This window comes from Artemia franciscana, chromosome 1 (genome assembly GCF_032884065.1).
Source record: "Artemia franciscana chromosome 1, ASM3288406v1, whole genome shotgun sequence".
Taxonomy (NCBI): Eukaryota; Metazoa; Arthropoda; class Branchiopoda; order Anostraca; family Artemiidae; genus Artemia; species Artemia franciscana.
This window is the reverse complement of record NC_088863.1, coordinates 22,605,658-22,677,746: the sequence shown is the minus strand read 5'-3', so window position 1 is coordinate 22,677,746 and position 72,089 is coordinate 22,605,658. Positions and strand designations below refer to the sequence as shown.

The 72,089-nt window shown below is 35.9% G+C and overlaps 3 protein-coding genes and 1 long non-coding RNA gene across 6 annotated transcripts in view; 2 read left to right on the top strand and 2 right to left on the bottom strand.

The window, feature by feature from the left end:
• The window catches only part of LOC136027004 (protein ABHD18-like), an 11,254-nt gene extending 29 nt beyond the window's left edge, over positions 1–11,225 (bottom strand). The window contains exons 1-2 of one of the 3 annotated variants that reach the window (XM_065703895.1): positions 11,161–11,225; positions 1–1,463 (exon numbers count right to left, since the gene is read on the bottom strand). The exon at positions 1–1,463 is cut by the window's left edge and continues 29 nt beyond it. In XM_065703895.1, the coding sequence (XP_065559967.1) occupies positions 136–1,431 (1,296 nt within the window). In that variant the 5' untranslated portion in view covers positions 1,432–1,463; positions 11,161–11,225 and the 3' untranslated portion in view covers positions 1–135. Of the gene's footprint in view, positions 1,464–11,099 lie in introns of all 3 variants that reach the window. The other 2 variants (XM_065703913.1, XM_065703904.1) reach the window with 2 other exon arrangements.
• Positions 11,226–11,267: 42 nt separating this feature from the next.
• LOC136026997 (U11/U12 small nuclear ribonucleoprotein 35 kDa protein-like) lies at positions 11,268–36,907 on the top strand. Its single transcript, XM_065703882.1, has 4 exons — positions 11,268–11,342; positions 21,491–21,719; positions 24,084–24,297; positions 36,015–36,907. The coding sequence occupies exons 2-4, from the start codon at positions 21,516–21,518 to the stop codon at positions 36,599–36,601; spliced, it is 1,005 nt and encodes a 334-aa protein (XP_065559954.1). The 5' UTR covers positions 11,268–11,342; positions 21,491–21,515; the 3' UTR covers positions 36,602–36,907.
• On the top strand, positions 12,311–15,481 carry LOC136025566 (uncharacterized). The gene is made up of 2 exons (XM_065701606.1): positions 12,311–12,367; positions 14,438–15,481. Exons 1-2 carry the CDS (start codon positions 12,311–12,313, stop codon positions 15,479–15,481), a joined length of 1,101 nt encoding a protein of 366 aa, XP_065557678.1.
• A 14,077-nt stretch (positions 36,908–50,984) lies between the features above and the next one.
• Positions 50,985–69,320, bottom strand: LOC136039223 (uncharacterized). The gene is made up of 3 exons (XR_010620396.1): positions 69,137–69,320; positions 59,424–59,934; positions 50,985–51,669 (listed from the first exon to the last, which is right to left on the bottom strand). It is a non-coding gene; the product is annotated as an uncharacterized LOC136039223 (long non-coding RNA).
• Positions 69,321–72,089: the final 2,769 nt, after the last annotated feature.

Here is a 72,089-nt window from a genome sequence, read left to right as displayed (position 1 = left end):
ACAAGACTGTTAACATAAAATTAGTTTAAGCAAGAGTCCCATAATATTTTTGTTATATACAACAAAACGCCCCAAACCATACGAGTATCAAAGTTATTTTAACTGAAAGACTAGATGGCAGTACCCTAAAAACTCTTAAACACTTTTATTTAACAAGTACTTTTTACGATAATTTTCAAATGCATCAAAAATTGCTCTCTTGAACAAGCCATGATATTTTAAGTAAGCACCAATGTGACCAGTATCTACATAACGAACTTCGATGCCAGGCCAAATCTCATCCAGAGATTTTACGCCCTCTCTTGGCACATAGGCGTCACGATTTGCAGCCACAACAATAATCATGTCTAAGTCAGCTGGTGGGCAAAAATTTCCTAGATGTGTAAATTCGTCCATAAGTCCCCGCATAAAATTTGTTGCTTCTAAATAACTTTTCTCATGTTTAATAACAGATTCTGACTTTCGGATTGAAAAGGTTGGTATGGAAAGAAAGTTCCAACCTAATAATCCAGTAGAAAAAACCGAGGCCCTTTTTTCAACAGCTTTCTCAACTTCAATCTGGTTACAAAAAACACTAGAATCCTTTGGATTTTCACACACTAAAAACACTTTTTCTGAGGCATCTTCTGGTGACTTCAGCAAACTAAGAAACTTCTCACGATAATCAGATACAGACTTATACTGCGTGTCAAGTAACTTCCAATTTATTGCACTGCTCATAACACCTTTTGTAAATACAGTAGATGCTGTTGTCCAAGACAAACAAGGAACTAAAACCACTGGTTCTGGCCAAGCGCCAGCTGCTATGGAGGCCATATAACCACCCATGGAAATACCACTTAACCCCAAAGGCCCAAAACCTTGTGTTTTACACCAGTTTAATAAAACGGCTGCTTCCAAAGCTAGGCATCCACCCATTACAAATATATCAGAAACGTTGTGAAGACAAGACCTAGTTTGGTATTTTGGTTTTCGACTTCCATAATAAGGGTTTTCTAATATTATTGAACCAATACCATATTCTCTAGCAAGAGGCTTGGCCATAAACGTACGTCTTTTCCAGAAATAATGATCTCCAGTTCCAGCCATATGTATACAAACTGGTTTAATATTAGTTTTCCACTTTTTGGGGATCACGAGTTGAAATGTAGCAATTTCAGCTTCTTCTGGAAGTAATCCTGGCAAGAAATCCACAAAGGGCGACTTAAATTGACCAGATATAGTAATCGTGTGGTCAGACATTTCTTCCTTCTGAAGCACAACATTGTAGTTATTACCAACTAATTCTGCTGCTTTGCCTGGCTTTGATATAAAAACCTTTCGAAAATTGAACAGCTTTTCATAATGATCCACCTTTCCCCAGCCTTTGACGAAAAACTTTGACAGTAGCAGTGTTCTATACAGCCGGTCAAGATTGCTTTTTGATCCCATTATGAAAGCAATTTAAAGCCATGCAGAAGCCTCTAAAATAAAATAGAAATTCAATTCAAATATAATTTAAGGCACCAAAAGATGTCATTGGGCAATTATAACACTAAATGAGACAGAACTAAGTAAAAAGTGGCTTTTAAGAAGAGAATGTTTATGCAATAAGGACCAATATGAAAACAATAAAAAATATATTTTCTTTCATGAAGAAATATCATTAAAGTACTTGTAGATATGAATCTCCCAACCAGTTTATTTCTATCAAGACCTTTACACTTTACCTTTTACATTTCAAAACTTGATAACAACAAGCTTTTTTTGTTGTTTGTTCCTTTGTTACTTTAGAAACAAATTTGGGCACTAGATTTGCACATTAGGGGGTGGGGGAGGTATACCATAGCGCGCCTGCATGCAAAGTGTGTTAGGTACAATTATTCTGTGTAGCATAAAGTAAGAACTGTTTTCTGATTTCAAACTGTCCAAATACTTTACCCCTCCCCCTTATGTGCAAAGATAGAGACCAAATTATATATTTCCCATATATTCTGTCGCTTATCTTTGTCTTGTCTCACACTAAGTTGAAAGAAACTAACAAAGAAACTGGCTTGTTCTTGAGTTTTACACAGTGTAAACTTGAGTGAGTGGTGCATAATACACAGGTACCAAAATTCCTTCCCCCTACAGAAATAAAAAAAAACTAAAATAAAATTCTCAAATTTGGAAAACCTTGTTTTCATAGGTGGAGGGGGGGGGGTATTTTCCGTAGGGGGGGGGGGGTATTTTCTGGGGGGGGGGGCAAGCCCTGGGGGTACCATCTTTGGGGCTAGTAGTAGATGCTCCATCAACAGAAAGCTCAGTTACTGAGTATCTTCCAGGTTTTTGCAGGGAAGTATACCTCCAAAATTTCTTGGGATTTGATTTGGAAGAATTTGCAAGTGCTTCGTCATACTCTCTTGTAAGTTTTCGTGAAAGCTGTTAAGCCTTATTACGGAGTTGCATAAATCCATCATAATTTACCTGTGTTGGAATATCTTTATATTTCTTCCACTGCTTTTTCTTTTCTTTTATTTTAGATTGCCAGTTCAATATTACAGGTAAAAAAAGAAAAAGTTCTTGGCTATACAGATCCATGTAATGGTTGTATGCTTGTCACAGGGTGAAACAAAATTCTCTTTCGCTTTACTCCATGATTCAGAAGCATCTGCAATCTCAATGAATAGCCAATCTTTTCTTAATAATTCATGCCTAAATTGGTTGTAATTTGTATACACATCTGTTACGTACTGATATTTCTTAGGAAACAATCTAAGCTGGCAAGCCATTGTAATATGATCACTTGCTCCAAACAGCAGTTCAGGCTTGATAGTAACAATTGTTTATGGGTCTCTTACTAATACAAGGTCAAGAACTGTTGGGATTTGCCCATTTCAATAACTAGTTGGAAAATTAACTGTCTAGTACTATGAGTGATCTTGTATGCATGTCAGAAATGAATTAGAATGACCAGTTTCTTCTTCTAAGGCATAACCCTCTGTCCATTGCACCTGGGGTAGATTGAAGTCTCCTGTTATTATTTTGTTTTCATTAGTAGGCTAATCCTTATAATCTGGTCAACATAGGTCGTAAGTGCTTTTAGTGATGTCACTTGGCAAGGGGCACTAGGGCTCCTATACAGATATCCTCTTACAAGTGGGCTATCATGAAGCTTAATTGTAACCCATACATGTTCTACCCAGGGTTCATACTCACTATTTATATTAAAGGTACCTGGAGGAATGCTCTTCCATAAAGGGCAACTCCTCTACCTTCCTTTGTTGCAAAGTTTATGAAAAGTTTGAAACCAGGTGTCTCTGTGAAAAGAGTTGATGTCCACTTGGACCTTACTTCAGTAAAGGCGAATACATCCACTTCAGGTTTCAGGGCCATCACTACCTTAATTTCGTCTATCTTGTTAGTTATACAATCCACATAGCTGTACATATTGTCTAATCCACTGATGGCATTAGCATGGTGTCTGTACTAGTCCAACTGGAATTAGCATGTGACTTGGCACTGAAGAAGGAATTGTCTGTGCTTTCCTCACTAGAAAAACTGTACATATTCACTTCATTAAGACTTTGCTGACTAACTTGGGTATTGTTTGCAAAACTATAATATACACTACTATATGCAGGTGTATTTTTGTAACTCTAGCTTGCTAAATGTGCATCCCTTGTAGTGGCATCACAGCTGGATTCCGCAAGCTTTTTGACACAGTCTCATTGTCTTGGATGACTATGTCATTCACACCATTGTTGCATCTCCTGCACAGCTCAGCATATAACTTTTACCTCACTTCCCAATCAGCTTTTGAGACATCATTTCTGAATTGCACACTCTCTTTTCTCTCAAAAGACACTTTTTTGAAGAATGTCCTTTTTAGTTTGAAAATTAGGACTAAAAACACTATCAGGGGAGGGCTTTGGGAGTTAACAAAATGGGCTGATATAGGGTTAGCAAGATGGTGGACACTTGAGACACTGACATTCCTCATTCCATATTGACAGCCAGGTACTGTTGCACATACTGAGTGTCATCTGTCTGTTGAGGAGAGCCAAGCACAACAATGTTCAACTTTTACGTTGGCCTGTCATGATCCGCCGGGATTAAAGTTCTAGCTTTGTTTTCAAACTCAGTATTAAGACCATTTTGACAGTACCTACTTCAGCAATCACTAAGTCTTTCAGGAGTCTTTGATCCGTTGCAATTCCTTAGAACTGTTCAAGATTCACCAAACCGTATTGAATGTCTTTCAACTTCAAATCAGTTTTGCCTTTGAGTTCATCTTTCAGATGAGCTAAATGACTCCTTTACAGCTTCTTTCGCTTTTGTATCCAAGTCTATAATAGTCGCCTCCATACCACTTCAAAAATTACTGAACAAGCTCTTTATGGAATTATCAACTATTCAAGCGATTTCTGATGCACTTGCACCACCAAGCTGTGGGTCTCCTTTGCACTGCCAGGACACTGCCATGTACAGCCCATGCACCAAGTCATTTTAGTTAATAGTACATATTCCTTTTCTGTAAGATTGAAGCGCTCTGTGCACAGCCACATCATGGCTTTAAGCAAGCTCAGCTAAGACTACCAAACAAGGAAATAAATCAAGACAAAATCATATCAAGAGTAATTTTTTAAAGCATGTTGGCTATTGCTTTTTTTGGCAGAAAGCCCTATAGGTCTTTTAGATACAGGTTCACTACAATTAGCTATTGGAACATAAATATATTATATCGTTTTAAATCAAATTTTGACATAATGTATTCAGCATATATTCTCTCAAATATCAATTTTAAGAAGTATCATTAGTGCAACCCAGGTTTAGTTTCAACTTTCCCTTGAATGGTTTGATTAATGCCTATATCTTTGACAACGAGCAATGTCTTCAAAAAGTACACAACAATTCGGGTTTTAAAAACATGGTGACTCACACCTAAATCAAAAGAAAAAGAAAGATAGGTAGACCTTAGAGCCTTTGATAATGCTATCCTTGTGTGGTTGTAAACGTTTTTTCAAATTTTAATGGATTCTACCAACACAAAAATTACTGTAGTCTAATGGTATTTGATATACCCCAATTTGATGATTAACTGGGGTCTTATTTTTACCAGAATTAATGTAATTACCCCAAACCAGTCATGTGCGCAGGATTTTATCTTGGAGGGGGGTTAACATTTAGAAGGGCAACACAACTTTGAAAATATATGATTTATACAGAAACATGATACTGTGAGAAAAATTGCATAAATTTCAAGAGTTTATTGATTTTGAATCAAAATCAAAAAGTTGGAGACATCAAGCCATGGCTAATTGTAGAAAAAGCCAAGACATATAGTCCGAGTGAGTGAGAGGCAAATCTGGAATAAGCCCTTTTAGGACTGTATAAAAATGATGTCATTTCACTTGTTGATAGATAAGTCGATCATCCAGGCATGAATACTCCCTTCTCTTTTCTAAATCCCTGATTAACTAGCAATAAACAAAATATAGATTTTTGATTGATACCCCCAAAGACTTTGACTCTCTTCTAATAATAATTCACAACTGGAATGAACCTAAATTAAGATTCAGTTTTATTCCATATTCCATAGTAGGCTGTTCAGAATATCAACAATTATTGGTTAATGAACCTTCCAAGATAAGCCCCTGTCCCTTTCCATACCACCCAAAATTAATCAATTTACTGGACTGGATCTAGAAGGGACATTTTCAACCCCTACCATAGCCTTTCCAATGAATATCCATCTGATAAATTTCTATTTAGTCTTTTGGTTGATTTGTGTAAAAGTAGTTTGTGAGAATCCTGTGGAAGTGGTGACAGCTAGTTTGAAGTTTGAACTTTTATTTTTGAAGATCAGCAAAATAAAATACAAAATTCAACCAAATTTCTTATTTTTTTGCTGTTTCAAAACTACAAGCCTTGTAGGAGAATAATTTTACCTATCTATTGTACTTTATAGGTGTATATCCTAAATAAAAGGTTGATTTTACTTTTGTTTAATTACTGATCTGACATAATTTCTAGGGTATTAATTTCTCATTTGTCGATTTGTAAATGCAACTAAAGCATTAAAAAGGAAATATTACTGTTTTCATTCTATCTTTTTTAATCATAGCCCATTACTTTATGCAGCATTAGTATTATGCACCAAATAATTGCGACATTCTTAATAGAACAATAAATTAGCTTCATTGGGCCCCAAAGGGTCAGTATCTCTAAAGCAAGGGGTTTCTTGACAAAAGTGTCATTGAACAATTTTGTTTGTAATTTAGGTAGGCTTTCCTGTCCAAATTTGGACTGAAATTAGGCTATTTTATTTTTTGAAAAAAAAAATTAACTTACTTTCCCATGTCAATAAAAAGAAAAGAGGTAACCCTCTGTTCCAGAAGAAATTATTCTACAAGCAGCAGGCATATGTTTAATGGTAATAGTAAGAAAATATTAAAGCATATTTGCAAAGTGAGGGCAATTCAGATATATAGGATATTTTTGAAAACTTACACGGTGGTAAACTATTTCTTTAAGGAAACATGTAATTAAGGAATTTGATTAAACATAGAAGAGTTCTATGATCTTAATTGTATGAAAGGCGATTGAGGAGGATGACTGTGCAGTAAGAATTACTTTCACATAAATAATTTTGTGTTCAAAACATACTAATAATATAGCAGCCTCAATTTGATAATAATCAAAATGCCAAAATCAAAATAGTGCACTCTGCAATTCTTTTCAGTTTACCCAATGGTGGAGAAGATGACCCCCCACCCTAAATTTTAGTATACTCTAGCATCCACTAGTATACAAGAAACCTTGTAAAGAAAATAATTGACCTTCTCTTTCTCTTGGGCCTATACTCCACCCTCAATAGTCTATATTTATACAATTTTTCTGTTATTTATTTTATTTAGACAGTGATACCCACCTCCAAAGAAAAGATGAAACCTGTCTAAAAACAAGGTGGTATACACATAGTTCTGTATGATACTTTTTCTCATATTTGTACATTTAAAGTATTTGAAACATAGATGAAGGATCATTAACATCTGAGTAAAAAGAGGCTTTAACAGTTAAATCATGTATTTTCCTACTCTATTCAAATCTTTCTTGAAATCTTAAATACCAAACTATACTGGGCTAATGGTAATTTTAACCAGTTTCAATCTGATTTACATGCGAAGGTGCTCAGTAGGTGTACTGTTGGAACAGATTAACTACATTTTCAGTGGGTCATTTTTCTGTATTTTTCATAGTTTTGTTTTGGGGTCTTATATTATAGTGTTTTGTTGTTTATTTTTATGTTGGTTTTGGTAAATGGTCTCATGCTCCATACTTTTTTTTGTACATCCTTGCAAGCTCTGCTTTTATTGTGCTATTATATAAGAATGACTATTTTCAATAAAATTGTTCTACTAAAACACCTTAATTAAACCATTATTTCATTTAACACAGGTTGATAATGAAACAGCATTATAGCTAAGGATGTTGGTCACTGGGAAGATATAGAAAGAGAAATGAAGACTGTTTTTACTGAAATTAGAAATATAACTAGGAACAAAACAACTAAAGACCAAAACTTGGGGTAGCATATTTGAGACAATTGTGACATGCACAGCTGAGTACACTAAAGAAGCAGTCATTGACATACCAAGGACATTAAAAATGAAATCTGATTGTTTAGCTTGGTTAAGTGAAGAATTAAGCCATATATAACTTTAAAAATTAGGGAAACTGAGAATTTGATTGTTAATGAAATAGATCGTCATTTGCTGTCATTCAGTTTTTAGTAGTCATTTGCTGGCACTAAATTAAGAAAAAGGAAAAAAATAAGCTAAAACATGAGTAAAACAATCAGCTAAAAAAAATTAAATAGATTTTCATTTGCTGTCATTCAGCTTTTAGTAGTCATTTGCTGGCACTAAATTAAGAAAAAGGAAGAAAATAAGCTAAAACACAAGTAAAAACAATCAGCTAAAAACATGTGCCACCAAACAGCTTAACAAGATTTAGCTTTCCTAAGAAGGTGTAGTTGTGTTCAGGGATCAACAACTAGTTACTGTTTGAATTATTATAGAAAAAGAGTAATTTCAAAGTTAGCTAATATAATTAACTATTAACTTTCTGCTCTCACCAGCCTTTCCTAATAATCCATAAAAAGAATGTTAGTTAGTTTTAGCATCAGGCAGGGTCAGGTTGATTAGGTGTGGGGCCTGATTAGAATTTTGTATGGAGCCCCCTCTATATATATATATAGATAACTTCGAAGACCACACTGCCTTTCCATGATGAAAGTAAAACAGTCCAAAATAGGGATGAAACCTTTTAATTGACAGTGAACAGATATAATTTTTTTTTAACTGGATTTTTTGAACACATATACAGTGTTCATAAGTGCAGTAAAACTCCTTATTATGCAGTTATTTTACTGCACTTATGAACACTGTATATTTGATCTAAATATCCAGTTAAAAATTTTTATATCTGTTTACTGTCAATTAAAAGGTTTCATCCCTATTTTGAACTGTTTTACTTTCCTCTATATATAAAATCTTTTATATTACTTATTAAAGTAAAATTCAAATCCAGTCTACAAAGTACATTTGCCCATATAAATATGGTTCAAAATCACCTTCATGGGGGTTGGTAATGGGTGTACTGCTAAATTGATTTTGTGATAAATTTGTCCAGCTATTTTGAAGCTGAAAATTATTTTGAAGCTGATAAAAAAAACTTGATATATTTCATTCATTAAATACTAATACACTATAAAGCATACAATAAACCACATAAAACAAAATCCCCTGAAGTTGTGTACTGTTACTTACTATATGGGAAAATATTTTAGAGAGAAAAGATTCCTCAAACAAGACTCCAACAAAAAGACAAATCCCTAAATACAGCATTTTTAATACATGACTCAATTGACAGATTTCATACAAACTGCTAGAGATGATTTTGACAACTCAGGAAAATAAGCAGAAAAAGTTAAAGATATTGCCTATACTAATGATGAAAAATGGCACAAAATATGAAAACTTTTTCACAATAAAATTTCAGAACATGAAATGAAATTCGGTGGCAAGGATATTTTAAAATTAATATTTTTGTGAATTGAATTCTTTAATTAGCAACATTAAAAAAGATCTCAGGGATAGAAATCTGTTAATGATAAATTCAAAATGATTTTTTGTCATTGTGATGTTAGTGACTTAAATAGAGGAATTAAAATGTTATGAACAAGATTTAAACTTGGTAGAACTGAAAAATGAAGTAGAAAAATTTTAAACTTATAACAAAACATAAGAAGTCCCTGCATCCCAATCCCCTTGGTGTTGCTGATTGACATACTGCAAAAGGATTGAGGCAACTTCCTAATGTCTTCTTTCAAGGGCTCCATTGCTTTGAGCATGTTCTGGTGATGTAAAAAGGTGATTTATTCCCGATTTATGGCAAAAATCTTGAAATTCTTGGTTTTTGAAATGACTACCATTATTGGACAAAATGGAAGTAGGGAATCCAAAAATGTGAGTAAATGTGAGTCTAAGTAAAGAAACTATTATTTTGCCTGTATCCAAGTGATGATTCATTTTATTGTAGCATTGCTAAATCTAAACATGATTCTAAGAATTTTATTCTCAGTAATGGCCAGAATAAAAAAAAAGATCTACAGTAAGCAACAAAAATGAAATAGTTTATCAGTATATAGAAAAAGAGGTAAAATTTTTGCAGTTCATATAATTGACTTATAAATGAAGTGAACAAAACCACTCAATGCCTTTTTCATGTTCTTCACAAATATAATAATCACTTCTGCTGCAAATTCAAGTTTAAGCACTTTTTGCACTCTTAAAATTCACAAATTTTTAATCACAAATTTTTAATCACAAATTCACAAATTTTTAATCAGAGTATGAGTTATTGGTTGTTTTTGACAAAATAATACTATGTTTTCTCAGTGCTAAAAGTATTTACAAAAAGGTTAATTCAGGTAAGGTCAAAAAGCGTTTAAATATTAGTTTGCAGTAGAAGCAATTATTATATTAATAAAGAACATAAAAAAGGCATCAAGTAGTATGTTCATTTTATTTATAAGTCAATTATATGAACAGCAAAAACATTTACAAAAAAGAGCTATTAATAACTCTGTTAAATATGACAAACTAATTGACAAGTTTGCATAATTAAAGTAAGAAAAAACGTATCATAACTAATAAGTCTGGGTATATTTGTTGCAGTATTACTGTTTGTTCTAATAAATTAGGTTCATTACCTTAAATTGCATTTGCCAGCAAGATAAGGTGGTAGATCCTTATATCTGTTTGTTTATATCTTAAGGCCTATATTTATATCTGTTTGTTTTAATAATTTTTTTCTTTTCCTTTTTTTCTTGGAATCTGATAATTAAATACTATTATATATTATGTACTTTGGCCATAGTCCATCACAGACAGAGGGTGGCTAAATCATACAACTGGGAGGCAGCCAAATCTGCTACCAGGATGTAACAAGCAGCCAGACACCCTGCAGAGGTCATCACAGAGCACAACAAGGATGAAATTTTTATATTTTTGCACTAAACTGTAACTTATGTTAAGAGCTATTACTGATTTGAGTCTTAGATCATTTGAATTCCTGACTTGACCTCACATAGAAGCTCTTAAGAATCTCAAAGAAGCTAGTCTTAAAGCCACCCATGGAGAAAACCAACAGATTGTAGGGCAGGATATAGAGATGCAAAGTAAGGTAAAACTGACTGTCAACTGTTAAAATAGCTGAGACTATGAGAGAGTGAGAGATATAGAGAGCAAGAGAGAGAGAGAGAGAGAGAGAGAGAGAGAGAGAGAAGAGAGAGAGAGAGAGAGAGAGAGAGAGAGAGAGAGAGAGAGAGAGAGAGAGAGAGAGAGAGAGAGAGAGAGAGAGAGAGAGGAGAGAGAGAGAGAGAGAGAGAGAGAGAGAGAGAGAGAGAGAGAGAGAGAGTGAGAGAGAGAGAGAGGTTTAGAATTAAATTAAGACAATACAAAATACGATTCAAAATGGAATCACAATACATTTATTCCCCCTCAAAAGGCTCCATGGCCAGGGATACAAGAAGGGGAATATATGTTTTATCAGAACCGAAAAAATTTTCTTACAAAGCTAAAATAGTGAGTAAAATTTATCAAGTGTGGCAAATAAGAGTTTGTCCTATGCTACCATGGTAATTATAATAAAGGAAATTGTAGGTCTAACGTTTACACGAATTTTGTTCAAGTTCTTCCTAAGTTGCGATATGCAATGTTGGAATTTGGAAAAATACGTTTTTTATTTGAGATGGCGCTAATATTTAAAGATTCAAATTTAATAAGCATGACATATTGAAAAAAGTCTCACCAAGGGTATGCTTATAACTTGAAAAACTGCTATTATTGCTCCAACATTGACTTTAGGGGGCAGGAAAATTGACTATGTTAATCAAATTAAGTTTTTAGGCTGTATTATTGATAGAAATCTAAGTTGGAACCCTCACATAGGATACACTAAAGCAGCATGCATCAGAAGACTAAATGTCATGGAATCATTAACAAGGACCTCTTGGGGTAGTAGAGCAAAATTCCAGATTGAGTTTTATCAAAAATGTACTCGATCAAAGTTTGAATATGCTGAAGCAATTTATCAATCAGCTCCACAATCAACCCTTAAAAGACTAGATACAATTCAGAATTCAGCTCTGAGGATTTCCTTTGGAGCAAGGAACACAACATCAAAACCATTCCTGCTATCAAAGAGTAAAACCAGGTATCTTTATCACAGACAGCAGAAGAAAAATGCAATTAGAAAAATATTTTTGAGAAATCCATTGAACTCTGCTCTCAGTTTGATTACTGTTTAAAAATAACTGATATGCTAAAATTCCCAGAAAACATAGCATTATTTTCTTGGGTGTGTAAATAACATTGGTGAGGTATCATGGTTCAATCTTGCAATCAGCTTTAGATTACACATGGCCAACTTACATAGTGACTTTGTAAATACATATAGGCCTACAGATAGATCAGAAATTAATAATGACATACCAGTTGGGGCTTTACTTGTAATCCCTAATCTGCAAATTATAAATAAATTCAAGGAACCAATCTTCAAATCTATCCTAAGATTTGAAGTTATATGTTCAGATTCTAAAGCCTCCATTGATGCCATCAGTAATGTGAATAGAAATAGGATGTCCATTATGGAAGCAATAGCTCATTATTCTATGTTTACATCTCTCTGTAAAAAACACAAAGTAATTCTACAATGGGCACCAGCTCATGTTGGGATTGATGGTAATGAAAGAGCATATTGAGCTGCAAAGCAGGCCACAAAAATGACAAGCCCCTTTACTGAATTTGATTCTCCTATGGAAGATAAGATGATTGACAAAGTGATAAAGAATCTAGATAAATTTTCTTTTGAGGAAAATTGAAATTTTTCAGGCAGCTATTTTGTCACCTGCAAAACCACAAGGAGCCATGGATTAAAAATATATGACAAACTAACAAGAAAAGAGGGATTTATTATGTTTTATCTAAGATCTCAACATGCAGGGGTTCAATCTTATTGTGCAAGATTTTTTGGAGAGGAGGAATATTGCAACAATGAAGAGACAATTGCACATGTTCTTCTAGATTGTGATAATTATCAACATCAAAGACAAAGTCTTGGAAAGTTCCTTACACAAAATTTCATGAAATGTAATATAAACCTTCTTTTGGGTGGAGTGGCTGATGAAAAACTTAGTATACAAATTTTTTGACCAGTAATTCAATTTTTACAAAAGATAGGAGCAGACAAGAAGATATAGTCTAGTGTGTTATTTAAACTTTTTGGCTGATTTTTATCAATGTGGAGACAATACTAATGAAATGTGTAATTACTGATGACCAATTTTAGCTTTGGGAGGCAACTTTCAACCTTCCAGGATGATGTATTTAGAACCCATTGAATGAGGACCTAAGTGACATCTGCAGTCAAGAAAGGTCCAAAATCCTGCTGCTGCTGCTGCTGCTGAAAGAAGTCTCAACTGACATTGCTGTCAAGAGGAGACTCAAATCTCTCAGATCAGGTCATTTGACTGTAATCTAGGCTTAAAAGGACATACAGGGGAGTAAGATAGATCAAGGAAGGAAAGGCATTTATGTGACAAAAAATTCAGTAGGCTATTTCCCTAAATAAGCTACCTGGTTATAGATCTATGAGCAGTCCAACACAGAAGGAGACATGTTAAGAAAACAATTCTCACTTCTTAATATGCAGAATAATCATTGTTAACACATTTTGCATGCAGCCTTGATATACTTTACATGCAACCCCCTCCTCCTTAATGTGCAAATGTATAGCCCATACTCTATTTTCTGCCTTAAGAAACAGTTCTTACTCCACAATATACAGAATAATTATAGTTTAACACATTTTGCATGCAACCATACCTTACACTTATTCCTAGCCATAGTGACTTAGTCTTTTTAACATTCATTTTTAAACCTATTCTAGCACCCTGAAATCACAAAACCTCTAAAAGTTCATTCATTTTGGATGCTTAAGTTATCAGCATAATCGAAGTCCAGGAGAGCTTTTTCCTCCCATTGCCTTTCCTGTGCTCCTTAAGACAAAGTCAGTCAAAATGATCCATATGAAGAAGATAGAACATAACCCTGCTTAACTCCTGATTTCATACAAAATCAGTTGCTAACCTCATTTCCTACCTCAACTGCAGCAGTATTAATCTCGTACATAGCATTAATCACTTTAATGTTAATATGCACATAGCTCCTTTGTTTTTGTTGTGTTTTTTTTTTCAACATTCCCCTCAACATGCTGAAGTTTCGACTTAATACCTTAAACTGTTTCAAAGGCATTGCTTATGTGTCCTCTTGACAACCTGTTTGGACAGAGTGTGTTTTCACTTAGTTCAACACTGTTTCAAGCATTGAGATGCTAGAGTGATGTAATTAGCATGGATGAGGCTTTGACGGTTGTCTGTTGCCCAGCTAGGTAGGTATGGTAGCTAGGCCCCTAGCTAGGATTTCCAGGGGTACCAATTAACAAAAAGTAAGGGAGGTGACAATTTTACTGTTTTTAATGATAAATAAGACACAAGACCCAAAAAAGGGTATTCTTCAAAAATTCATGGAATATGATCCTGCATACTTGTCTAATGACACAGTTGAAATAATGATATGCCTGCTTGCTTTGCTTTTGCTTATTTGATGTTAACTGCTTGCTGTTGCTATATAATGACTTTTGTTCTAGATGCCTGGGTTTAAATAAATCATATAATTGGTAAAACGCTACATGGTGTCAGAAGATGGAAGCAAAGCCACCAAGTATTGATTGGGATTCAGCTTCCCTTGGCGATGAATGGAAACGCTTTGAAGAGCATGCCAAACTGATGTTTCTGGGACCCCTGTCTGGAAAGACGGCAGAAAGTAAATGTGCTTACCTTCTCATCTAGGCAGGAGAAAAAGGGCGCCAGATATTCAACACCTTCCCACTCACTGCTGCAGAAACAAACAATGTAGAAACTTACCTGCAGAAATTCCGCGATTATGCTGCACCAGTCACCAACAGTGTATTTGCTCGATATATATTCCAGAAACGTGACCAGTGTGAAGGAGAAAGTGTAGAGAAATACATCACAGAACTGAAAATCCTGGTGAAGGCTTGCAACTATGATAGCGCTGATGAAATGGTTCAGGACAAAATAGTTAGTGGCATCAGAGACCCGAAAATTAGAGAAAGACTTCTTCTGGAAGGTGATACCCTAACTTTGGCACTAGCTGTTGACAAATGCCGTTCTTACCAAACAACCCAGGCACAGCTAAGAACATTTGAAGTACAAGAACCACAACAAATCAAGAAAGAAATTTATGCTGTCCAGAAGTACAAATATTCAGTCAGAAAATACGAAGATGCATCTGTGTCATCTAGAAAAACAAAGGAATGCTATTTCTGTGGAGGAGTATACTCACCTAGCCACACTTGTCCTGCAAAGGAAAAAATCTGTGCAAAGTGCAAAAAGCCAAATCATTTTGCACGTGTGTGCAAAAGCAACAAATCAGTGAATGTGGTGATTGAATACGAGGAGAGCCCAGCCGACAATAGTGACGAAGATGAGGATGTCTTCTTATATGCCATAGAGAACAACACCAATAAGAGCAGAGATGAAGCCCTTATTACACTGGAGGTGAACCACTCCTTACCTGTCAAATTCAAGGTCGATACAGGGGCACAAGCTAATATTCTACCTGCCAAGTATTTTGACGCCTTACCACATCCACCATCACTGAAACAAAGTTCTCAGAAACTCACAAGCTACTGCGGATCCAAAATTCCTGTTAGAGGTGTATGTGAGCTGAGCTGCAAGCACAAATCAAGCAAGGCTGAAACCCTACCATTCTTTATTGTTGAAACGGATTCAGTGCTAATTCTCAGATTCTGGTCAAGCATTGACCTGAATATTGTAAAACTCGTACTGAATGTCAGTAAAGTTGAGTAAAGCACATGCGAGGACATGCATGCAATCGACAAGACAAAAACGGATGACATAATCAGTAGCTACAATGATGTCTTCCAAGGAATAGGAAAATTGGACAGAGGGTGCCATCTGTATCTGAAGGACGATCCAGTCCCTACAGCATACCCAGCAAGAAGAATTACCTCATCACTTCGAGGAAAGTTAGAAGCAGAACTTAAACGGATGGAAGAACAAGGAATAATTGAAAAACTGAATTCACTTTTGATGAATTCACTTTTTGAATTCACTTTTTGATTCAGTGAATTCACTGGGTGAATTCAATGGTCGCCGTAGGAAAAAAGGATGGCAGTTTAAGAATTTGCATTGACCCTGTAGATTTGAACAAGTCAATCAGAAGACCATTCTACCCTATTCCCTCCCTGGAAGACGCCAAACTCCATGGGGTAAAATACTTGAGCAAAATGGATGCAAGGTCGGGGTATTGGTCGCTAGTCTTGGATGATGAATCTGCAGACTTAACAACATTCAATACCATCTTTGGCAGATACCGTTTTAAACGGATGCCGTTTGGCATCATCTCTGCCCAGGATGAATTCCAAAGAAGAATGAAAGAGGCTCTCGAGGGATTAGACGGGTTTGCTGTCATCATTGATGATCTTCTGGTTTTTGGTTCAACCCTTGAGGAACACAATAAGCGATTAGTAGCTGTACTTGAGAGAGCCAGAGCAAAAGGTATCAAGTTCAGCAAAGCGAAATGCAGCTTTTGTGTGACAAGTGTGACATATTTCGGACATGTGATTAGTGAACAAGGAATGCAGCCAGATCCTGACAAACTCAAAGCTATCAACAACATGTCTACACCATCAAACTCAGAAGAACTTACAACTCTGTTGGGTATGTTGAACTATCTTGCAAAATACATCCCAAACTTATCAACACAGAATAAAACCCTGCGTGACCTCAGTAAAGCCACCGAGTTCAAGTGGGCCAAGGAGCATGACGAAGCCCTGCAAAACATCAAACACTCAACAGTCTCAAACTTAGCATACTTGACCACTCATGCAAGTCCATCAACCTCACTGTGGATGCATCGTCACACGGTCTAGGAGCATACATCTCGTCAAACGGCAACGTTGTCGCATATGCATCACGCTCCCTTAGCAAAGCTGAACAGAAATACTCACAGCTTGAAAAGGAATTATACGCAATAATCTTCGGTTGCAAGTACTTCCATCATTTCATATATGGCAGGCATGTAAAAGTAACCACAGACCACCGCCCACTTGAAACCATCCTACGAAATCCACTTCAAAAAGCACCTGCCAGAGCTCAACGAATGATGCTTCAGATTCAACCCTATGACCTAAAGTTCAGTTACAGACCAGGGACAGAAATCGCAGTCGCAGACACTTTATCAAGGCTGCACCTACCTGACATTGACGAGAAGCTCCATAGAGAAATCGAGGTGTATGTCCACCAGATTGCACGCATACTTCCTGTTAGCGATGCAAGGCTCGAGGAAATACGACTTCATACCAAGGAAGATGAGCACCTGATTCATCTCAGGGAAGCCATACAAGGTGGTTGGCCCAACACCAGAAAGCAATGTGCCACGGATCTCCTTGCATACTGGAACCTTCAACACGAGCTGTCATACATGAATGGCATCATATTTAAAGGCGAAAGGATCGTTATCCCAAGGAAGATGCGACCCCCAAATCCTCAAGCAACTTCACGTCTCCCACCTTGGTATGGAAAAGACAAAGCAACGCGCCAGGATCCTCGTCTACTGGCCAAAGATGAATGGTGATATCGAAACCTTAATCACAAACGGCCCCACTTGCCAGAAACATAGCCGTAACAACCAGAAAGAGCCTCTCATGAACTCCCAGATCCCATTAGTACCATGGCAGCAGGCAGCCTCAGACATATTTGATTGGAATGAAGCGAAATATCTTATAACAGTCGATTACCACAGCCGCTTCTTTGAAGTCGACCTGTTGAAAGACGTGACATCCAAAGAAGTCATCAGTAAACTAAAGCACATTTTGCTCGACATGGGATCCCCCACACCATCATCTCAGACAACAGAACACAATACTCATCTGCAGAGTTTGAACGGTTCATCAAAGAATGGGGCATAAGGCACAAGACCTCCAGCCCTATCTACCCGCCGTCCAATGGACTGGTAGAAAAGGCTGTCCACACTTGCAAGGACATCTTCACCAAGGCAAGTGAAGGCGGAGATAACCTGTATCTGGGTCTACTGGAATACAGAAATACACTCGTAGACAACTACGCCGCCCCTACACAACTGCTAATGAGCCGCCAATTACGCTCCACCTTACCTTGCACAGAAAAGCACCTGCGGAAGCAGGTGGTTCCAACTAAAAAGTACCTGCTGAAGCTGGAAGAGGCCCAGTCAAGACAGAAACGATACTTTGACAAACAAGCCAAGTCTAGGCCTACACTCCACTCGGGGGACACAGTGACCTACCAGAAACAAACTGATGGCCACTGGAGCACCGCCAGCATCATAGCACCAGCAGCACGCCCTGGATCGTACCATATCGAAACTGAAGCTGGAACAATTCTACAGAGGAATCGGAAACATATCAAATGCACAGCCATCAACACCAGTACAGAACAGACGTAGTCCAGTAAAATGCACTGGAAGCGATGCAGTTACTCCTACTGTGATCTCCCCAGCGTCGGACCTAACTCGTGCAGACGAAACACCGTTTACCGCATCATCAGACATTCCCTCACTTGACAGAACAGCCCTGCTCCGTACTACCAGTAGCCCAAGCCCACCCAAGGAGGGAGTACCAGTGGTTATACCAGTAACTAAATCTAGGTATGGGAGGCCGAGTAAGCCACCAATCAAACTGAACTTGTGAACTTACCAACAAAAATCTCAAAAGAAGATAAGTTGAAGTCTGTACATAGTGTATATAATACCCGGTGAGAAGTGAGCCAAGCGCCTTCTCTCGAGTGTGTTGTTAAGTCAGTGCTATATGAGGAGTTCTCTAGTTTTGTTTTGTGTCCGTACAAAGTGAAGAGAAGCGAGCCTAGCGCCTTCTCTTGGAGACGTTAGTAATAGTACTAACAGTTGGGTCTCCACTGCCAGTAAGTGATAAGAATCTTCTTCCAGGGAAGAAGGAGGATGTAATATTATGCATCTTAAATAATGATATGCCTGCTTGCTTTGCTTTTGCTTATTTGATATTAACTGCTTGCTGTTGCTATATAATGACTTTTGTTCTAGATGCCTGGGTTTAAATAAATCATATAATTGGTAAAACGCTACAGGGTGTTTCCCCCTTTTTTGAAAATCCGATAAATTTTGCCTGTGGGAATTATAATAAAGTCCTTATTTAGTGCCTGTGGGACTAAATAAGGGAATGAGATTGGGTCACATCTTTCAAAGATGTAACCCATTTCTTTAAAGAAAAATGTAATTTGATTCCAAAAACTATGTTTAGCTCCTTTCAGTTTGGGGCCCCTGTGCTGCAGCCTCCACTAATATTTTATAAAACATTGTCATTGTTGTAAAAGGTAAAGAATATGGCATTAGAATTTTACAATCCCTGCCGGCTGTGCTGATCTCTGTATCATGGCCCTTCAGCCAGGGAGGGCAATGGGGGCAGCCATCTTGTGCTTTAGCGCACCCTCCCTGTTTACGCTCCTCAGATTTCTCCAGGTACTCATTTAGAGTTGGGTCGATGCTGGCTGGGCTTGCAGATTCACGCCACTGACCCCCGTTATAACCAAATAAATAGTGACATTAGGACTCGAACCCTTGTCCTCTCGGACAAATGGTCTTAAGTCTAGCGGGCTCATTAAAAATAGCGTCTTTACAATTTTTTAATTTTTAAGATAAATAAACATAATAGTTAAGTCAAATGTACATTCAAAAAGTGCAATAAGTCTTAGTTATAAGACATTAAAGTTAGATAAGAACAAAAGCCTCCAAGCCTCTTTAATAAGTACATGATTTTTTTTTATGTACAGAACTTTCTTTAGAGTAGAGGGTTGCTGATTAGGCTGCACAAATGTACATTCAAACACAAATGTACATTCAAACACAGTGCAATAAGTCTTAGTTATAAGACATTAAAATTAGATAAGAACAAAAGCCTCCAAGCCTCTTTAAAAAGTTCATGATTTTTTTATGTACAGAACTCTCTTTAGAGTAGAGGGTTGCTGATTAGGCTGCACAAATGTACATTCAAACACAGTGCAATAAGTCTTAGTTATAAGACATTAAAATTAGATAAGAACAAAAGCCTCCAAACCTCTTTAATAAGTTCATGGTTTTTTTTTATGTACAGAACTTTCTTTAGAGTAGAGGGTTGCTGATTAGGCTGCACAAATGTACATTCAAACACAAATGTACATCCAAACACAGTGCAATAAGTCTTAGTTATAAGACATTAAAATTAGATAAGAACAAAAGCCTCCAAGCCTCTAATAAGTTCAGGATTTTTGTATGTACAAAACTCTCTTTAGATTAGAAGGTTGCTGATCAGGCTGCACACATTTTGGGACCTGCAAACTGGTTTTTGGTTTTGTTTTAGAAAGGATTTTCCTGTAGCTTCCTAATATCCCACGGTTTATAATAATGCAACGCTTCCAGCTCAGTGCCAACTTTCTTCATGCTGTATATACAAAGGTACTGATTTCGCAATATTATGTTATGTAGACGACATTTTTAATATTAGTAGGACTACCAGTCGGCTAGAAAAATGTTTTTTGGAGATATGTAAAAACTACAGTGATATTGGACTTTCCCTAAATGCTGAAAATTGTGATGTTTTGATTTTTAATGAATTAGATGCGACTAGATCAGATGATATATCTATGGATCTGAATGGTACAGAAGTAAAGCCTTGTGTGAAGTTGAATTATCTTGGCCTTCCTATTGGAAAAAATCTGAAGAAGGCTAGGCTATTGATGCTAGAAAGTATGGAAACGAAAATCCGTCGTGCATATGGTACAATTGTTAGTTCTCAATTTCATTTGAATAGAGCCCATCTTGCGAGTATTTACACTAGTGTTGTCTTGCCACATATTCTGTATTTAGTACCGTTTTACCCTATATTTAGTGAATCTGACCATCTTAGGATGAAGCGCGTTTTCTTCAAATTTGTTAAGTTTCTGTTGCGAGTTCCTCCGTGGACCTGCGACTTCTATTTGATGAAAAAATATAGCTTGTCTAACCCGTGTGCTAAGTTAGCTGAGCTGAATGTACACATGTGCAATAAGCAAACTGGCCATGAATGGCAAAATGTTGTTTTGTGACGTGGAATTATTTTTGTTTGTATTTTAGAATGTAGTTACGATATGTTGTTTCTTTCTTCTTTTTTTTTTCCTTTTTCTTCAATGTACTCCATCATTTCATTATTTTGTCTGATGGGTTATAAATAAATACATACATACATACAATATGGTACATATATAAAATAATATATCAGTATTTTAATCGTAATTTTAATTAGTCAGATTTATGGCTCCCATAATTTTCATCAAAATGTTTCTATCATTAACCAAGGAAAACTGAATTGGATTCTCATGCTCACCTCAGCAGTAACCCAGCATCTACAGGTCTATATTACAGGATTTTATGATTTAAGGCTATCATTTGATAATATATTTGTTATCACAAAACAAATAAGACTCCATTGTACAGGTAATAAATTCGGTAATTTTGTTTGAGAAAGGATTTCCGAAAATAATATATAAAATATAAAATAATATATATCTATATTAATAATATATATAAATAAATATATTTAAAATAATATATAAAATAAGTTATATAAAATAATTTAACAGTAAAAATGTTGCAGACTATTTCAGAAGGAAAATTGTGGTGTAAGGTTTAAAAGGTATGTACCCAAAAATGAATTTAGAAACCTTTAGAAGACTGGATTATCTTTTTAATTTTTAATGCTCGATGTCTTATCCTTCCTTTTTTTACCTTCATTGGACTGAGAAACCAGTATCTATGAAGTGTTAATCTTGCAGGAAGTGAGGTAAATTATTCGTAGTCATGGAGTGGGCTCCATGCCCGAGTTCTTACAATGCACTAAAAGCTGGGTCCATAGACGGGACTGATGTTGTTCCCCACGATCATGCTATTCTAAGAGCGATGAATTCCAAATATACTCCGCCATCAAGTCTTAAGTCAGTTCCAGAGAAAACGCTGTTTATAGGAAGACTATCACAAACTGTTTCAGAAGAAGAAGTGCACGAGGTATACATTTTGATTCATAATACAACTATTAGAATTAAGTTTGCCATGTTTCCTACACAAATGTTCAACTCTAGGATGTTATATGGGTATTAGTGACAGAATGGAATAAAAGTGCAGGGGATACAGCATGTATCCCCTGGTGGCTGGTCCATCAAAGCATGTGTTAAAATTTAATTTGTTTGTTTGTTTTTTTGAGTTGCGGGAGGGGGCAATTGAAAAAAAATTATGAAAAAAAAACTGAGCAATAAGTTTTCTTCTCTATTTAAAAACACCTAGAAATATAACAAGATTAATGGCCAGGCTAGTGAACAGCTAAAGTTACTGTTTTGGTGCACGGCATTTGACCTGGAGGCTATTGTTAGACCAACTTGATAACATATAGTTACTTTACATCTGGCATGAACGAACCATATTTTGTCCTGCCCGACACCAAGGGAGCTTGGTATGACTTGTAGTAGTAGTAGTAGTAGACAGGTTTAATAGCAGAAACTTGACAGCTGTCGCTGATTTGTGTTTCTTTACAGCATATACAAAATCAAGCTACTCTTGTAAATATAAATAAAACTATAAATATTAACTCTTATTATACATTTTGACGAAAACCGGGACGAAAGAATTACCATATCGGTTTGTTCTTGCTTTAACGGGAACTAACTTATCTTGCTTTCTCGTTCTTGATGGTAGAGGTTGATCAGGTAGAATGTCACAGTGCTGAGATTTAGAAAGCAAGTACTTTCCGAAACTCATTATCAGAGTTTCGTACCGGTTTTGGAGTGACGGCAGTCCTAGCACTTCCAGAGCTTTTTCGTAGGGGATGTCACGGAGGCCCAAGATGATCGATACCGCTCGCTTCTGAACGGATTCAAGCTCCTAACAAAGATTACACTGTTCTCAGTGCTGAGGGCACCCAAACAGGACACGCACGTTCCAGAATGGGGTGGACATACGCTATGTATGCATACTTAATACTCTCTGTGTTTGCACTGAACCTACGCTTACCGTTTAAAGTCTGTAGACTAGCGTTTGCACTTTTAACCACGTTTTCAATATGTGTGGCTAAGCTGAAGTCATGGGAATAAGTAACTCCAAGGATCTTGATACTGTTTGCTAGAGGGAATGGAACATTTGGCTCCATAACATCACTTTTTAGCGGGTTAAAGCGCACTATCTTCGACTTGTTCACATTAATCTCAAGATTTAGCTCCGCGCACTCTTTTGTGAAAACACTGAAAAAATTTGAACCGAACTGTGGCGTCACAACTCCGTTTTGTACTAAATATTTCAGGATAAATGACAGGTCATCCACGAACTATGAGGAAGTTAATTACAGACAAGAATACAATAGCTGCAAGCAATGACTTCCGATGATCATTCTGAATTATCAGGTGTACTTTGGCTGATGTTCTTCAGCCATTCTCTTTCCCATTTGTGACCATGTCTCTAGACCCCTCTTCCATGGCTCCTGGTCCTACTTGAATATTTGCTGGGTCTTTTTCTGGTTTTCATCTTCAGGGGGGTGCTGATCTAGAAAATAAGACCTTTTAACACACCGTGCCACTAGGACGACGCAAAGTTTGGTCAATGAGCTTGAAGTTACGTGTTTAGATAATTTGTAAAAGTTCTTCTGCTTGACTACAAAGCCCCCTTTAGGATCGTCACTTTCCAGTCTTTTCGAAAAGTAATAGTTGGCTGCAGCTGCTCAAACAGATCAATTAGAGGGCATAATAGAGTTGGTAAGTATTTTTTAGCATATTTTTGCCACTTTGTATTGAAATATATATGTAACTGAATTGAGATTTTTTGTAGTCGAATTAAAATTGCTTGAAAAAAATTATTGAGCAAAAAATTGAATTATATTAGCTTGAAAATGTTAGCTTCAATTGCTGAACTGACCAATCCAAGTAACCTGTCAATTGCACATGCCTTTCAAAACAATTTTAGTTTACTGGAACATTTTTAGTCCAAGATTTAATCAATTATATAATGTGGAAAAGTACCACTTATAGGTAAATAATATTATATTGGTAATAAAATTGTGTCAGTTACTTTTGGAGGCGGTTCTAGGCCTAGAGAGGGGGGCAGCTCCCCCCTCCAGTTTTTCTAACATCTGAAAATATTTTTTTTTATTTTACATTTTTTACACTCATGTGTTATACCTTGCCCCCCTCCCCCAGATTTTAAGGCCTAAAACCGCTACTGAGTTACATTGTATGAAGTAAGTCTACCGATTAAGTAACTGCTGATTTGCCCATTGCTGAGCAGTGGAAAAATACATGTAGACGAATCGCTTACATTCTTAGCTCAAATGTCGATAGAGTACGTTTATGCGTGCCAATGTAAAGATTGTAGAGACTTTCTTTTCAGGTTTTTCAAAAGTATGGTAGAATTCGAAGTTTCAGATTTGTAAGAGACATTGTAACAGGTTTTCCTCGTGGTTATGCGTTTGTTGAATTTGAACGCTCATCGTCTGCAGATGAGGCATATCGAAGGGCGAATAGGAAAATCATTGATGGAAAAGAAATAGTCGTTGAGTATGAAGTGGCGAGAACGATGCCTGGCTGGATACCAAGAAGACTAGGTTTGTGTAGAGAAAAATGTAAAATTTCTGAAATAGGGATTTTCATACAGCAAATTGACGTAAAATAAAGTATAAAACAGGGTCTTTCGGCTATGCACTGATATTAAAAAAAAATCCTAAATACTTTGATTGTTCAAATGACAAGCATCATCATAGATATCACCAGATGTTAGAATTTTATAATTGCTAAGGATCTTGAAATAAGTGTTTTTATTGTGATCCAAACCTTTGAAGTTATAAAGCCAAAATCAGACTGTTGCAAAAGAATTGTATGTAGTAAATAACGACGAAGACCACACTGCCTTTCCATCACAAACACCAAAAACAAGAAGAACAATAGGGAATTTTTTAAGACAGTGGGAAATAAATAATTTTTTTCTAATTTGTTTCCCACCGTCTTAAAAAATTCCCTATTGTTCTTCTTGTTTTTGCTGTTTGTGATGGAAAGGCAGTGTGGTCTTCGTCTTTATTTACGTCTCGCTTATGGGGAGCAGTTGACCAATGATATATTTTACTTCATTAGTTTAGGCAAAAAACATGCTAATATTATTAACCAGCAAAAGTTCTTGGAATCTTGCAAATTTGAAAATCTTATTCCCAAGTCTTTAAGATTCAGATTACACTTAAATACCCGAAAAGAAGAGCGATTTGCTCATACATAACAATTAAAAACATCAATACACATTATTAAAGACAAAAAACAAAAAAGATACATTATTTCCTCTGAAAGGAAATCTCTAGAAAAGTTTTTATTCGAAAATTTGTCTTCTGCTGATTTTAACCAAGTTGCTGGATTGGAAAGAGTCATGATTTCCGCTTATCAAGGGAACGACTTATTAAAAAATTGGAAAACTTACGAAAGGAATCATCGATAAATAACCCTATTTATGTTCCAAGATTTACTCCTGAACCGGCTTTGGTTAACTTGTCCTTTAGAACGCTTGAACCATTGGAAATTCAAACTCTCGAAAAAGGTCCAAAATTCTCTTTTCTTCCAAAACAAGTTCCTGTGGTGGATTTGATTTCCTCTCTAGAGTCGTCTTTGCACAAATTTTATTCATCAATTTCCAACCCAGACGAAGTTAGGGCTTGTCTTATTGATTCACTTTACAATAATAAAAAAAAGGCTAATCCTCTCGCCAATATAAAACCAGATAGTTTGTGTGATCTAAGAATTCTATCCATTCTCCGCAAAGATCCGTCCATTATTATAACTAAAGCAGATGAAAGCAATTCTTTGGTTGTCATGGATACGAAAGATTACGACACAAAAATTTATGCACATCTAAATGACAAAACTACATGTAAAACTATAACCCACGACCATACTGATCAGTTTTCTAACAAAATTATAAAAGAATTAAAAGATCTAAAACAAAATGGTAAAATTACTCCACAATTATATAATAAATTTTTCCCCCGAGGCAGCTTTTGTCCAAAATTTTATGGTCTACCAAAATTACATAAGCAAGGCATTCCTTTAAGGCCAATTGTAGCTTGTACGAAAGCCCCCGCCTCCAACATTGGAAAATGGTTATGTACAGCCTTCAAACCTTTGTTTTTTTCTCAAAAATCTTATATATGTAATTCGGTCGATTTAGTTGAAAAACTCGAAAACGTAAATATTTCAGAAAATACAATTATCAGTAGCTTTGACGTTGTGTCTATGTATACAAATATTAATGTAGCAGAATCCGAGAAATTATTAGAAAATAAAATAAATGAAAATTATGACTTAATAGAAGTTTCAGCAACAGGATTAGATTGCGACGTTTTGATGACCTTGGTTAAACTCTGTATTTCCAATTCCGTTATTCTTTCTACCAACAAATAGATTGGCTTACCCATGGGTGCGCCTATTTCCGGGTTACTGGCGAATATTTATGTAGAGCATTTTGAAAATTGGGCATTAAATTCATATTTTTTTAATCATATCTTTTGGGGACGTTACATAGATGACGTAATTTCACTTCAGAACTATGGGGAAAATGAACTTAGGGGTTTTTTTAGATCACCTTAACGCATATGATAGGAATTTACAGTTTACCTTAGAAATTGAAATTGCAAATAAAATCTCATTCCTAGATGTTCTAATTATTCGTAACTTAGATGAACTCAATTCGTAACTTAGATGAACTCGTAACTAAATGAACTCAAACCACCCCCCACAAGTTAAAAGAGGTGTCGTAATATCTCTCGTAGGTCTTGCACTGAATATTTGTTCTGATTCCTACATCACAGCTGAACAAGACTTTATATCAGGGACATAGTTTTTGGAAATGGGTATCCTCTTTTATTTATTAATAATACAATTAACCGTAGAGTGAAAAGACATCCCATAAAATCAACGATAATTTACCATGTGAAAATCCCGATAAGCCCCAAAACATAATTTACCTCCCATCAAGGAGGCACACTCGTGCCTCTATAAAGAGGCGACACACGACAATGTTAAGCGATCTTCGGTTCCAGTGGTCGCAGACGGATGGGGAGGGATGCATTTCGTAGCCCGAGCTCCAACTAAGAAACCTGCAAAATTTCATCCCCCTCCAACTTTTTCTTCATGGGGAAAATCTGGCCGAAAGTTTCGACCTGTCAACCCAAGCCCCCCTTTAACGTTGTCCAATCGGGCTGAAATTCATTTACTTTTTTTTCCTAGACGCCTACAGGTCACATCCGACATCGGATCTGGGTGTACGAAGACTCATTCGATGCGGAATTCTCCGAGTAAGTGCCCATGAAAGTTTCGTAGGAAAATCTTAACCCCCCGAAAGTTTCGACCCTCCAACCCCCCCCCCACCCCTTTTAACGTTGTCCGATCGGGCTGAAATTCACAAGTTAAGGTCCCCTACGGCCCAGGAGCTTATCCGCGAAATTTCAGCTTGATCCGATAACTCCTTCCCTGTTTTCCAGAAACCACCCATTAGCTATTTAATTAACGGATTTCTCTCCATAAGAGCCCATGTTAATTTGAAATTTTTAAAAGCTATTGAGAAGTTATATTTACACACATGCAAGTTATTAGCTCAGTTGGTAGAGCGTGAGACTTTTAATCCTCGGGTCAGGGGTTCAAGTCCCTTACGGGCGGTTTTTTTTTCACAACATCAAAAAAATTTTTATAACACCTGGACAGCTTATCATTTGAGAGATAACAGAATATTAGCTTCTTATGAGCAAAAGAAACATTTCGGTCATTCTATCTATTTTTTTTCTATTTTATACAATGATTTAAAAGCGGGGGGAGGGGGGGGGGTTCCTCTCCTAATTCCTGTACGAGGAGTACTCCTGTACGAGGAGTACAGGAATTATTAAATTACATCCACCATGGATTGTAGAAAAACGTACAGAAATAATATGAAAAAAACTTCGTTTTCTTAAAGAGTTAAAGAGGCTGCGTCCCAAAGTCGAACCATAAAACGTACAGGAATTAGAAGAGGCAGTTGGGGGGCTGCCGCCCCCCAAACCCCCAGCTTTTAAAGACTCTTTTGTACAGGTTTTTTGTTTTTTTGCTAACCCCCCGCTCTTGGCTTCGGAAAGGCCCTCTTTTAATTAACAAAAAATTGAAATGAATGAATAATGGAATAACTTCGAAAAATGTTAAACACAAGAGGACAGGAGAACCATTGCGCCGAAACTAGTAATTAGTAACAATGAAGTCCCCCCGCAAAAAAAACCTGTCCAAAAGAGTCTTTAAAAGCTGGGGGTTTGGGGGGCGGCAGCCCCCCAACTGCCTCTTCTAATTCCTGTACGTTTTAAGGTTCGACTTTGGGACGCAGCCTCTTTAATTCTTTAAGAAAACGAAGTTTTTTTCATATTATATATCCCAAAAATCACTAGAAACCTTAAAAAAGTATGCACACAAAATAATCTGTGTGTTGTATATACCAATAATTAGAAAATCGTAAATCTCCTAAATTCTGGTAAAGATAAGACTCCAGTTACTCGCCAAAGAGGTTTCTATCAAATACCATGCGACTGTGGCAAATTCTATGCAGGGAGAACCCACCAGAATTTTGAGAAACGCCTACAACAACATAAAGATATCACCAAAGCTCTGAATTCTAATATTACTTCTGTTTCTTTTGATTCTGATTTAAGTAGCCATGTTTTCCAAAATCCTAGTCACAAAATACTTTTTGAAGAATCCGCCATTATGAGCAATGATCTCGGCATGAAGCAAGTAGTTCGAGAAGCAATTGGAATCAGACTTAAGATTAATAATAATATTTCCTTAAATAGGGATTTAGCAGAATATTCACTGAATGCTTTATACTCAAATTTAATTAAAAATGACCTTACAAAATATTTTAAAAAACCAATAGATATTAACACAGAACCTGTCACAAATAGACCTATAAGATCAGCAGCGAAAAAGCTAGGCTGGCATTAAAAACCTGTTTTTAAATCATTTTCTTTCATTTCATTGAATTGCCTCGTTTCATAACAATTTATTTTTCAGTCCTGGTTGAACTTCGCTGAGGTAAGGATGCTGGGACTGTTTTGAAAAACTTTTCATTTTAGTTTTATTGATTTTATCCTCTCGGAAGTTGTTTTTTCTTATTTGTATTGCTGAGGACGGCTCTTGGACATAGGGCCGAAATATTCGTTCTAATTTGTTTCCCATTGTCTTAAAAAATTCCCTATTGTTCTCCTTGTTTTTGAATTGTATGTAGCTTTGGCTGTGTGAAAGTAATGGTCAAGAGACAGTGCAATTCCAATGTACCCATGGCTTTTTGAAACCCAGATTTTGACGAAACTGGAAACATAAGAAAATGTAGGAATATTTACAAATTGGGCGAAGAGTGGTGCACTACCCGCCCCCCAGTCTTTCAAGTTCCACTATCTTTTCTTGGCATGAATTCAATTCCTCCTTCCTGTTAGTGCATCAAAGAATTATCCATTTTATAGGATTTGTTTTCTTCTGGGACTCGTTGTAATTCTCACTATTGCTTTTCTTCTAACCACGAATTTCATTTACAATTCGATGTATTCGTTGTGATGCTGGTTGTCACATGTCTTCAAGCCGCAGATCTCGTTTCTGCTTCATTTTTGTGCATCATTACCTCTGACTTTTTTCCATGCCTTTTAGTTTAGCTGTTGGTGTTCATTCAAAATCTTATGTAATTTTGCATGATGTGATAGATACCAAAAAACCTCTTTCCTAGCTTTTCCCCGGTTGTTATATTTTTGCTTTAATTGCATTGTTGTATAGCTCAGTAACAACCAGGAATTTTCCAATGCCCATGCTCTCTGAAATGTCTAAAATACGTGTTGACACGACCATCGTTTTATTCTGTAGTTTCAACTCATAGGATGGCAAATCAGAATTTTAATTGAATAAAAAATTGTGTCTTGAATTCAATTCCTCCTTCATTCTTACCCTTGACAGGCGCTAAAATAATCCCTTATTCAGTTATAATTTTCTGAAATATTCAAATTGCGCAATAGCGTAATTATCGTATTATTCATTTGTTTTGAGTCATATTTTCGTTTGTAATTCAATGTGATTTGTTGCTGTTTCTTGTGCCCAGCTTCTAGACTTCAAAAATATCTGAAGGTTTGTTTTCCCTGTTAAACATGCGATTTTGCGTCAAGCTAACAGATGTATCTTGCGCCGAAAAGAATAGGTTTTTATGTTAATTTATTATTCTCAGACCTATTCTTCACTCAACTTTTTTAGTTTGTGTGAACAAACTATTTAGGATTGATTGTTATCTTGACATGACTTGTAGAGCTTGAATAAGAGATGCAAGTATGCGACATAAAACTAAAAGCCAACACCCGCTTTCCTTGAAATCTTAAAAAAAAAAAAAACATTTAACTTTCCTTGTTTTGTGCCAGAGATAGAAATGCTCATTTTAATGAAACTTATATCATCAGAAAGTGCAAATTTTGTTTGTTTCGATTAAAGGAGACAGAATTTTCTTTTTATAGCTCAGCAAAGGGCAGTCCCTAAAAACGTTCTTGTATACCTGCTTAGAAATCACTAAAAATAAGTTTAAAGGAATTCCATTTGAGGAATTCTTTTTGCTATTTACCTTGACTGAAAACGTTGTCGACACAGGATGCATATTTTTTATGTTGAGTGCACATTGAATGGAGGACAGCGCTTTGCTTAGCAATTAGTAAGAGATTATATGTTCTCTTTATCTTAAACTAGCCTCTGGGTAACTTTCTGAACTGTTGACACATTTAAGATCCCCAATCAATTTTTACCCAAATTTACTTTGGGAATCCCCTCTGGGCTCTTTGTCTTTGAGACGGTCAACCGACATAAGGTATCGCATGATCTTATAGAACGATCTATACTTGCTTAGAATATAGGTAGTCTTTCCTTTTTTTTGAAACCTTTCAAACACTTTTCGCTTTTTTTAAATCTAAAATATACCAAGCAAATTTCAAAATCGCTTCCATAGATGGATAAAGCTGACTTTCAGCTACCGAATGGCAGAAAAGTATGGTCTTTCATCGAAACATTAAAACCGTAGGATTGTAGGAAAAATAACCTATTGAAAACTTTTGCAAAAAAAAAGCCTTAAATCAGTTGTCCCTTATTTCGCTACGAATTGGTCATAGCTTGGGGGAGGGGGTTAAAGGATTCAGAAGACTCCTTACACAAGGTGTGTCAAAAGAAAGATGATATTTGAAGAGCTCATGCTTAACAAATCGGAGAGGGAAGGTCACGTTCATCCTTTGCCTGACCTTTGGAAATTCAGTTAATTTTAAGTGGTTCTCAAGAGCAATCCGCGCGTTCTGTGTGCGAGACTTTTACGTAAATGATGATTTGGTGATAAAAACGAAATACAGTTTTCTATTGATCATTGATTGCATCATGTCAATGATGCTTCAAGTGCTATTCTTATCTGGAAATGTATGAAAGCATTTAAGGATATCGGTTCAACGCTGGGGACGATCCCCAGCCCCTTCATTCCGTTAATCCCTTCATTCAATAATCCCAATAATTCATTAATCCCTTCATTCGTAATCGTGCAGGTTCTGCGAAAAGACTTTAAACTGTCCTTACAAAATCCGATTTGTGCAAGAGTTAAAGCCTTGGGATTTGGATCATAGGCTGCAGCTCGTTAATGATGTGAATACTACTACTACTAACTCACTGCAGCACCAAGCCGCCTGAGGCCAACACAGCTACGCACGCTCCTCCTTCTTTACACCCTCCCAGGAAGTTCCCATTTCCTTTAAATCTTTATTTATGACATCCTCCCAACCCAGACAAGGACGACCTGCTTTCCGTGTAGCCCCAGACGGTTGGCCAAAAGGAAAATCTTTTTGGACAATCTTATTCATGATGTGAATAAGTGCACTTTATTTGACATTTTGTTTTCTGGCAAGGTTAATTTGATGATGATAGGGATGACGAGGCTCATTTCTGACAGCCATTCCAGTGTCTTAACGCTGAAGCGTCATGCAAAATTTATTTACCGTTTAAATGAGTCATATGCATGCTGGCCTACATTTAAGTGATATTTCCAAACTTTTAAAATTTCTAAGTTATATATTAAAGGGATTCAAATTCTAATGTATTTTTGACATATCAATTGAGACACCATGCATATAGGAAGACTTTTATGATTATTAAGTTATGAATTTGTTCGTCATTTCTTTTGGATTTTTTTTTTTTTTTAACCTCTTATGCAGAGGAAATCTTGAACTAGTGTTTTTAGAACAAGATATTTTGCAACTCTTGAAGTTTTCTTAGAGTGAATCAATTTCACTTATCCCCTTTAATGATGCTAGTGAGTCTCTTGAATCTCCTGTTTCCGACTAAACTTGTATTATATGAAAAGTCTTTAAATATAGCCTTGAACATAGACTTTGACAGTTTAAACCGCTACACTTAAAACCTTCGCACGAGACAAGTTTTGTCAAAAACTGGAAATTCAAAACACTTAATCGCGTCATTAAAGGTGAAATAGGCCTTTTTTACTGAGAGAACTTGAAGAGTCAGGATATCTTTTCTTTGCAAAACAATTAACTTTGAGTTTTCACTACATAAAATACTTAGCAATAAATTCATTTCTCGATGATTTTATTTTCGCAATGAAATAGTTTCTTGCAGAAAAGGTGATTTAAAATCAAGTCAATTCTTTTTTTTATCTTACCCCTTCCTCTAAGCCAGGATAGTTAATTTGTCCTCTGGATATCTTGTTCCCTCGGGACAGAATATTTGCATAAAGAGTAATTGGGCAGTAAAACCATTACAAAAATTATTTTACTTATCTGTATTCCTTTTAAGGCATGTATACCTCTTAGGAGCTTTTTATTTAGCAAAAATTGATTCTATTTATCCTGAAAAACTCAGCAATCCAGGATAAATCCAAATCCGTATCTTTGAATTATATGAAACTCCCGATACGATAAATAATCGGCCGAATACGGAATCAGCGTTGCCAACGCGGTACAATTTTACAGTTTTTGGTGTAATCTAGAGCTCCTTGTACAAGTCGGTATATTTAGAAATTTTTAATACTGTGCAAATTTTTTGGAGACTGAGATATCTGTTCATGTTTTAGTTTATCAGAATTTTTCCCCTGGTTGCTGAATTTTTTTTAAACATGCTGTTCTGGTACATTTTATTTCGAAGCATTGGCGACGCTGTACAGGATTTATCTTGTACTTAAAGTATTATGTGAAAAGTGATGCTTATCCGTCTTTAAAAAAAAAAAAACAATAAAAAAAAACACATTGGTTTTTAATTAAAAAGAAAGCGGTGGAATGAAAACCTCAAAGAATCAGATTTGCAACCTTTAAAGGTATAGAAACTAATGATTTATGTTAAGATATTTTTTATTAGATTTTATTCTAATGAAAATTAGATTGATTATAATGAAATTTTTCGGTACCCAAGTGTAATCAGGCTAACGTTGCTTGGGCAAAAGGAATTGTCGCAACAATCTTTCCAACAAGCCTTGCCGACAAATGTACTACGGGGACAGCACTTTGATTCTTGATTCATTATCCTCGACTGAAAGCTGTGGTTATACCCTTCAAGACTTTTAAAATGGTATCCCCTAAAATTTATTTTTAGACATTATGACTCTTTCCTTAAAGACAGTCTCAAAATACGCTAATTTCTCTTAAAACGATTCTTTGTATCCTGGCAGACAATTCATGTTGTGACTTTTAAGATCCACTTTGTGTATAAGCTAATGTTTTATTAATTCGCCACATACATAAAACCTGACTCAACCTTGTCAATAATAATAGATTCTGTCCTCGAGTACTGTAATGCCGAACTAGATTGTCCTACGTCATGAGTATTTCGGCTCTGCTTTCATCCTAGATCCTTCCCAAGAGTACCCCGCGCTTTTCCTTTTCCTAGACCAGAGCCGTAATGGAAAACTGAGCCCTTACTGGCTCAAATAGGCCGATAAGCCTTCTCTCTGGCATTGGTAGGGTCTATGAGGGTATTTCCAATAAGAACTTCTAACATGCTGGGATACGAGTAACCTTGTATGCAGTATGAGCAGTATAGGCAGTATCTTAGGTTGCGATCTTTTGCTATATGAAAAGCTTTCGATTGATTCTGGCATAAGGATCGTCAGAAAATAAATCCAAGGGTGGGGAATTTGTGGTAATCTACCTAAGGCTCTTGGGAGTTTTCTAAAAAATCGTACTCTTCATGTAGTTCTCGGTGAGTTTCCAGTCTTTTGCCAGATAGATATCTTCCAATAGACAATATCTTTCAATATATCTTCAATATATCAGTAACAACGGTTAGTATCCTCTGGTCTTCATTTTTCGTGGTATATGTTGACCACAGTCGTATGAACCCCCTACAAAAAAATTTCTGACGATATCGTGGTCAATAAGCGGGAAGACCATGTACAAGCTTCCCCGTACCTACAGTCAGATCTTCTGGAATAGATGAGTGGTTGGATACCTGGATAGTCAATTTCGATGCATCCAAGACTAAGGAACTACTAATTACCCGATCAAAGGTCTTGCGTTGATGTCCCGATGTTTCCTTCAATGATTTGAAGCTATTATGAGTATTGACGAAATTCATGTTTTGTTAGTCCACTTCTCATAAATGTCTTGGGGTGCGCATGTTGATCGGGTCTGGTCCTCCTGTGTGAGGAAGATGGTTGTGATTCTTTGTTGTAAGAACCTGTTATCATCTAGATCGGTTACCCCTCTGTACGACTTGTGCTTAAGGCCTATTGTCGAATATAGATACCCGCTTTCTTCAGGGGCTTGTAAAACCCTACTGGTACCATTTAGAGGATCCATAAAAAGGGCTTTAGCGTGCATCGATTGGCTAAATTTAAAACTTTGAGTGACAGATTCGATACGGAACTAATGGCTGACAAGTATGTCCTCCACCATCCCTCCGAGAAATATATCTGCTTGTACCGCCGTTTGCGAAGTCAATACGAAAAACAGGTAGAAACACGGTGCGGTCAGATTAATTAAAAGAGGACATATCCCCCGATGAGTACTTAAAGAAACAGCTTTGTAGGACGCAGCACCTTCATTTCGAATGGTATATCAAGGGATGTTTTCCCTAAAAGCCCTCCTTCATTTCTAAAAACTCAGCTTCATTTCAAATGGTATATCAAGAGATGTTGTCCCTAAACCCTTCTTCATTTCAAAACACCCACCTTCATTTCGAACGGTATATCAAGGGATGTTGTCCCTAAAAACCCTTCTTCATTTCTAAAAACCACCTTCATTTCGAAAGGTATATCAAGGGATGTTGTCCCTAAGAACCCTTCTTCGTTTCTAAAAACCACCTTCATTTCGAATGGTATATCAAGGGATGTTGTCCCTTAAAACCCTTCTTCATTTCTAAAAACCTGTCTTCATTTCGAATGGTATATGAAGGAATATTGTCTCTAAAAATTCTTCTTTTGGTTACTTTAAATGGACATTCCAGAGACACAACTCTAGGGAAGAAGCTCAGGTAAATAGTGACTAGTGGCGTATCAGACCTTAAGTTTTTGGCTGCTGGCCACCATGAATTTTGTCATAAAACAAAATCAGTTTTGTTATTTCTAAAATTGTTGCGAAGGTTAAGTTGTGTTGAGGGACCCTTTAGTGTGGAAGGTAGATAGGACTTGAAAGTGAAGAATGACTGAAAATCCATTTTCTCTGTCCCCTCTACTAAAAAAATTACTCTACAATTTTCACTCAGATCTTATGGATTTTTCACAAAATGGAAAAGAAAATATGTCTCGGAAAACCATCACCCTCATGTCCCGTTGGCCCGATTTACTTACACTTCAGTTTTATGACTGGCTTTGATTCTGGTATATATTACATACCATTTTTATGGTATTTTTTATTTAAATTTCGTGTTAAAAAACGCCAATTACAAGGGTCCTTTTGTGACCTTGTTTTCCGGCAGGAACTTTTCAAGCAAAAATCTAAGCCTCTCCCCAATTCAAAATATTAGCCATTTCATCTTTCATGTATTTCACCAGCCTAGTTAGACGCATAATGTGAGTTTTTATTTTACCATGCCATCTATTTGAAACTTTTGTTATATCCTAAAGTGAAATTGTTTCTAAAGAAAAATAATATATTATATGAAGGACGTGAAACCAATGTGTCTTTGATGTCATCCTTCTCTAGTGTCCGGGTTTTGTGTACCCTCTTACTCTTATCCCTTACATCTGGAACTCACGTATAGAATTCTTGAAAGATTGCCCTTGCATAAGCTCGAAGTCGGTTTTTATTCTATTTTACTTTTTCAGGAGGAGGTTTCGGTGGAAGGAAGGAGTCCGGGCAGCTGAGATTTGGAGGCCGTGATAGGCCGTTTAAAAAACCCATTGTAGAGATTTTGAAAAATAGGGATAGAGCAAGAGGGCCTATGATTACTGAAAGTCATATAGATAGAGAAAAGCCTGAAAAAATATACGAACCTCCTCGATATTTGTCAAGAGACTCACTGTATTCATCAAAAACACGTTGTACAAGGTCACTGTCAAGGAGCCGCGTTATGGAATACAAGAAAGAAAAACATCATCAAATGTCGAAGGATAGAAGCCAAAGTCGATCAAATCGGAGAAGAAGTCGAAGCGTCAGTTTGGAAAGATCAGACAATGAAAAAGTTAAGCTGCATAAATCTAGTTTAAAGCATAGTCGAAGCAGAAGTCGTGAGCGCGAAAGAAAAGTGAATAAAAGTGATTATAAAGAATCTGAAATACGTCACAGAAGTAAAAAGAAGAAACATAAGAAGGAAAAACGCCACAAAAAGAAAAAAAGAGTCAGTCATAGTCCGCTTGGAAGTAAAGCGTCCGATGGCAAAGACTATAAAAAGGACAAGTCAGATAGCCCATAATACTGACATGATAATGGGTATGCTACTTATATATACGAGGTCTTGTGATAAGTCATTGCTATTCTTGGGAATGTACAATATCAGTTTCTTTGCCAATTTCTCAGGTCATCAAAGTGTGAGCCGCATGGGCCTCACTTGGTCTCTTAAAGGCAATGAGAATTTATGAAAAGATTTTGTTAATATATGCTTATAGGATCAAAACGGAATAGATGCTAGCCTATACATTTTTTTATATTCTTATTGTCTTCAAGTATTTTTTTTGTTTTTCCTTTTTCAGCATAATAAAATAATTACGACTAAGAAAAATAGTAGTTTATTTTTCTGATTGCTTGGTCAAAAAAAATTTCGTCCTATTTCGTCCTTCACAGGGTGTCACAAAATAATCATGAGTTTAGCAGGATTTTGCAAACAAAATATTAATTTAGTCTTATTTAGTATCGTTATGTATTTATAATCGTTCAAATGTATTAGGAGGTATTTGTTGTCAACTGCCAAAAAAATATGCGATACAATTAAAATGTAAAATTAACAATATTAGCAGTAGAAGCAAAATTAGGAAAGGATAAAACCGGTTCCCTTACCAAGAATATAACCAGAATGAGGGCTAAACCTTGCATGATTGCCCAATAACAAAGAAGAAGAGCCAAAAAACAGCGAAAATACATTTAGTACTAAATAAATGTTCAAAATAAAAGATCAAAATAACGACAGGTAAATGGTCAAATGCTATCAGTTACGGCTAACTAGATAAAAATGTGTTTTGATACTTCGAACCAAAACACGCATGTGATATTTGTTTAGAGAGGGTAGTGCAAGTTCGAAAACACTGCAAAAGCATATGTAAATTATAAAGAAAATCCGGTGATTATAGAGAAAGTTGCAAAAGTCTCGAGATTTTGGGGGAGGGGCATGAGCCTCACTCTTTAAGATTCCTCCCACGCTGTTGACATTTTCGAATTCCTCACGTTTGTTTAGTCGTGCAGCTGTCATGAAAATTGGACAGGGTTTCCTATTTCTTAGAGAAATATGATTTATGGACACTGCACGTTTCCTGGAAAATGACCAGGAACATCAATGACCAAAGAACATTTGGTCATTGAACAAAGAACATTTGGTCATTGACCAAAGAACATTTGGTCATTGACCAAAGAACATTTGGTCATTGACCAATGAACATTGGTCAATGTTCCTGGAAAATGTTTCCTGGACACTGCAAGTTTCCTGGAAAATGACCAGGAACATCAATGACCAAAGAACATTTGGTCATTGACCAATGAACATTGGTCAATGTTCCTGGAAAATGACCAAAATAAAATTAAAACTAGACAGAATTTTGTACTTCGGATGATTTGCTATTGTTGTCATTCTCATGAAAGTAGATATAAAAATTTAGCCTTAAAGTGGGTTTGAGGGGAAGAGTAGCAAATTACTCTTATATGGTAACTTCCATTCGGTTAGTGAATTCTGGTCTTTATAATATGCCCGGTCAATTATAGTCATGGTAGAACAAGTCACTATAATACTAACTGTGCTAGGGGCCATTGTGGTATGAGTAGCCATCGGTGTGACTGTGAGTAACTACTTTGCTATGGCTAACAATCCCACGAGTGTAAAAATCGAAATTTGATTTTTCTTCTCTTATTTTAATTCTGTCACTCAAAGTTCATTTGTAAAGTTGCTTGAAGTATTGATGCCCTGTTTTTGTATTAAAATGTAGTTCCTGGTGAATCCAACATGAGCTTCGGACAGTAAATCATGACCCCCGTTGACCTATCCTATAAGGTTGAAATCGTTCACAATCTCGGTGATTGAGGATCGTTTCTCCTCATAACATAGGCTCTAAAGCAATTTTGCGACAACTACTGACCCAGAAATCTTACCCGCCATCTGGCTTCGTGGGTGCATACGACCCATCTGCTCAGAGATCACTCCAGAATATCAAGCTAGTTTCTGGCCAAATAGATTGACTTCATGCAGGCCTTTGACCTCATGTGGGAAGAAGACCCTTGGCATTTCCTTCTTATTTTGGCATCCCATGAACTTGATCAGCGACACATGCACGAAGTTTATGCCAAATTGCCGAGTTCCTTTGTGATTTTGAGTTTGTGGTTGACATTGTCAATTCAACTACCAACCTCTTAGGATGACTACCAGCACCTAGAAAATGAAAGCCATGTGCTGCTCGTCTGTAGCCGATTATACGGTTTTCGCCCTCGCAAGAGATGGGAAGATCAATTTTTGTTGATCAGGCTGTCGCGTCTACTGCGCGTGGAAGAAGATGGGAATGGCATCAGTGTCTCATGTAAAAAAGACCCTAAAAAGACCTCCGAGGAGGGATCGGACTTCAGTCTGGCAAATAATTTGTGGATTTATCTCCTACACTTATGATAACATAAATATAATAAAGCTATTAAGCTTTTGGGCAAATATTTCTTCTCCATAGGCACTTCTCTAAAAGCAGTGACATTCATTGTCATAGTATGATAACTTCATAATGATGATGTCATCATATGATGATATTATCAGAGCCGCAGAAATTTGCATAATTTCAAACTATAAACAGTTTCAATGAGGTAAAATGAGGTCAATGAGGTGATGAGGTAAAATATTGAAAATTTGAATTGTTATACTAATTTTAAATATTCTTTTACTCTTCGATAATTCAACCCAATCCGCGTAAATTCATACTAATATGCATATTCCTCAATATCATATTGCACTTTCATGACCCGCTAGTGATAGCAAATGTTCTGCTGAGACTCTAAGTGGAGGGGTTGTGCAGAAACTTCAAGATTGTGTCAAAACATATTTTACTTGTATTTGGTCCCATTATGTAGACCTAAAACGCTTGTAATCTATATAAGAATTAAATAATGTAAAGTGTAACAGATCGAACACCAAGCAGAGTATTTTTTAAAATGTTTTTATAAGAATTTTTTTAGTTTAAAACATTAATTAAAAACCATTTCTAAAGAACAGAAAATTATTTTTAAAAAGATTTGTATTTACCATATATATTCTTTCGTGGTACGGTAACATAAATAGTTGCGAAAGTTAATCCAGTTAATTGACAATAAATCTGCCTGTAGTAAATTAATCACGCTCTAGTCGGAATCAAATTTTCTAATTTTTATACATCAGATTCATCTTTTTCAGCTACAATTTTCTTCTTCTATTTGTAAACTTTTTGTTTCTTCTTTTTGTGAATTGGTAAAAAGTCTCAACTTCAAACTAATGAAAGTTGGAGGTATAGTCAGAAGGGCTATAAAAAAAATTTTTTCTGCTGAGAGAAAATGTTTCGATTTTTTTTCTCCTTGGATTTAGTCAGCGTTGCCAGTCAACTTTTTCAGTTTAATGCAAGGTTTGATAATGAGGGCTCTACATTAAAAAGGTTTCTGTTTTACATGACGCTATTTTTAAAGTAAGTTTAAGTGGTGAATAAAGTGAAGAAATTCGATTGGATATACTGTTTGAACTTTAAGATTCTGAAGTTTAAATATTATTTTGCAACTGATTTCATACCGTATTTAATTTTTCAAAAAGAAAATTTATCTGGAACCACTGACTTCTATTTTTAGCATCTAAATTGAAATTATTTTAGTTCTTTGAGTGAAACTACAGTGGTCATAAAATCTGCGGTTTCAATAAAAAAAAAAACCTGTTTATTATTCGGCTATTAGATGTCGCTTTACAAAATATTTGGGGGAATGAAAGTTGAATGGTCATTGTGTTAAATGTAGTTCTGCAGCTTAACTTGCGACTGCTATTTTTAAGGTATAAACTGAAATTATTTCAATATAATAATAATTATATAAATATTCAATAATTATATAAATATTATTTTTCTGGAAATGAAACATTTTCTGCTCATTTCGTTTCAAGAAATTCATTCAGTGCTAACAATGTTTAATTGAAAGGAATTCAACAGATTTTTTTTTTAAATTTTAAGCATAAGGCTTTGACATTTCAGGCATTTGGGTGTTGGACCTCTTGTTGTAACATCTCTATTACCAACGTTAAAATCGTTATTAAGAATAAAAAAAAAAAACACGTCTGTGTAAAAACCTCAAAAAGTGAAAGATGGACCTTATTTTAAAAGGCATACACTGACGTCATCTGAATTTTCAGAGGATTCAAGTATCGTCGATCATGCTGGCTATTTATCGTGCCAAAGACAACTTCAGTATCAAATAGGGACTTTAGTCTCTATGTTCACTATAATGTCCCTATGATCCTTGTAATATCCCTCTGATCCCTATAATGTCCCTGATCATTTAATGTGTATTGATCATTTAAAAATTTAAGCGACTTCTATTAATGAACGCATAAAAAATAGGATTTTACGGGCCACAATAGTTTCAGTCAAAATCATTAAAACAATTTACAATTTTGAAACTCAAAATAGCAGTCGCAAGTTCAGAATCAGAACTACGCTTAACAAAATGAAGATTTATATTTTATTGACTCGAACCTTTTTGAAAGCAATTTAGTGAATGGAGTAGTAGATTCCACACTTCATGGGCCATAGTAGTTTCATGGATAAGAAACAAAATAATTGCAATTTAGATGCTTAAAATAGCGGTCACAAGTTCAGCTGCAGACCTACGCTTAACACAACGATCATTTAATTTCATTCACCCAAACATAAGAGAATAATAACAGATTTTTTTCTTACTAAACCGCATATTCTATGGCCACTGTAATTTCACTCAAAGAAATAAAATAGTTTCAATTTAGACGCTAAAAATAGCAGTCACAAGTTCAGCTGCAGAGCTACGCTTTACACAATGATCATTTAATTTTAAAGCGAATTTTAATAAGAGAATAATAAACGGGTTTTTTGTCATTATTGAAACCGCAGATTCTGTGGCCACCGTAGTTGAACTCAAAGAATAAAATTGTTTCAATTTAGACCTATAGAAATAGCAGTCCCAAGTTCAGCTGCAGAACTACACTTAACACAGTGACCATTCAACTTTCATTCTACCAAACATTTTAAAAAGTGACATTTAATAGTTGAATAATAAACAGGTTTCGAATCCGCAGATTTTATGACTACTGTAATTTCGCTCAGCGAAATAAAATAATTGCAATCTAAACGTTCATAATAGCAGTCTTAAGTTCAGCTGAAGAACTACGCTTAACACAATGGTCATTTAACTTTCATATTCCCAAGCATTTTTTAAAAAGTGACCTAATAATAGAACAATAAACTTATATCTACCAATATCACCTTATCCCCCTCCCAGATAAGATTGTCTAGCAGGGCGTGTGACAGTCAAAAATTGGAATTAGGTAAGGCTAATTCGCTAATTATTTGTTTTACTGAAACCGCATATTTTATGGCCGCTGTAGTTTCAATCGAGGGACTACAATAATTTCAGTTTGGACTTTAAAAATAGCAGTCACAAGTTCTGCTGCAGAACTACACTTAACACAATGACCATTCAACTTTCATTCCCCCAAACATTTTGCAAAGCGACATTTAGTAGTAGAATAATAAACAGGTTTTTTATTGAAACCACAGATTTTATGGCCACTGTAGTTTACTGAGAGAAATAAAATAAATTCAATTTAAACGCTCAAAAATAGCAGTCTTAATTTCAAATGCAGAACTGTACTTAACACAATGGCTATTTAGTTTTCATGTACCCTAGCATTGTTTTATTTAATTGACTTTTAATAATAGAACAATAAACCTATCCCCGATAGGATTGTCTAGCAGGGTGTGTGACATTCCAAATAGGATAAATCGGATGTATTATCGGATCTGCAGATTTTATGGTCATTTTAGTTTCATTAAAAAGAAATAAAATGAATTCAATTGTGATGCTTAGAATAGCACTCTCAATTTAAGCTGCTGAGCTACGTTTAACACGTATGGTCATTTTATTTCATTCACCCAAATATTTTTGAAAGCGAATTTTAGTAATAGAATAATAAACAGGTTTGTTTATTGAAAAGGCAGATTTTATGGGCATTGTAGTTCCACTGAAAAGAAACACAATAATTTTAATTTACATAAAACAATGAGAACAATGATCATTTAACTATTATCAACCCAAACATTTTATTAAACTGATTTTTAATAATAGAATAGTAAACAGGGTTTTTTCTATAAAAGCGGGAGATTTTATAGCCACTTTGGTTTCACTGAAAGAAATAAAATAATTTAATTTAGGCGCTCAAAAGAGCAGTCACGAGTTCAGCTGCAGAACTACAATGAGCACAATGGTCATAGAACTTTCATTCATCCAAACATGTATTCTAAGCTATTTTTAATAATGGAATATTATACAGGTTTTTTATTGAAACCGCAGATTTTATGGCCGCTGTAGTTTCACTGAAAGAAATAAAATAATTTTAATTTAGACGCTCAAAAGAGCAGTCACAAGTTCAGCTGTAGATTTATAATGAGCACAATGATCACATAATTTTCATTCATCCAAACATTTTTTCTAAGAGACTTTTAATAATGGAATATTATACAGTTTTTTTTTCTAGAAATAAAATAATTTTAATTTAGGCGCTCAAAAGAGCAGTCACAAGTTCAGCTGCAGATGTATAATGAGCAAAATGATCACATAATTTTCATTCATGCAAACATTTCTTCTAAGCGACTTTTAATCATGGAATATTATACAGGTTTTTTATTGAAACTGCAGATTTTGTGGCCACTGTAGTTTCACTGAAAGAAATAAAATAATTTTTATTTAGACGCTCAAAATAGCAGTCCCAAGATCAGTCGCTGAACTACGCTTAGCACAATGATCCTAGAACTTTCATTCGCCTAAACATTTTTAAACTGACTTTCAATGACAGGATAAACAGGTTTTTTACTGAAACCACAGACTTTATGGCCACAGTAGTTTCGCTGAAAGAAATAAAATAATTTCAAATTAGACGCTCAAGATAGCAGTCACAAGTTCAGCCGCAGAACTACGCTTAACACAATGATCATTTAACTTTTATTCACCCAAATTTTTTTAAAGCGACTTTTAATAATGAAACATTATACAGGTTTTTTACTGAAGCCGCAGATTTTATAGCCACTGTATTTTCACTGAAAAGAAATAAAATAATTTTTACTTTTTTGTTCAGACGAGCAGCATAATTTTATTTAAGTTTGCAAAGTATAGTAATATGAACCACATGGATTGTGTAATTAGATGTTGAAGGTGAAATTTGATATTATTAGGGATGTTGCATTTCGGTGGGAATTAAAACGCCTTCAATGAAACACGCAAAGATGTTTTGTTATCTGTAAGTATATGTTAATTAAAGGTTGGTTAGATAATTACCTTAACTTATTTCTGCTAATGTTGGCAAGGCTGTTAATGAATTTTTTTGTTTATTTAAAGCTTATATAATTATTGCAGGACAAAAAAATAAGAGCAATTAAGGTTTGTAATTAATTTTGAATTACTAAAAGTGGTACTTGTGTATTATACAGAACACACTCAAGAACTTTGCTTTGTTTTGTCTGAATAAAACCGGTTTTTGTCTCGAATTCGGTTACAATTAGCTTATTCTTTCGTGAAACAAATTACGTTGCAGGTATATTCTAATTAAATATCTAATATATAGTGGTGGTTAGGTATTTAATATAATACGTTCTGGGCGGCCCGATATCCATAATTCTTTGTTGTAGTTTCCTTAATTTTGTTACTAAAGTATTATATTTTCAGCATATTTTGGATTATTTCATTATGATTAACCTAACTACACTTCTTGAGTGTTTTCTGCACAATACACAAGTACACGAAAAGTTTTGCGAACAGATCCGTTAGTTACATGCATCCAGATAAAGACACATTTTTTCTCCGCCCTTCCCAGGGGTTTTGACGGAAGGGGGTAGTTGCCTCCCCCACAATAATGTGGAGAAAATTATTTTATAACCCATGCCCCTTAACTCTCCGGATATGGGCCCCTCTTGCCCATCCAATAAAAATGTTTGAGGTCTCCCCCCCGCCAGGTTCTAGAAATGGTCGACCGCCCAATATTATTAACTGGCGAAAACCAAGAAGCAGTAAAAACAAATTAATGTGCCCAAAATAAAACTTACACTCATTTAACCATTTTTCAATGAAAGAAAAATTGTAAATGATTAATTATTTCTCTTGAAAAAGTTAATGGTAAGTAGCGTTTTATAAAGTATCATAATGTAGGTTAAAATAGACTACCTTTTCTTTTAATATATCAAGGTCTTAACAAAATGTGACCTAAAATGCATTTCTTGCATTAATTAAATTTTTACAGGCTACTAATTGCAATACTTGGCCACATTTAATTTTTTTTTGGTTTAATAATTACATAATAAATTAGCCTTTAAAACCTTTCATATGCCTGGTTTTAAATTTGAAAGTACTCAGAAATGGTTCAATTAGTTACACCAGCATTTTTCTTTGTCATCTTGCGATTTTGAGAATTTTTGGGAACAATTTGCATTCTAAGCATTTTCTAACTTAAATTCCGATCTCTAAACGAACATAGAAGTTGCATTTGCAGAAACCATCTATTTCTCTCATAAAAGAATGAATTTCACTATTGTATCTGATTTTCACTTGTTTCCCTTTCCCGTCCATTTCCTTGTAACTAAATCATAGACTGTCGAAATAAGACCTTGAATTTTCTTGTTTTTCAAAAGTCAATACTTGCGATTTCTTTGGTTTATAATGGAAGATAAAAGTTGACATCTTCATATCTGCCAGATGAGAAAAGCTGACAAAATACTATCCTACTCCTATGTTACTATGAAATACTGATCCGTAGATCAAATATTGAAATGAGGGGGAGGCAGAGGGAGAATTCGCCCCGTCCCGAAGATTATGACCAGACTTCGAAAAAGAAAATATGTTTTTAGGGTATCTTCACTGGAAAATGCCTTTTTTTGGTATTTTTTTCATCGAAAGAATTTACCCCCCTAGATTTTAAAAAATACTTTTTGCCCACCTAAATTTTCACTGACATTACGGGTTCTAAGTACTATTAAATAAAAAAATTTTGTTTTTTAACTGAAAGTAAGGAGCAACATTAAAATTCAAAACGACCAAAAATTATTCCATACATGAAGGGGCTGCTCCTCTCCTCGATACTTTGCTCTTTATGCTAAATTTTTTAGCACTTTAAAAACTCTTCTTGTTTTAATTAAACGGCCCTTATGTTTCAGGAATCGTTATAAAAAAATTGGGAAAAAACAGTCAGAATTTATTGTAAAGAGCAAGGCCTCGAGGAAGGGGCACTCCCCTCATATGCGGAATAATTTCTATTCGTTTTGAATTTTAATCTTGCTCCTTATTTTCAGTTGAAAAAACTCGTTTTACTACTTAATTTTCGATCGTTTTTTCAAATAATGCCGTTAAATTTTGCTCCCCCTCCATGGAACAGTCTCTTCCCTCACGATAAACTCCTCCTTGGTAAGTTCCTCCCACTTAAAATACCTCCTTCTTCTAAAATTTCCTCCGGACAATTCTATCCTCGCTCAAAATCCTGCCCCCCCCCTCGTAATTTTTTCGCGGACGATTCCACCTAAAAACTTCTCCTGAGCACACTTTCATTTGAAAAAGACTTTAATTCCTGGTCGTTTCTCCAATCACTCCGGAAATTCCCCTTCTGTGAAAAAAATTTCCGGAAATCCCCCACCTCGGCGGCAAGTCTCTTCCGCGGTCAATTCCACATTGAGGAAGTTCTCCTAAAAAAAAATTCTCTCGTGGAGAATTTAACCCGTTGGAAATCCCCCCACTGAAAAATCTCCCAGGCAATTCCAAACCTGCCGAAAATTTTCCCCGGAATATTTCCACATGCAAACTTGGGTCGGCGTAGAGAAAGTAAGAAAAATAAAAAGAATTTCGTATAGGAATCGGTCAAATCCTCCCAGTTTAAAATTATCCCTGGAAAGTTCACCCCTGAAACTTCCCTCCCTACGAAAAATACTCCCTTTGGAAACCCACCCCCAGCATAAAATTCCCTTCCCCCTCCAAAAAATGTCCGGGTGCTTCCCGATAACATATACTATACGTAAACAGTGGGCAAACTTTATAACTTACGTCCCTTTCCTCAGGGGATCATGTTACCCCCAATGGCATAGTTATTGGATCTTTCAATTATGCTCAATAAAATGGCTATCTCAAAATATTGATCGGACGACTTCGAAGGGAAAAGGGGCACGTGAGGGGGGTTAGTTGCCCTCAGAGCACTTTGGTCACATAAAAAGGGCGCTAAAACTTATAATTTCCGTTAAAATGCGCTCTCCCCGATCTTCTAGGCTATTGGCTCGGTACGATCACCTCTGGAAAAAAACGTATCCATGATCTTATTGTGGCAAAAAAAAGAATACAAATTCCACATTTTTGAGGATGGCAGCCTCTAAAGCAACCTCTAAAGTAGAGTTCTCTGATATGCTCAATTTGATCATTCAATTTTCATTAAGATCGCTTGACGTTTCGGGGTGTCTTTTTCCCCTTCTTCGAAAACTAGGCAATTTTTCCCAGGTTTGTAGCTTTTCATGGGTAACACTAAACTTAATGAATCTTGTATATTTGGAATTAGCATAGTAAGTCAATTCTTTTGGGGTAGCTATTGATATATATATATATATATATATATATATATATATATATATATATATATATATATATATATATATATATATATATAGGGTTTCAGTTACTATTGAGCCGAGTTGTTTCTTACTTACAGTTCATTACCGTGTACTGCTTGAAAATAATTTTAATTTATATTACAACCTTAAATTTTCTCAATATATAATTTTGATTTACGTCGTTGAATGAGAAGTTTATTTAGTTAAACCACTGATCGGGAAAATATTAATGTCCCGTAAAACAGAATACTAGGCTGATAGCGACGGAGAACCCATTTTCCACCACCTACGGTACATCTCAGCACGCCACTTGTGCTACACAATTTCCGCCAAGCTTGGTACAGTTTCACCTCGCTTGGCAGATGTAACGCCACTTGCACACAGTTTCAGCCACGTTTGGCACACTTCCGCCATGTTTGGCACACGCCACCTGTACATGTTATTTTTGAAATTAGGTGCCCCCTCGGTTGTAAATTAAGAGAAATTAAAATCAATACAGCATGCATTATTGATTTCTATTTAATCTTGGATCTGCAACAATAGTCTAAAATTCAATGGACCTTGTACATTGAGAAAAATCTTAAATCATTTAGGTAGATTATTATTTATGGATAACTTTTGTGAAAATTCTAGTTTTTCTGCTTTGAAAATTCCCCCCTCCTTCCTGCCTAAAAAAATAATGTATTTGCCTGAATATCCGTGTTTGGTTTCAGAATTTGAGTGATTTTTCAGTTTTTACAAGACAAGGCCGTATACAAAGACGGGGGTGTACCAGGTTTAACCCCCCCCCCCCCCCACTCCTTCCCGAACGAAAAATTTGCGACGATTTTTTTTCTATAGTTCAAGACACGGCCGTATCCAAAGAGGGGGGGGTACCATGTCCCCCCTTCCTCCCGAACGAAGATCCTGGACACACCATAGAGATCTGAGAGTTCAGTTGAGGAAGATCAGGCGAGATATATCCCAAATAATTGGTTTCGTTCAGCGGACTGGTGATTTTTTTTCAAGTTATGATGCTTCTTATTTACAACTAGCTGTTGGGGTGGCGCTTCGCGCCACCCAAACACCTGGTTGGTGGGGGCGCTTCGCCCCCCCAAGCCCCCCCGCGCGCGTAAGTCGTTACGCGCCATATTAGTTACGCGCCATTGTAGTTGTGTCCCTATGTCCCACCTGTGAATATAGATATATATATATATATATATATATATATATATATATATATATATATATATATATATATATATATATATGTTTTTAACTACGTAAAACTTGCGAACATACAACATCCTTTGCTGTCCCATTGTCTGTGCATATAAATAGATTGTCAGGTTTACCGACTCTTGAACATGCAACATATAATGGTCCATGGGAAAACAATCCGTATTCAGATCTATACCTCATGATTCTAATGATTGCCCTTGAGCTTTGTTGATGGTGATTGCTAATCGACCATTCCCTGTGTCGCCGTCGTCATTTATATACCCCCCTGTGCCCCCCGGCGTCCCCGTTGTAGTTGTGTCCCTGTGTCCCGGTCGTCATTTATATTCCCTGTGTCCCGGTCGTCATTTGTATCCCGGTGTCCCGGTCTGTATATACATTCGTTTTTGAAATGGTATATGATGAAATAAATTTTTGTATTTTTCCCCTTTTTTTCTTTTTAGTTTTTTTTTTATTTTTATTTTTTAAGTTTTGTTTTTCTCCTTTATTTTTCTTTTTTTTTCTTTTTTTCTTTTTTTTCTTTTTTAGTTTTTTTAGTTTTTTAGCTTTTTTAGTTTTTGATTAGTTTTTAGTTTTTTTTCTTTTTAGTTTTTTTGTAGTTTTTACCTTTTTTTTAGTTTTTTTTACTTATGTCCTGGTCGTCATTTATACTCCCTGTGTCCCGGTCGTCATTTGTGTCCGATGCTTTGGTGATGGTGATTGCTAATCGAACATTCCTTGTGTCCCGGTCGCTTTCTCTTTGAGTGGCCCGGTCGTCATTTATATTCCCTATGTGCCAGTGTCCCGGTCGTCATTTGTGTCCCGATGTCCCGGTCTGTAATTTCGTCAGCCGAAAACATGACGTCAGTCGACACACAAACATGACGTCACTCGACAGACACACACACACACAGACAACTTATTTATATATATATAGATATCGTTCTAAATGTGAGTAAATTACACTAACTTACGCTAAAACTAACAAAACAATTGCCAACTTCAAAGGGGATATTCTTGTCATATTTAAACTTTGCAGTAAAGCATCTCCATCCTCTTAACGAAATATAGCTCGATTTTAAGATGTCAATTTTTCCCTCTTTGAAAATGTGACTTTTTTTTGCTTTGAGATAACATGTCATGTTTCCTAGATTCTTGATTTCATTAATTAGACTGATGAAAATTATGTTGTCATGTAATGGAATATCACAGTTGCAACAAAACTTCACTTTGACAACGACATATGAAACTATGATAAATATGACATTCTAGTTGCCGATTTTCAAACCCTTTGCCGTATCAATTTAATTCTTATATGGAATCTTTGCAATTTAAAAAGTAATGACTTTTTTTACCTATCATAGTTTTCCTCTGAAAATTATAAATGTTTTTGTTTTTGAAGTAGCCTCATCATTACGTTACCAAATGGTAACATGTAGTCTAGTTACTGCCGTTTTACACTAAAAGTGACACCTCAGTTGTCAGTTTTTCTATCTCACTTGTAAAACCTCGAGATTTTTCCTATTCCTTTCTTCTAATCCATCTATTTTTGCACTTTTTTAAGCTCCCCCCTTTAAACTCTGAATTTTCCCTACACCCTTTTTAAAGCTCCTCCCTCCTAAAATCTCGAGATTTTTCCTTCTTTCCCCATTTTCTTACACCTTTTTTAAGCGCATTTCTTCTAAAGTCTCGATATATATATATATATATATATATATATATATATATATATATATATATATATATATATATATATATATATATATATATATATATATATATATATATATATATATATATATATATATATATATACATTTAAATCAATTTTTTTCAAATTAGTTTTTTCTAGTTTTTCAAATTAGCAAGCTAAATAATTTCTTTAACTTTTTTCTTACTCTCTTATGATAACTCAACCCCCGGCCCCCAAAAGACGAAAAGAAGAATTACAAGAAATAAAATATAGAATAAATTCTAGAGAGAATTCTACACCCTATTTTCTACCTATATTTAGGAATATAGGTAGAATATTCCAGAATCCATTTATTTCTTCATTCTTTTATTTGTCTTACTTACTTTGTCTTGCTTCTGAAACGCCACTGAGTTTTTTTTATTTTTTCTGTTTGAAGTTCAGAGCAGTTGCATCAATTAGGGGGAGGGAGTATGGGGTATTTCCATTGAAAAATTCATTTATTGTATTTTTAGTGAAAAATTGAACAGAAATAACAAATTCTTCCCCAATTTGAAAAATAAGTCCCCCCCCCCTTACATATATGCGAAATGACGTGACTGGTTCTGACGAGGAAGTTTCCGAATCCGCTGTGTTGTTGTGTCATTACATATAGTATTTACCCCGCGAGGTTTCACGTGATATCACTTCATATGAGAAAATAGGAAATTTAATAGGGGATATTTCCCCCCTCTCAGATTTTGAAAATACCTTTTTGGAGGGTATTTTCATTGGAAATGCCTTTTTTGGTATCTTCATTGGAAAAATTGGAAAAAGAAAAATTCCCCCTACTAAAGTTTGTATAAAAATACTTTGCACCCCTCTCCCCCCCCCCCAACCCCTTAGTTTTGCGAATTGAGGCCACTGGATGTTTTTGCTCATATGCAGCATACGTACTTTTGCCATGCATGACGACTACTTATAAACTGAGGAATTTAAATTGTGCAACCCAAAAAATGAAGAAGAAGGACCCCCGCCTAAATTGTTGTTTTTATATTTCAATAAGTGCCTTTTTCCAAAAAATTATGTAACTGATAGAAAATTAAAGAAGGTGACAAACACAATAATTGTTTTATTTATTCTTCTTCATAAGTTTTGTGATTTGATCGGAGCTCTGATGACTCGAGCTAGATGGCTCTGATAATTCATAGTTTTGGATAGGACAAACTTCAATTTTCTCTCTTATTTATGATCCATACTCTTTGGCATTGTACTAAATTACGCCAAAACTAAGAATGCAGCAGCCAATTTTCGAATTGAATACCTTGCCATATTAATCTAAAGTTCATAGAGATGAATTGTCATTCACATGAGAAATTATAGCCCGCTTTCAAAATGTCATTCTTTTTTTGAAAGTGTGCCACGTTCTTTCTCTGGACATCAGATGAAATATTTTTCCAAGTTTTTCATTCTATTAAGAAGACTGATAATTATGGGGCTGTGTGATAGGAATCAAACTTGCAACATCATCTCCTTTTGTAACATGTGTGGAAGGACTTCGATAAACATCAGTCGGCTCAATCAAACATTTGTGACTAAAGCCTGTAAAAGATCTCTAATTAAAAAGAAAAAAATCGTCTTCAAAACAAGGCAGGGGTGGAGGCTGGGGGATCAGGTGACTGAGGGGATTATATACCCCTAGATTTTTCTGGTGCCCTAATTTGGTTTTTTCTCTTTTTTTGCCTTTTCTTAAAATAAATTTGGTCAATTATTGGCAGCCTTGTCACACTGCCCCCGTCCCAGATTTTGCTCTAGATCCACCTTTGAAACAAGGTAACGTGTTTCATAATTATGGTACTTTTTGCTGTTTTTGGCACTGTCTTGACGTGTTTGGAGAAAAGTGTAGTGGTAGAAAAGTCTTTGAAGTGAAAAGAAAAAATCTGAACAGATTGAAGAAGACTAACCAGTAATAATGAACATGGACGCCGGCAGGGAGGAGTCTGTGAAACAAGAAGACATTCAAAAAAGGTATCAAAAGATTATTTGGGCGCTTTTTTGAGGCTGTTACGCATTAAATTTTTGAGCTTTTTCGGGGGATCCTTCAGTTGGTTTATTTTCACCTGAAAAATGGTGTTTTCGACACATTTTCACTTTCTTGGTGGCACAATTAAACCAGACATCTGGCAACATTGGGTAGTACTTGACACTCCCCTCCCTGAGAAATTTCTGGGCAATCGTCTTAACAATGAACAGACACTTTTGAAATAAAACAAGACTTGAAGCTGTTTGGTCTAAATGACCCGAGTAAATAAAAAAAAATTAAGGTAAAAAATAAGCCCTTTTTTATCCCTTTCTTTCCCGAGCAAAGAAACACTGAAGCCCTCTTAAAGGTCAAACCAATAGTTTGAATTTGTTTAACATCTTCTCGACATGGATCCTTGTGATAACTACTTGATTATGAGAAACTCATTTATTATTTCAGGTAATACCCAGGGTCATAACTGAACACAGCGGGGGGGGGGATATTTCCTCAGGGAGAGAAAACTCTGGAAAATGATTAAACTGTAGTCTACAAATGCACCTTCCCTCTGCTAATTGAGTGTGGGGTGGGAAATATTTAGTTTTTTAGCCCCCTAGTAATATAATTTCGAGAGTAGAATAGTTATAGAAAACTCTCTATATGAAAAATAAGCCTTCTAAGCAGAATCTCGACGACAGCACAGCCACAATGAACAATTGTCTTTTTAACAAAATTAATTTTACAAAAACAATGGTTGTAACGATAGTAAAAATAAAAAGGTTGAAACTTTGAATTTCTATAGCTTCGCAGTCTATGTAACATATATCGATACAAGTAGTTCAAATAAACCAGCTCACGATAAATCCCTGTATTTTCATAATTGTCAGAAAATTATCACTTTGCAGCTCCAATATTTTTCATAGAAAATGTTGGTTAATATTCAAAATTTGTCTGATTTTTTTTTTTTTTTTTTTTTTTTTTTTTTTTTATTGGGAGTTATCATTTAAAAATTTGCACATATAAAAAAGGTTTTTTCAACTGGACCACTCGGATAGAACGAGACAAGATCTATAGATTGTCAACAGTATATATAAAAAATATTATATTAAAATGAGAAAATAGCTTCTGTTACACAAGTGTCTCCTCCTTTGTCTTGGCAGTACCGAAGGCCTCAATATTCTACAAGGCTTTACAATTGAAGTCTCCTTCTGAGTAGGGGTGTAACTTTCTATGGGAGGGGCAAATGCCCCTCCCATACCTAGGTTTAACGCCCCCCCCCCCGACCACAGTTTGTCCCTTAAAATTTCTTTTAAATTTATTTTCTTCCAAAATCTTGTCAAAATTAAAATAAACCTGCATAATTCAAGCATCAACAGAAATAGATCAGTTTTTTTGTTCATATTTACCTTTATAGTAGGCTAATATAAGCTATATATATTAACCATTTAAGTACCTTTAAAATACCAAATAGTACCTTTATGGTACCAATCACCTTATGTTTTTAGTTTTTACTGCAATTTTCACTTGATGTGGGAAAATTATCTCCGACATTGCCCCCCTCCCAGGATTTGACGAAATTACACCCCTTCTTCTAAGGAAGGCCAACAATTTTGGTTAAAACAGGCCGCCATGTTTGTAGGAATTCATTTGCGAGGGAGAAGTATTCATTAAAACAGTGAAAACAAGCGATGATACGTTTATTAAGAGGAAAATATAGGAAAGGCTTTGAAATTCCTAGAATTTCAGTGGAGAGACAAGGTCCCGAGGCCCCTCTTTGTGCCTAGAAGTAGTATATACATATTTAAAACCACGTACTGATTTGAACAGTACGAAAAAAAACGTAAGATTCCTAGAATTTTACTGGAGGGACTAGTCCTAAAGCCTCTTTCCCATCATACCTAGAATTCGCTTGTAAGACTAGGTGCATATTTGGATTTTTAAGATAGGTGGCGGCTCAGAGGAAAAAGTGAACTCAAGTTTATCCAAGTAATTACGGAAAATTCGTTTGATGATCCGCAACATTTACGGGTGGAAAGTGAATGAGCCCTATATTGCCCTCTAAAATGAAAACAAATAAATTAATGCATGCAATTTAACGGTTGTCTAGGTTGCAGATTAAACTTAGATATCTCAGACCTGATTAGTCTATAATTAATCTATTAGGTAATATTAATATTAATTAAAAAATTAATATTAGGATCAATCTATAAGGTAATACCAATAACCATTTATCAAGCCTTGAAAAAAGCTAAGTGGTCACTAAGATGGTCAAATTGGTTAATTGTCATGGCTGACCTGAGTAAATGTCGGTCGCGTCTTAGTACTCCAATTCAATGTCAAAGTCGAGAATACCATCAGAATTAGCTAATAATCTCTTATCTAATAAAGTGCTATTCTGAAATTATCCCAGGCAAACGTAGGTATTACCTCATGCTTGCATTTAACACGTGATAAGAAAGTTTGATGAATGACGGCTTGGGAAGTTTCATTAGGAAATAGAACGCAATCAAGTAAGCGACTGTGTTGGCAATTCCATTTAATAAATGCATATGCGATTACTAACTTGTCTGTTTGGAAATTCTCCCTTTCTTTAAATAGAAAAACCATTTTTGGATTGAATTATATAACGAAACAATTATCCTAAATGTCTAATCCTATTTTTAAACTTATGGTTGTTTCATGGAACGGAACGGAAACGTAAAGTAGAATATTTGCACACTGGTTTGCGGTACGATGGTGGCCTGTCATCAATGTATCTCTCTACTGGGTAACCTTTGTTGTTTTTGTTCCAATTCAATCCTAATTATAAAGCACAGTTTCTAGAAAAAAAATACTTAAGGTTTTTTCCGTCATACACGAAAAGCAATCAGGTTTGTTCTTTTCTTTGAGGGAATTCATTTACTGACCCATGGAATTTTAGAGTTAGACCTTGCTGACCTGCGTAAGAAAAGAAATATCTTTACAGGGAATCATGAAATCTGTCAGATCAGGAGTCATTCACTTTTAAAAATCACGTACAGCAGATGACATGTCCCGAGCGCAAAGGCCAGCCAGAGTCGACCCAGCTCTAGATGGCCTCTTAGAGAAATCTGGGAAAAAACACGGGAAGCGTCAGATGATTCCCCCCCCCCCCACCACGCAATGAACTCCCAATCGAAAACATCGAGTCAGAGGATGGGTACCTGCGTAGACTATTGGTCAGCATGCAATTTTATTTATTTCTTTTTAACATGGCAATAAATATAGACCTCTCATAAACTCCCTCTCTCCAAAAACAAGAGCTAAGAGCTCATAAGGCACATGTGGCAAGGCCGGAAGAGCCAAGAGCTCATATGGTATGAGCTCTAGTAAAATTCTAAGAATCAATCGATTGATTTAAAAGAAAAATCAGAGGCTTAATACCGGTCGAGATTTAAAATGAAAGCTCTGAGTCCCGAGGTCCTTCTAAATATGAAAATTCATTAAGATCCAATCACCCAATCGTAAGTTATAAATACCTTATTTTTTCTAATTTTACCTCTCCCTTCAGCCCCCCACATGGTCGAATCGGGGAAAACGACTTTATTAGGTCAATGTATGCAGCTCCCTGACACGCCTACTAATTTTCATCGTCCTAGCACGTCCAGAAGCACCAAACTCGCCAAAGTACTGAGCCCCATCCCCCAACTCCCCCAAAGAGAGTGGATCCAGTACGGCTACGTCAATCACGTATCTACGATATTTGTTTATTCTACCCACCAAGTTTCATCCCGATTTCCCCACTCTAAGCGTTTTCCAAGATTTCCTGTTTCCCCCTCCAACTGTTTTCTCCCCCAATGTCAACAGATCTGGTCGGGATTTGAAATAAGAGCTCTGAGACATGAGTTCCTTCTAAATATCAAATTTGATTAAAATCCGGTCACCCGTTCTTAAGTTAAAAATACCTAATTTTTTTTAGTTTTTTTCCAAATTAACACCCCCCAGCTCCCCCAAAGAGAACGTATCCGTTCTAATTATTTCAGTCACGTATCTATAACTTGTGCTCATTCTTCCCATCAAGTTTATCCCGATCTCTCCACTCTAAGCGTTTTCCAAGATTTCCGGTTTCCAATATTTCGATTTCCCCTTCCAACCCCCATGTCCCTGGATCGAATTTGGATTGAAAATGGAGCATCTTAGACATGAGATCCTTCTATATATCAAGTTTCATTAAGATCCGATCACCCATTCGTAAGATAAAGATACCTCAATTTTCATATTTTCTAAGAATTCCCGTTTCTCCCTCCAACTCCCCCCAATGTCAGCGGATCTTGTAGGTGTTTAAAATGAGAGTTCTAAAGCACAAGATCCTTCTAAATATCAAATTTCATTAAGATCTGATCACTCGTACGTAAGCTACAAATACCTCATTTTTTCGAACTTCTCCCCCACCCCAACTCCACCAAAGAGAGTGGATCTGGTCCGGTTATGTCAGTCACGTTTCTTGGACATGTTTTTATGGCACTTGGTATTAACCAAGTGACATATAGCAATCGCAAATTCTGTCGGTCTGTCCTTCGGTCTGTCTGTCGGTCCCGGTTTCGCTACTTTAGGCACTTCCAGGTAAGCTAGGACGATGAAATTTGGCAGGCGTATCAGGGACCGGACCAGATTAAATTAGAAATAGTCGTTTTCCCGATTTGACCATCTGGGGGTGTGGAGGGGGAGCCGTTAATTCGGAAAAATAGAAAAATTGAAGTATTTTTAACTTACGAACGGGTGATAAGATCTCAATAAAATTTGATATTTCGAAGAATATTGTGTCTCAAAGCTCTTATTTAAATCCTGATCGGATCTGGTGACATTGGGGGAGTTTGGGGTGGGGAGCCTAAAATCACGGAAAACGCTTAGAATGGAGGGATCGAGATGATATTTGGTGGGAAAAATAAGCAGAAGTCTTAGATGCGTGATTTACATAATTGGAACGGATCCGCTCTATTGGGGGGTGGGGTTACTTCTGAAAAATTTGAAAAAATGACGTATTTTTAACTTACGAAGGAGTGATTGGATCTTCATGAAACTTAATATTTAGAAGGACCTTATAACTCAGACCTCTTATTTTAAATCTCAACCGGATCCAGTGTCATTGGGGGGACAGTTGGGGGGGGGAATCTTAGAAAATACTTAAAGCGGAGAGATTAGGGTGAAACTGTATGGAAAGAATAAAAACATGTCTAAGAAACGTGACTGACATAACCGGACCTGATCTGCTCTCTTTGGTGGAGTTGGGGGGGGGGGGATAATTTTTAAAATTGAGGTATTTGTAACTTACGAAAGGGTGACCAGATCTTAATGAAATTTGATATTTAGAAGGATCTTGTGGTTTAAAGCTCTAATTTTAAATTCCGACCAGATCCTGTGACATTGGGGGGAGTTGGAGGAGATAACCGGAATTCTTGGAAAACGTGAAAATTGGGGTGTTTTTATCTTACGAATAGGGGATCGGATCTCAATGAAATTTGATATTTAGAAGAAGTTCGTGTCTCAGAGCTCTTATTTCAAATCCCGACCAGATCTTTTGACATTGGGGGGAGTTGGAGGGGGGAAATCCTGGAAAACACTTGGAGTGAAGGAATCGGGATGAAGCTTGGTGGATAGAATAAGCAAATGTCCTTGATACGTGATTGACGTAACCGTACTGGATTCACTCTCTTTGGGGGAGTTGGGGGGAGGAGTTCAGTGATTTGGCGAATTTGGTGCTTCTGTACGTGCTAGGACGATGAAAACTGGTATTCTCGTCAGGGAGCTGCACAAATTGACTTGATAAAGTCGTTTTCCCAGACTCGACCATCTGGGGGGCTAAAGGGAGAGGAAAAATTAGAAAAAAATGAATATTTATAAATTACGAGTGGGTGATCGGATCTTAATGAATTTTGATATTTAGAAGGACATCATGACTCAGAGCTTTTGAATCCTGACCGACATTAAGCCTCTGATTTTCCTTTTAAATCAATCTACTGATTCTTAGAATTTTGTTAGAGATCATACCATATGAGTTCTTGGCTCTTAGCTCTTCTTGCCTCGTCAAAAGTGCCATATGAGCTCTTAGCTCTTGTTATTCTTCCCACCAAGTTTCATCCTGATCTCTGCGCTTTAAGTGTTCCAAGATTTCCGGTTCCCTCCACCCCCAATGACGCTGGATCCGGTCGGAATTTAAAATAAGAGATCTGAGTTACGAGGTCCTTCTAAATATGGAATTTTTATTAAGATCCAATCACTCCTTCGTAAGTTAAAAATACTTTTCCCACCAAGTCTCATCCAAATCCCTTCACTCTAAGCGTTTTCAAAGATTTTAGGCTCCCCCAACTCCCCTCAATGTCACCAGATCCGGTCGGGATTTAAAATAAGAGCTCTGAGACACGGTATCCTTCTAAATATTAAATTTCATTAAGATCCCATCACCCGTTCGTAAGTTAAAAATACGTCTTTTTCCAATTTTTCCGATTTAACCGTCTCCCCACTCTCCCCCAGATGGTTGAATCAGGGAAACGACAATCTCTAATTTAATCTGGTCTGTTCCCTGATACGACTGCCAAATTTCATCTTCCTAGCTTACCTAGATGTGCCTAAACTAGCAAAACCTGGTTCGACCGACAGAATTTACGGTCGCTATATGTCACTTGGTAGATATCAAGTGCCATAAGAAGTAGAACTTTGTCACATACAGAGTTCGTGGGTGTATATTATATCATCGATCTTCGAAAAATGATAGACAAGAATTACATTGATCATTAAATATTTTTTTATATGGATTATATAGGGAATTTAAAAAAAGGAAGGCAACTAAAAGAATTTTATATGTAACATACAAGCGTTACGCCCTAACGGCATTTACGGCGTAAAAGCTAAAACACTTCTTGTTTCTGAAAAAGCATAAAATGATAGATTAATATGAATGCCCCTCCCACACCTCGGTTTGCCTCCTCCCCCCCCCCAACCCAGCTGAAATATAATTCCTTTAAAAATCTTGTCAAAACTAATATAAGTGTGCATAATTCAAGGAACCAAAGAAATGGGTCAGTTTTCTTTAGTATAAATTTACCTTTATGGTATTATATGACTCATTTTTCAGTTTCACAGTAATTTTCACTTGACTTGAGAAAATTGGCTCCAAGTTTGCCCCCCTTTCCTACGATTTTGACGAAAATAGTAGCCACTGACTAGTATTACTCTTTACTTCCTGTCATGAAGTCCTGGTTTCTTAAAAGGCCTTTCTAATGAGATAGATGGTCGAAAAGCACATTTTTTAATCTATCATATGCTTATTTTAATCTATTAATATGAAAAAGCCTAAAATATGCTCTGAGCGGGTACTTACAGAGGAAAATCTTTGGGTATGTTTGCCTCCCTCCGAAATCTTCAGACATTTATCATTGCATAATTCATATATTTTTTTTTAGTTTCCTTTGAATATTTGCCGCATCCTGAAATCTTATCTCCAAATAAGAAATGCTTGCGTATGTACATTACTCCAACTGGCGTTGTTGACGTGAGCTTAGAACTGTTGGAATGAGATTTCTGAACCCGACTAAACTTTAGCTCATTTCTTACGTACGTTAAACAAACCTTAAGATATAAAAGAACAACGAGGAATGTTCAAAAATGTAATGTGGTCTGGATATATTAATGCTTGTATCTCCTTCTTCTATTTCATAACATGAGAATCTGAGGTTTCTCTTGAGCAGCTCCCTTTCGGCCTTTGACACACTAGGCTAAAATCTCATTTTTCTTGTTACATCACTATTTTCCGAAATTGCGTTTGACCTCCAGGAACTCAAATTGTTTGATTTCAGGTCGTCGCTTCACTTAAGCCATAGTTTACGATTGCCCTACAAGGATATTAAGATAAAAATACTTTTTGTCCTCTGGACCTATCTTAGGCCTATTCAGACCTGAAAATAATCAGCAAAACTAAATAGCGAAGTCGGTGGCGTTTTGCAAAAAGGGCCTAGGTCTACTTTTTTTAATTTTACATCAGAGCAAAATGAAAATAAAAACGCACAATAATTTAGTTTTTTTGCAAAAATCAGAATTTAAAGAAACTTGAAACTTTTAAGACTGAATCCTTGTTAACTGTTTTGGAAATGTCCAAAATGTTTTGAGTTGTTGATTTAATCATTTCTTAGAAGACAAGGGATTTGAGCTCTATTTTGCGCCCTTTTGGAAAAATTTATAACTTGGTCAAAATTAAAAATAAGACGATTTTAAACATACCAATAGATGGATCTCTTCGATGTCTTCCGAAGTTTTCGGAAAAAGGTGGATTTAGGCCTTTTTTTTTGCAAAACGCCATGGAAGTTTGACACCTGCTTTCGTCAGTAAAAATTCAAACAATAACAATGTATTTTTTCCCAGACACCTAAACGTTCAAAGGAAAAAATGACCTTCTGAGGCTTTTGAAGCTGAAACTCTCTTTTGCAAATACGTTTTACTTACATAATTATTTATAATTCTGTTGTTACTCAAGAGATTTTAGTCTTTCCTGCTGCTGTCTCTGGGTAATCAGTTTGAAATCTGAAAATTACTCGCAATATGACAAAGCAAGGATAAGTTACATACATGTTGCACAGATTACGCAAAAGAAATCTAGACCGTGGATTCAATTTATGCCTTCTGACGCCGCCGGCTTACGCAACGGCTTGCCTTACGGAATCTTGTTTTGAATTTTTGTACCTTTTTATTATTCTAACAGTGTTGGCAGTGAAGTAACAACAATTATCTTGCCGACAGTAATGACGACAAAAAGAAGGATCTTGACATTAGCTTTATCAATCAATTCTATCTAAATCTTAGTAAATCACGGAGAAGCATGCTGTCGTTAAGGAAGAAAACTGTATGTGCAATTTCTGAGCTTCATTCAAATGAGTTTCGTTTTTTAATTACAAAAGAACTACTAGCCTACTAGTAACGATTCATTGCAATAAGAAGCCACCCCAAGCCAACAGGACCGTGCATGCTCCTCCTCCACCGTGGCCTATTCAAAACTTCATTTTTCACATGATGTTGCACATTTGCTTATGTCTTTCCTTACAACCTCTCCCCTTTTCATTCAAGGGGAACCTGCCAGGGAAGGTTCTGGCCTCTCTTATGCATGGGGCAAAATGTTTATTAGCACCCCCCTGTCTCCCACAAGTTTTCAGGCCAAATTTTAACAGAATTTATTTAGTCGTTAGAATAATTATTTGAAATTTTCCACTCCTAAAATTGATGCACCATAGGCAAGTGCCTCTTCTTCCTTCTCCCGTAAAACCGCCTCTACGAACTGCTTTTCGCTTGCCCAAGATGGATGGTCGAAAGTACAAATTTTGTCAATCTGTCATTTTTCATCCACAAAACTTTACCTATCTAGTTTAGCATTATTAAATGCCAGTCCTAGATGGCCCGAGATCGACAAAAAATAAAGGATTGACAAAAACAGAATGCATCAAACCTGTCATGAGACGCCAGAGACATCTTAAGGACTTTGAATGATAATCCCTAGAAAATGTTATAAATCTGCATTCAAGGTAAATAAAGAAGCATGTCTTGTATGAAAAAAAAAACTTACAAATACCCTTATCATATGCTACGAACTTTTATTTTACAAAAGAAGTCTGACCATTCGATATACTTAAAGAAAAAAAGATATCGAATTTTGTTCCCTGGAATCCCATCATCGCCATGCAAATATACAGCTTACTGTATCCCTGGATTCCCCTTTCAGTAAATCATTATTTTTAACACGCCACACACTGTTTATAAGGAGAAAAGCCTAATGTTAATCACCAAAAAACATATTATTTCAGTAATTCCTGGACGTTTTCTCAGGAAGTTACCTCGGGGTTCTCTTAGAATTAAGTTCACCCGTACAGGTGTAGGTAAACCGAAGGGATTTAGCTCCACGGATATTATATCCACAAATTTTTTATCGCCATTTTTCATTTCTTAGTTTGATAATCTTTTTAGGGTAGAAAACTGTTTGGAAGAGACCCCCCCCCCCGAAGGGCTGAGATCATGTCACCAGGGTTCAAGCAAGTTTTAGACAATAGTATCTCCAGAGATGGTAGGGAAAGGGGGGAATTAGAAACGAACCTCTTCAATCGAAAATCCCTCCCGTAAGTCACAGACAGCATTTCTACTATTGTTACACATTTGTGGAAACAGGGAAAACTAGACATAAAATTTCTGGTGGAATTAAAGGGGGGTTCCAAGGTTCCTATTGAAGAGTCCGTCGGGGTTAACGCTAGGATTGGCCTGATTCTTCATTATATAAAATCTTCGAATTAATTAACATTGTATAACATTATATTACAACTTACATTACAACCTCATTATACCTCATTAACCTCAACCTCATTATATCACAACCTCATTATATAACAACTTTGAATGAAGGTGTTTGAACCCTGGGCTTCTATCAATCCCATATAGAATTAAATTCCCTGGGTCACTTTTATTTTACAATGTACTATACTCAGATGCTTGGCAACTGGCTTACCCGTCGCGTGTTTCTGCAATCTCAAAAGAAAGGAAATTCAAGGACACAAAAATTAAAATTATGACTATACACAATAAAACATTATTTCGCTTTGGCAAGATCAAAAGTGTTGCATCAGCCTTTGGTTGTTTTCGCTACAAAATGTGTTTTGAGGGAAGCACCTCTTATTTTATTTCTACACAATTAGTGTACACTACACAATTAGTCTACCCATCCTCCCGTAGAAAATTTGTCAAGTGATTAATATCCTGAAATGTCAATAATGTAGAGGAAAGCAACTGTCAAGAATTTTGCCCAACTAAAAACAATTAACTTATCCGTCGGGCGTTTTTGGATAATTAATGTACAGAAAATGTGAATAATGTCAACAAAAGCAATGTTTTGACAACAAAACTTGACAAAAGTCAAGTATTATGTGTTCAGGATACTTAAATTTCTGTCAGCGTTAAAAGCACCAAGAGGGCCTTGGGGGGAGGGATTTTATACCCAAAATACTTGCAAGAGTGTACTCAACAACTTCCCAAAGTTTCTTGGCGATCGGATCAACCGTGTAGTAATGCATAGAAGACACAAACGCAGACATACGTTCAGTTTTATATATACCTGGCGATGGGTAAGCCATGCATTTACGTAAACGTTTCTTAGGGAACGGTCTCAAAAAATGAAAATTAATACAGAATAGGTAAGTTATGTTAAAAATATAGTAAACTAAGGACAAAGTTGTAAAATTTCAAGAATTAGGGAAAGAGCTAGCGTAGAATACCTAAAAGCAGCATCCAAGACTTTGGGTTCCCTCAATCTTCCTATCCCCTAACAACAGTCCTGTTTGCGATAAATGTGTTTTGATAAATCCACTTCTGTCCTCCTCCATTTTAGCTACTTCTGATCTGAAACTTTTAGCAATAAGTTTGCTGCTCACTTCACAATTCCAACATAAAATTCGTCAGTACTACTCTTTACGGAGATTAGAGATGCAGGGCAGGGGTATTTGGGAAACTGGATTCGGATTGAAGATATTTGGAGAACCCTAAACCCCCCTAAGAAATAGCATGGAATAAATATTACTTGGTTATTACTCTAGTAATAACCAAGTATATTACTATTGGTAAAATAAATATTACTTGCATTTAAAGTCACTCTAGATTCTTTCGGTGCGTGTCTTTCACTTTTTTTCAACCCCATGGGAATTTTCTCGTGGCCCTAAAAACTACTTTATCGTTCGTCATTAATTAATCAGCGGATCATTTTTGCAATTCAAAGAATATTAAATCAAGAAGTTTGATATTAAATATCAAAAAGTTTGATATTAAATATCAAAAAGTTTGATATTAAATATCAAAAAGTTTGATATTAAATATCAAAAAGTTTGAATGGATTGTTCCTTTGATATTTTCTTAGGCAGTGGTGTCGTTGAGGGGGGGGAGTCGCCCCCAAATAATAAAAAAAAAATTATTAGGTGGCCTTTAAATTTTAAAAGCTCGTTTTGAGCATCAAATTTTCTCTTTACTTTGAACCAATACTGTTTTTTCCATGCTCATTTTGAACATAAAAAAAAAGTAGTTCATTACACTTCATAATATGTTCCACATTAATATTTTTTCCAAATATACTGCCTTTGAAACCTTTTCAGCAAGTTTAAGTGTGAGCCTAGTTAATGGCAAATTTTAAAAATGTTCTTTGCTTCCATGTTTTGGCACATTTGTTCAGGTCAATCTTGTTCCTTGATATTTAAGGTGCTTTTACTTCCTAAAATCTATCAGTTCAACATTAAATTCTCTTGTTTCAAAACTTTCAAAAGTGAAAATGAATACATCCTTTACATATACAAATTGAACAGAAATGGAATCATTGAAGAATAAGAAGATAGGTATACAGTGAATATAATTTCCTGAATAAAAAATAACTGTAATTGTAAGTATTTGTAAGTATCGTACAGCATGCAAATGCAGAGATAAATGTTCCATAAGCAGCGCTGGTGAGATGCCTAACATTATTCTTTTTCTACTTATATGAAGTACTTAAATGTATTTCAAACAAATGTATCTTATGTATTTAATGCATTTTATTATTTGGTGGCCCTGCAACGATACTCTGGCTGCAGATGGTGTTCAGCATAATCTGTCGCATTGAAGTTATACCATCAGACTGGAAGAAAGGAATCCTTGTACCAGTGTTTAAGGGCAAGGGCAGCAGGACGGACTGCAGCAACTACCGCGGTATCACCCTACTGTCTGTTCCTGGAAAACTGTTTGCGATGCTACCACTCAAACGTGCAACAAGTTTCCTACATACTTTGTGCCGCCAGCAACAAGCCGGATTCATGCCAGGAAGATCGACAACTGAGCAGATTCACACGGTTAAACTGATCGTTGAGAAGACAGTGAATTTCAACAAAAAAGCTTACATAGTTTTCATTGACTTTCCTTCAGCCTTTGACACTGTTGACAGACCGTCCCTTTGGCTCATCCTGAAAGCTGCGGGCCTACCCGCAAAGATAGTCAGCCTATTCAAAGAACTTTACAGCAACACAGAAAGTGCCATCCTGGTTAACGGGAAGCTTTCTTCTTCTTTCCCAATACAAAATGGAGTACGACAAGGATGCGCTGCTGCACCTGAGCTGTTTAACTACGTCATCGACCAAATCCTGAACGAGACGCACCATGCCCACCCTTTCGGTATCAGTTAGGCCGGGAGGACTTTGTCCGGTGTTGCGTTCGCGGACGATGTAGCTGTCCTTAGTGACAATCTCGACCAACTTAAGTCTGCACTCGAGACACTCTTCTCCGCAGCCTCTAGAGTTGGGCTGCAAATCAACTGGAAGAAAACGAAGATCATGCCCATAGAAAAGACCGCATCAGCACAACTCTCAACTGTTGAGATTAACGGCCAAGCTGTCGATATGGCAAGACAGTTCAAATATCTTGGATCAATTACATCCTCAAGTGGCACACTTGACGCCGAAATCTCAGCCAGATCAGCCAAGGCAAGCTCTGTGTTTGGACGACTCCTGGAAGCAGTCTTCCACAAACCGCAAATTAGCCGCCATACCAAAGCCCGAATTTACAACGCCACAGTCTCAAGCATCATGCTGTACTCATCTGAGACATGGCCGATAACCCAGACACAGCTAAGAAGGGTTGATGCTGTTCAGGCTAGACACCTGCGTTGAGTCGAAGGCTTCAAATGGTATGACAAGATCAGCAATACCGAGATCCTGAAGACCTTCATGCTGGCGAACCTCTCTACCCAAGTAGAAGCTCGCTCTCTATGGGGGTACGGCCACCTACTCCTTCTCCCTCTAAGTACCCCCGCAAGGATCATCTCGGACTTCAATCCCTTGGAAAATGGCTGGAAACGCCCTCGAGGAAGGCCAGGCACTAGATGGGCTGATGTAATAAACCAACATCTGCTCAATCGCAACATCAACCCAAATGAGGCCCCGTCCTTAGCCCTGGACAGGGCTACTTGGAGAATACTGAGGGTGTTGTCAACCAGTTCTCTCTACGCTGGCGACCCTGTTGAGCAGGAGCGTTAAGTCAAGTCAAAGTAAGTCAAGTATTTATCAAAGAGAAAATCCTATTGTAGAAGTTGCGATGGCTTCAGTTATGCAGAAGATCAAAAGTCTCACAGAATTTCCATCCATACAAACAATAATACTCCTTTTCATCCAACCGAAATTCTCAACCGCAATATTAAGAAAGTCTTTTCACCACAATTACTATTCATCACCAATTTTTTAAGTACATTCAAATTTTATTCAAAATTTAATTTGCAAGTTTAAACGTAAGAAGGTACTAATAAATATACAAATATTGATTTACATATTTTGAAAACAATTAACCAGGGACTTAAGGGACCAGCACCTCAAATTATGTCTTGGTTAGGCCTAGGTATGATTTTGAAAACAATCAGAAATTAAATAAGAAAAGAGCTTTTCAAGTGAAAGCAAGGAGCAGATTTGAAACCTATTTAAACAGAATATTCTTTATATGAAGGGGGTCGTCTGCTCCTTACTCTTTACTGTGAATTTTGGCTTTTTTCCAAATAAAAAAAAAATGCAATTGAGAAAAAAGCACTAAAAAACTTTTGTTTGATTGACAAAGTGTCGAGAAGGGAGCAGTCCCCTTTATATACAGAGTAATTTATGTCTATTTTTATTTTTAAACTTACTTCTTACTTTATTTGAAAACAAGTTTTATTTGTTTAATTACATTTCATGAAACTGTCAAGTCTTATGAATACAATACTTTTGGTAGCGCAGAAAAAACCATCAATATTTCAATGATCTCTATTTGGATTTTGATGGGTAATCAAGCAGTTCGTGGTAACGAGCTGTAAGTAAGAAGCGACCCGGCTCAATAGTAACCAAAATTCTAAAAACAGAATTTTGATACCAATAGATATATTAAAATAATTAGCTTATTATACTGATTCCAAATATATAAGTTATTCTGTTTAATTATTCTGTTAACAAAAGGTATGATCCTGAGAAAATTTGTCCAATTTATGAAAGAAGGAGGAAGACTCCCCTAGAAGTCATAGGATTTTAATGAGAAAACACATCATCAGATTCAGCCTATCAAAGAACCTTACTGTAGAGGTTTCAAGCTCATATCTGCAAAGTTGTGGAATTTTACAATTCTTGCCAGAAGAAAGATCACAGATGCGGGTTTTTTGTTGTTGTTTTTTTTTTTCTCCAGGGGCGATTGTATCGATCCAGTGGGCCTAGAACGTCGGTAGAGGGTTCATTCAAGTTCTAGCGTCAGTTATAAACAACCGAATTGGAGGGCAACTAGGTCCCCTCCAACGCTGGTTTTTTCCCAAAATCATCCGATCAAAGTTTTGAGATAGATTTTCTTTAGCATAGTTAAAAGGACCAATAGCCATGTCTTTGGATTTAAAATGAAAAGGTGGCTTGAAAATATTTTACTTGGTGCCCATGGTACTTACAGGACTGAAGAACTCACAATATCTATGTGAAGACTTTTATCTAGACAGTTCCAGTCATTCAAAAGGAAATTATTCCAAGTAAATTATTCCAAAATTAGATTCTCGATTCTTTTTTAGTTCTAATAAATTTGTTTATGTGGACAACAATTGCTATATTTAAAGGGGTATTTTTGCTAGTTCAATTTAACTTTATTATTTGTCTGAATTTATTTATTTAATCCAACCCTAAATTATTTACTTTTCTATCTTTTGGCATAATATTTAAGTGGAAATATTGTGTAATTTTTGTAAAATTCTACGATTTTGCTTTGCCAAAAACTTTATTTAAAAGAAAACAAAACTGTCCATCTGTTGGAAGAATGTGTAGATTAGGATAAAGATTTTTTTTTTATTTATTGTGATTTCTCCGCATAAAAGGTCGATGAATTTTTACTTCGAAATTAGCGAAAAGGATATTAAACTGATTTTGCTTTTGAGAAAAAGTAACTTCTAATGCAAGTTCGATCTGAAAAGGTCTCATAGTAGGCCAAGCCTTATAATTGAGTGTTCTTAGAACAAACAAGGATTGTTATTATTGTGCTGGCTAACATTTAATATTTAGTCAAATCGAAGTCAAATCAAATACGCTCGGGAAGTGATATTTGTATTTGTAATTTTCTGGTGTATGTACTCTCTAATCTGGTGTATGGGACTCCCAACTCAAGAAAATATGAGGAGAAGGCAAGCTGTATTTTCCTTAATTTTGGCTGCCCCCCTTCCCAGTCGACTTGCCTGTGTGTACTTGTAATCAGCCTTTAAAATTAGATTATTCTCAGAAAAATTCCTTTTGAAAACCTCAAGCACACTTATTCCATTACTATCTACCTTAGTTTTGCCCTAGAATGAACGGATGAGAGATTATCTATCAACAAGTGAAATGACATCACTTTTATACAATTCTGAAAAAGGCTTATGCCAGCTTTGCCTCTTACTCAGACTATCTGTCTTAGATTTATCTCCAATTAGCTATGACTGGGAACTTTTTATTCACAGTCGACCAGCTTGATTTTAATTCCAAATTTAGCTTACTATTGGACTATTGTGTTCTACCTACTATAATTTCATGCATAACTTGACTTGACTCAAATTATGCAATTGTTATTAACTTTAAAAAATCTTGATCTTTTCATTAATTTGGTACTAGTTTTAATAGACCCACAATATTAATTTTTTAGATCAAATAGTAGATTTGAGATATGATATCAGATAAAAAATTTGAGATTGTCCGCTTAGTCAGAATGGTCAGAAGGTCCAAAAATGTCTCTCCTTTGAAAACTTGACCCATGCTGTCCCAAAACAAGAGTCACAAAGACAATCACTATTTATCAAAGATGCATCTCGGGGTTAAGATTACCTATAAGAGAGAAATCAGGTTAAAAGAAATCACAAGAGAAATAATACAGCGTTTGACTCCCTATTAAATGTTGTTTTTTATTTCAATAATTATTGCTTATGCAATTCCAATAATAATCAACCCACGAAAAATATCCATCATTTTCATACGCCTTAAACAATCCCTGTCATAAGAGGGAGTTGCGCCCCTACTCAACAACCATGTTACTCACTTAGATCAAGTACATTCCTTCAGATGAAGGGAGACTATGACGTAATCCCCTCCAATTGATCAGTAGGACGCGTCACGGACAGTTGGAACACGTGACCATAAAGATTAACAATTTGAGGCTTGAGGCCTAAAATATTAATGAAAAAGTTATGCTATCTAATTAAATAGTAATATTTCAAAGAGAATAGTAATAGTTACCCTGCTGCTATGATAGTGATACTAAAAATTTTTGATAGTATGAACAACTTCAGAGATTTAATGTCACCTTAATAATCTCGAATCGGTGTAGTTTACGGTGATACCTTGGCCCCTTACTAGTTAATTAAATAAAATTAACAAGTTTTTTCCTAATTGAAAAAAAGGAAGCAACATTAAAACTTAAAGTGAGCAGAAATTATTCTTTATATGAGGGGGTTTACCCCTTGCTCAATAGCCCATCCCACTCTTCATGTTACAGTGTTTTATAACTTAAAAAAAGCGTCTTATTCTAACTAAATATCCCTTGCGCTTCGGGAGTCTTTCTTAAAGAGTTAGGAGAAAAAGTCAAGCTTTAGCGTAAGGAGAGAGGTGTTAAAGCAGAGGCAGCCCCCCTTATATTAGGAGTAAATTCTGCTCAGGTGTTAAAGCGGAGGCGTTTTAATCCCTTGTTACGTAACAGGAATTGTTACCTAAGAGATCCAGGTGTCTGTTATGTAATAAGAAATGTTTTCTAAGAGATACGGGTGCTTGTTACCTAATAGTTTCTTTAAGTTTTTTTTTTAAACATGAAGGGGTTCCGCCAAATCATGATTTCTTTGGTTGTTACATAATAGGGTTTGTTTACTATGGGTTGTTACATAATACGGACTGTTTTCTAGGAGATACAGGTGCTTGTTACTTAATATGAATTGTTAGTGTCCATTAGTCAAGCGGAGAACCCCCGGTTGTAACTGAGGGGGACACACATGGCTGCTACGTAATGACAGTGTGTACGTGGGAAGCAACGCAATCTTGTGTGACTTGATAGATTTAATGCGATTGACGTAATTTTACGTTAATTAGTAGCTTTATTGGGAATGACTTAATAGCAGCACGCAAATGGGGTGCTGCTTAATGACGGTGCACAGAAATCTGTTAAATAATGCTTTGAGAGATTTTTTTCTCAGGATTTAATTTTTCTTCAGGATTTCCTTTTTTCTTTCATGACATTTTTTTTCGGGATTTCATTTCTTTCAAGGCTTTTTTTTCAATTTCATTTTCCTTCATGAAGTTTTTTGTCAGGGACCTTTATAATTTAAAGATTTTTGTTCACATTAGGATTCGAAAGGTATTCTTCAATGGAGTGGAGCGCAGGACAGATGGACTATGAAAGTCTTTTTAAAATTATTCTTTAAGGAATACTTTCTGCGTGATGACCTATTGCACGCACGGAGAAATGCCTGCCCACCTCCTAGAAGGATTAAATGGTTCGCATATTTCTAACCCTTTCCACATGAGAGCACACAAACATCACAATACTATTGATTTTCGGTCTATTAGATGCACCTGCATTTTAAAGCGTTATTAATATTCCAAAGTGACCTAGACAGGTTAAGTTAGCTATTGAATCAGCGAGAAGTTACATAGCATTGGCTTTAGATATTAGCACATTAGACATAGCATTGGCGTAAATGATTACGTATTAAAGATTCGTCCTTGAACAAGAAATCTAAATAATGGAGGCTTTCATACATACAAACTTTATTAATAAAAAAAACTGATATGTATTATTCAAACACGAAAAAAGCGATTAAATCACAACAAACGAAAAACAAAACGTGAAAAAAGCTCATAATGGATAAAATCGTAAATAAACTTGTAAAACGTGGACTAAAGCGTAAATAAAAGGTATGAACTTCAAAAATTCAATGCCTTAGATAGAAAAAGCTGACTTTCAGGTATCAAAACAATCGTCTTACGTTGGTACACTAAAGCCATAGATAAACGTAATATGTGAACTAAAGCATAAATAGAACGTGTGAACTTCTAAAATTTAGTACCTTAGATGAAAAAAGCTGAATTTCAGGTATCAAAACCGTCGTCTTACTTTGATACAATAAAACGGTAGATGAACTTGTGAAACGTGAACTAAAACGTCAATACAACATGTGAACTTAAAAATTTAATAACGTGGATGGAAAAGACTAAATTTTAGGTATCAAAACAGTTGCCTTACGTTGATACATGAAAACCGTACTTAAACTTGTAAAACGTGAACTAAAGCGTCAATAAAACGTGTGAACATAAAAGTTAATACCTTAGATGACGTATTTCCGTATTTTAATAATGGTTGTAGAGCGTAAATAAAACTTTACCTCTAATAAAAACCTTCCCTCTCTGAAATTGCTTGCTAGGCCAGCAAAATATTGTCAGGGTGGCGTGAAATATGCATAATCTTGCCTCAAAAAAATGTGAAATTTTCATTAGAACCTCTCAGAAATAGCCGAATGCAGAAATGTATCTCTTTTTTCTTACAGGTACATCTAATATAGCATTAAGACCTAAAAGGTATTAAACAAAAGCATCTTTCCATCACATTTACTATACAAAAAGGTAACGGACGCTTCACACCGCTTCTGTGTTCAAAATGGCAAAAGTTTGGAACATGTTTATGAAAATGTTTGCGAAGTAGGAAGTTTAAATTCCCCCACCACAATTACTCGAGTCGCTGGAGTTGAAAAGAAGTTGGTGACAGAGCATTTATAGAATGAACCCAGTCACATTTTTCATAGAAATCATAGAGTTCGCGGTAACTATTATCAAAAAACTAAAGCCTTTTTCCATTGCATAATTTACAAGCAGATCTTTTAACTATATATGAGATTCAAAGACACTACAATAACCCGTACAACTATATTTTACCTGCAATCAATGTTTTAATCGCTTTGCCTATGCTTCATCATTTCGTTTAAGAAGAGGTGACGAAGTTGTTAAAG

What these genes read in the sequence shown, in the direction of transcription:
- LOC136025566 (XM_065701606.1), top strand. Translation starts at nt 12,311, where the DNA reads ATGACAAGCCCCTTTACTGAATTTGATTCTCCTATGGAAGATAAGATG. An exon ending in AAGATAAGATGATTGACAAA is followed by an intron (nt 12,368 to 14,437) that starts GTGATAAAGAAT and finishes CTTCTCATCTAG; the next exon opens with GCAGGAGAAAAAGGGCGCCA.
- LOC136026997 (XM_065703882.1), top strand. Translation starts at nt 21,516, where the DNA reads ATGGAGTGGGCTCCATGCCCGAGTTCTTACAATGCACTAAAAGCTGGG. An exon ending in CAGAAGAAGAAGTGCACGAG is followed by an intron (nt 21,720 to 24,083) that starts GTATACATTTTG and finishes CTTTCTTTTCAG; the next exon opens with GTTTTTCAAAAGTATGGTAG. An exon ending in CTGGATACCAAGAAGACTAG is followed by an intron (nt 24,298 to 36,014) that starts GTTTGTGTAGAG and finishes TTACTTTTTCAG; the next exon opens with GAGGAGGTTTCGGTGGAAGG.